The following is a 72,089-nucleotide window of genomic DNA, read 5'->3' on the forward strand; positions in this document are numbered from 1 at the left end:
TCTGGGCTGTGGGTTTGGGCGTAGGAAGGGGTGAGGGGTGTGGGGGAAGGGTGAGTATCTGTCCGTGGATGAGGGCTCTTCTTGGGGCTCAGGGCAGCAGAGAGGATCGCGCCTACGGTGGAAGTGCATGGTAAGGGCAGCATGCCTTAACATTAGGGGGTGGCAGGCGCTAGGACCGTGGACAAGCGTACACATCACAGAATGACCCGGGGCAGCATACACCACACAGAGTGACCTGGTGACTACTGACTGCAGTCTGTGTGTGCCCTGCAGTTGATCCTGCCCCCGATAGTCTGTACCCTGCTAATGTAGGCTATCCCGTGCAATTATAAATCCCCTGCCTCCCCCCTACATACACACAGTCTTCTGACACGAAAGACGGGACGGAAAGAGTGAACAACAGCAAACAGCTTTTATTAATCTACTACATAGTGGGGTGATGAAACTTGGATTTGGGACTGGGTGATCCTGTAAGGGAAGCGCTTCTACACAGTTATAGCGTCAGAGGTGTGTGGTACATTAGCGCTCAGCTGTGGTGCAGTGACAGTTCTCACGGCCCCTACCGCCCCTCCGTCTTGTAATTTTCGGTGAGGGGGGGACAGGACTTCTTGGCGTTGGATGGTGGTTGCAGATACAGTGCAGGGAGGCTCTCTCCTCCTGCCTGCGGTCCTGCAGAACATCAACAAGGTGCCGGAGCGTGTCCGTTTGCTCCCTCATTAGCCCAAGCAGCGTTTGAGTCGCCTGCTGGTCTTCCTGCTGCCACCTGTCCTCCCGTTCGCTGTCTGAGCGCTGCTGCTGAGAGAGGGTCTCCCTCCACTGGCTCTGCTGGGCCGCCTCGGCTCTGGAGCAGGCCATCAGTTCCGCGAACATCTCGTCCCGAGTCTTTTTCTTTCGCCGCCTAATCTGAGCCAGCCTCTGCGAGGGGGATGCCAGGGCAGTCCGGGAAAGAGCAGAAGCTGTGTGATGGGAAACAGTAAGTGATTTCCTTGAACAGATACATGTTTGCGAACAGTGAATACAGTGTAGTCAGTTTCTCTGAACAAGACCATACAGGGCACCAAGTTCCACGAGATCTCAGGACAAGTTCGAGATTTCGGAATACGCTCTTATTGGCGGCGCCATTGCACAGGAGAGCGGACAAGCGGGGAGAGACAGCTGAATCCATCTTGCAGACAGTCCTGGTAAGCCTTAAAGTAGATAATGCTTAACAGTTAGTGGATAGCTGTGCTCTCCTGCTAAAGGCAATCTGGAAAGCAGAAAGGCTGAGCCTTTTCCAGCCCCTCCCGCCAGTGCACGGGAAAGATCAATGTATGCTTGTTCTCTGTGGCCTCCAGCACGTGGCTGTTAAGCGAGGGTCATTGTTATGCAACCTAATTTTAAACCATTAACAGTAGTAACAATACACTAATTGCCCTACTTAGATGCAGCCTGTCCAGAACGACATCACCCTGAGGCGGGTCACTCGGAATCAGAGAGAGTGGATGCTAAGGGAAGCCCTGCACAGACCAGGACCATATGCAGCAATGCTGGTGGAGGCGATGGTTCCTCTCTACATTAGGATGTCCTGGCGCGGAAGAGTGTGCTTCCACGGAGCACCCAATAAGGCACCTCTCCCCAGGAACCTCCTGCGGAGGCTTTTCGAGCAGCTCTCTGAGAGCTTTGTTGAACTGTCCCAAGAGGATTATTGTTCTATCCCTATATGTGTTTATATAGTTTGACATTTAAAATTTTTTATATAGTATTTCTATTTTTTCTATACCTGTTTTTAAAAAAATAAATGTTTCCATGTTTATAGCACTTACCGCCTGATCCTTCCCCTGATTCTGAGTCCGGGTTAACGGCCGGGGAGGGTTGGTAGGGGATCTCTGTGAGGGTGATGAAGAGATCCTGGCTGTCAGGGCAAGCGGTATTGTGTTCGCTGTTGCCTGCGCCGTCCTCCACAAACCCTTCCTCATCTTCCCCATCGGCGAACATCGCCGAGGAACTGTCCAGGTACACTATGCCATCCTCAGAGTCCACGGTCACTGGTGGGGCAGTGGTGGCAGACCCACCGAGAATGGCATGCAGTGCCTCGTAGAAGCGGCATGTCTGGGGCTGTACTCCGGAGCATCCGTTTGCCGCTCTGACTTTTTGGTAACCTTGTCTCAGGTCCTTGACTTTCACGCGGCACTTCATCGCATCCCGGCTGTATCCTTTGTCTATCATGGCTTTGGAGACCTTCTCGAAGGTCTTTGCATTCCGCTTGTTGGAGCGCAGCTCCGAGAGCACAGACTCCTCGCCCCACACAGCGATCAGATCCATGACTTCCTGGTCAGTCCATGCTGGGGACCTCTTTCTATTCTTGGATTGCCCGGACTCCTCTGCTGGAGAGCTCTGCATCGTTGCAGGTGCTGCGGAGCTCTCCCCGATGTCCAACCAGGACGTCAGATTCAAAGTGCCCAGACAGGAAAAGGAATTCAAATTTTCCCGGGTCGTTTCCTGTGTGGCTGGTCAGAGCATCCAAGCTCGGACTGCTGTCCAGAGCGTCAACAGAGTGGTGCAGTGTGGGATAGCTCCCGGAGCTACTAAGTTCGATTAGCATCCACACCTAGCCTAATTCGAGCTAGCCATGTCGAATTTAGCGCTACTCCACCTGTCGGGGTGGAGTACCAAATTCGAACTAAAGAGCCCTCTAGTTCGAATTAAATGGCTTCCTGGTGTGGACGGTTGACCGGTTAGTTCGAATTAACGCTGCTAAATTCGACTTAAAGTCCTAGTGTAGACCAGGCCTTAGATTCTGTGCAACACTGAACACTTGTAGATGAAATACACTGGTGCTGACATGTCTCCACTGAAGGACATTTGACTATTCAAATATATCCTTTATTAATGTTTAAATATAGATCAGACCATATCAGTTTGAATTTGCATCCATAATGCCTTTTATCGAACATAATTTGACGTGATCTCTCATACTTGTATATTCTGTGTTCGTTCCAAAGATCATTTACTGCATTAATGGATTTTCTCCTTTAAAAAGTGTCTCTGCATGTAATGGCTCATGTAGATACCCTTTTGTTTACAAATGGGTGATTCATTATTATTGCTGAAGGGCACAGTTTTACCTGGGTGTAAATTCATCATTTTTAATTCTTACACAGCTTGATGCTTGAAATCTCATCAAGCACTCAAAGCTTCTTTGACACAGATTGATGACCCTAACAATTAACTTAATAATGGCAACAGCAACTGCAGATTAGCATCAACCACAGAGAGCCCAGGCCAAGTTTGCCTTTGGATAAGTCCAATGAAGTCAAAGGAGTTACATCAGGGATCTGTCTATTTTTTTGGCATTTGTAAATATGTTTGACCCTTTCCTGTTTAAGTTCATTTTTATAAGCATTACCATATTCCATTAGTTTGTATATGGAACACATTGAAGGTGTGTGTTTTCTTTACACATTAGGTAATATTGTTTATATACAAAAGAAACATCCTTCACCTATTCTGTCAGAAACAGTAGGGTAGCAAGGTGTTGATTATGAACTCGCCCTGAAATACTGTATTTACTTATGCAAATAACAGCAAGTACCCAAGTGAAATTTAGCCCACATTGACACTTGTGAGCCAAAAGTGAAATGAGGAGAAATTTTGCAGTTAAAATTCATGGGGAAGATTGTAACAAGTTTGGTTACAATTTGCAGGAGATAAGAAGAGGGCACCATTGTTTATGTTGTTACCTGAAAATGAGAACAGGTGTTCATATGGCACTGTTGTAGCCACTGCCGTAAGATATTGATGTGCCAGATGCACTAGAAATTCATATGCCCCTTCATGCTTCAACCACCATTCCAGAGGATATGCATCCATGCTGATTGAGCAGAATGCGTCATAACGATCCAAAGCAGGGTGGACTGATGCATGTTCATTTTCATCCTCCAAGTCAGATGCCACCAGCAGAAGGCTCATTTTCCCTTTTTTTTTTTTTTTTTTTTGTGGTTCAGGTTCTGTAGTTTCTGCATCGAAGTATTGCTCTTTTAAGATTTCTGAAAGCATACTCCACACCTCATCCCTCTCAGATTTTGGATGGCACTTCAGATTCTTAAACCTTGGATTGAATGATGCAGCTATTTTAAGTAATCTCACATTGGTACCTTCTTTGCATGTGTCAAATCTGTTGTGAAAGTGTTCTTAAAAAAAACCATGTGCTGGCTCAGCCTGAAAGACTGCTATAACATGAAATATATGGCTGAACATGGGTAAAACAGAGCAGGAGACATATAAAAGTCTCCCCTGAGAAGTTCAGTCACAAATTTAATTAACACTTCTTTTTTTTAAATGAGAGTCATCAGCATGGAAGCATATCCTCTGGACTGGTGGCTGAAACATGAAGGGGCATATGAACGTTTAGCATATCTGGCACGTAAATACCTTGCAATGCCGGCTACAACAGTGCCATGTGAATGCCTGTTCTCACTTTCAGGTGACATTGTAAATAAGAAGCAGGCAGCAGTATGTTTAAATGTAAACAAACTTGTTTGTCTTAACGATTGGCTGAATGAGAAGTAGGTCTGAGTGTAGTTGTATGCTCTGAAGTCTCAGATTGTTTTGTTTTTGAGTGCAGTTATGTAACAAAAAAAATCTACATTTGTAAGTTACAAGTACTTTAATGCAATCTTTATCATTAAAGTGTATGAGGTGAACTGAAAAATACTATTTATTTTATCATTTTTACAGTGCAAATATTTGTAATAAAAATATAAAGTGAGCACTGTATACTTCATAATCTGTGTTGTAATTTGAAAAATGTAGAAAAACATCCACAAATATGTAATAGGTATTCTATTGTTTAACAGTGTGATTAATTTTTTGTATTGCAATTAATATTTGAGTTTGTCATGTGAGTTAATGGCAATTAAATCGACAGCCCTAGTAGAAAGACAACTTTATTTAAGAGATATCAGTTAACAATGACAAGTAGAACTGACAAGGATGAATTTCAGCCATAGCCCAGATTCAGACATTTCCTATTAAAAAGTTATCCCTAGGAAACAAAAAACAAAAATTCCTAAAAAATTCAAAAGACAGAAAAATTAACCTATTTAGAGAAAAACAGGAATGCGTGTCCCATTTTAGAATGCAATCCCAACTACAGAGTCTCTATCTCCATACTATGCACATTTAAATAAAAGGTATACAAACCCTCATGATTTTCCTTACAGTCAAGTTGTTCCATAATGGTTCACAGTCAGTTCACTGTAACTCCCTCTCTACTTCTATTAAAGGCCACTCTTAGGCCTGGTCCACACTAAAAAGGGGGTTTGAATTAGGGTACGCAAATTCAGCTACGGGAATAGTGTAGCTGAATTCGAAGTACCCTAATTCGAACTACTCACCCGTCCAGACGCGGCGGGGTCGAACTCTGCGGCTCCCCCGTCGACTCCACCACCGCCGTTTGCAGTGGTGGAGTACCGGAGTCGACCACGGCGCTTCCGGAGTTCGAACTATCGCGTCTAGATCAGATGCGATAGTTCGAACTCCGAGAAGTCAAACTCACCGCGTCGACCCGCGCGGTGAGTATGGACCTGCCCTTAGAGACAAAATACTGGTCTAAATGGACCACTTGTTGGATTTGGCATGACAATTCCCACACCACTTTATTATCCAAGGGCCAATGTAGATGAACTCTGAGTTTGCAGCAACCAGGATGTAAATTTACCTCACAGGAGCCTGCCGTGTACTAAGGCTATGTCTGGTGATGAACTGGTGGTTCACAGCTCCCATAGATATATACTCATGGGGCTAGTGTGCTAAAAAATAGAAGCATAGCCAGGGTAGCATGGGCAGCAGCAACCTATGGCATGGGCTAGCTGTGCTGAGTAGAAACCTCCCTCAACACCATGGGCACGTATTCAGCTTGGCTAGCCCATGCCATTGCTCTTGCTACCCCAGCTGCACCATTATGTTTAGCATACTGACTTCACAACAGCTAGCAAAAAGTATATCTACATGAGCGGTACATCACCAGCTCCAAGTGTAGACATACCCTTAGTGCACAGCTGGCTAGTGCAAGCTAGATTTACACCTTTAGTATGTTTGAATATACCTTAGGTGTCCATGTGGGCCCTACTACCATGCACTACAAATTCCCTAGTGTGCTTTGATCTACACAGCATGTAGACAAACTCTAAGATTACTGCAGCTAAGGGAATGATTATCACCCTAACCTCTTACACTTCCTCCTCCTCCAACAAAACATCCAGTCTGTGGCAATTGAATAAATGATTCCCCAATGAGCTTTCATGGGAAAAAATCACAATGTGCCTATTTTGAGAATTTCAGTAATGGCACAGCTACTACAATATTTCCAGAGTAACTACATCAATCTTAAACAGAGCCAGATTCACAGCCCAGATTATATTCACTAGAGTGGTTTGTATTTGCATGGCATATAAAATTTTCAGTATACAAATATGAAGCTAAAATATAGTTATTTTACTTTAGATTTTGCTTCCAACATTCCACAAAGAGGCAGTTAAAATGTTTATCTACTCTCAGTGCAAATTAAATGATAAAAGGGCAATAGTGCAGAACATTTTGCACTAGTCTATAGACACAGCAGTAATGAAAACATTGCTAAAGCAGTAAAGTTTTTCAACTACTGATGAGACTCAGGAGAGATTTGTTAACAGATGTTTCCCTGAGCAAATATATATTTTGCCTACTCTGATTATGATGATCTTGAGAATTAATTAATTGATTCAGCATTTCAATACTCACATAAAAAACAAAGTTCTTGAAACAGGTAAATTCTGAGTTTTCCTTTACAAACAACAGCTAACATAAAAAAATTATGGCCTTGACTCCTTTATGGTGAAGTTATATTACAGCATCCCTATGCTAATGACAAAATTAAAGTTGTCTTCAGTCAAACTGATGAAAGAAAGTCATTTTTTTCCTGTCACTTTGAAAGCTACCATCATTGCAGTGACCACTATAAGATGACCTGACCATGCATTTACTTCTCATTGAAAATGTCAACTGCTGTGCCTATGCTGATTTAGCATTATTTAACAAAGTACTGAGACAAGTTTCCTTTGACAGGCTAAGCATCAAACATCATTCCTGTTAGATAATTTACTCCTTCAGATTCTTGTTTCAATGTTAAAAGCATCACTGAGGTATTTTTTTTTAAAGGAGTAGGTAGCAGGTACTAAATTCATCCCTGGAGCAATGAGAGCTACAGCTATTTACACCAGAGCTATGTTGGCCCCAGGAGAGTAGAGAGAGAGTAGTTTAAGAAGATGGGAACTAAAACTTGAAATGGCATAGTTTCAAGATTGGATAGATTTTTTTTTAAACATAATACCCACAATTTTTTCTGTCAAATTAGTTCAGGATTCTTGAAATCTAGGACTGTGCCAATTGTAGGTAATGTTCATAACACACCTTTGATCCCAACACCACTAAAAGCATTCACAAATCATACAGTGTACATGTAGTACCAACGAAGTGCAGCCACTTCTCATATGGATGACTGTAGCCAGCATACTGCACAGACACTGAGGAGGGAAAGCTTTGGCCATTAATTTTGGAGAATCATGGGATCTTTAGAGTTAGATTATGTCTCTTTGTACAAGGCTAGAAAGGAGGAGGGAATGGAGGCTAGAAAAGAGTGGGGAAATGGAGGTGCACTGCCTGAAGCATATGTAAAGAAAGACTGTGCCTCTTCTGGGCACTGGGGGACTGGAGTGCACTTTGAAAATGAGCACTCTCCCAGCAATTCCCTGCTAGTGCTGTCTTGAGTGGAGAGCAGGAGACAGGACTTCGGACTCAGGCTTGCATTATCTATATTTGACCTCTTTTCAATTTCAAGTGCTCCAGCTGATACTAGCCAGCATACACATACCTTTGAGCACCTTGATGAGGGCAGCCAGATTATATCTGCTTAATTGTACTAGGTGAGCAGGGGCTTTCTTCCTGGTTTACTCATACAGGCAGTCACAATTTGTTCCTTAATGTTCAAGCACAAATAAGTTCTTTCATACTACCCCTTATGCAAGGGACTCCCTTCCAGAGCCAATCCATATTTAAAAAGAAAAAGCCACCACTTACCTTCTTTTCATTTAAATCACTCTGAACTACTAAAATAACTTACTGAGGCTCCAGTCCTGCAGGGACTGTGTTTTCCTCAATATTTTGAAAGAACTTCACTTGTTTAGAGTACCACCTACAACAATCTAAATAAATAGGAACAGCAAGAGCACCTATGTCCTTATCCCCACCTAACTTTAGTTTACTTTGATTATGAAATAATCATTCCTCTTTTCCACAGTTCAGTTCAAGCCAGCCCTTGCTTCCCAGTTCTGTCACAGATAGTACTGAGATACAAAGGAATCACTAAACTTCTAAGGGGGGGTGGGGGAAAATCAGTTCTGGGCTGATTTTTCTGTTACATCATCATTTCCAGCTTTTCTGTAATGTTAAAAAAAAAAGTTTGCTAACTAGAATTCAACATCATCTGAAAGGAACCCTTTAAAAATCAGAATTATCTGTATATTACTGGATACTGTGAAGGAAATCCAGTAAGACTTTAAGAAACACTAAAAGGAAATCATTATGAACGATAAGTAGCATAGAAATAATGATTCAATTATTCTGTTTAAGGTTTTTCATACTTATGGGGATATATGATAGAGTGGACTTTTGAGTATATGAGTATGCGGACTTTTCAGCTCTAATGAGCAGAGTCCAAATCCTCATGTGTTTAGCGGTCAGATTTAATGACATTTAGACCTCTACATGCTGTGTCATGAATGGCAATGTTTCCTTGAAGAAGCTCAATACTGAAATAACTAGGGGGTTGTGAGGCAGGTGAGAGGAGCAGTAGCAAAGTTGTGTGGACCAGAATCTTACAAAGAAATGACCCCATCCCAAGCCTGGCTCAAATCATTGCTAGGAATCCCTCCAAAGTAGGTTAAAAAAATTAGCAGCAATAGATAGCGTAGGAGAATCTGGTCCAAACTAGGATAAATCAGGAGCAACCTTGCTGAAGGTAATGGAGCAGCACCTGTCTGGAACTGGCATGAGATGGGAAACATACTTTGTTTTTTATTTTACTGTGTTGGCAATAGTAAGTTATCCCCTTTAGCGTGTATTCACAACATTAGACAAGTAGCAACTCTTAACTAGAAAACTCCAGTAACATTCTTTATAACTATTGTATTGATGCTCAGCATCAGAGAACCTGAACATTTGAGCTTATCCTGCAAGTTTAATACACACACACACACACAGTCACATTGCCTACTTCATACCCATAAATCACAATGTGCCAGCTTGTCTTGCAGTCCTTGCCTTCTCAATGGCTAAAAATTGCTAGCATCATTAACTCACTTTATATTATGCTATTTCTCTTTCTTCCCAGCCTGTCACCTTCTTGTTTTCTCCAGCTTTCTTCTGTTTGACAGCTGCACTTGCAGAAATCTCTGCATTTAGCTTGCTCAGACTCTGCTATAATTCCAACTTCCTCCTGAGAGCGCTGCTGTATCATGAGCCTGTTTTCTATATTCATGAGTAGATCCACTGTATATTTTCGAGCACCACAAAAACAGAAAATTGTGTGCTACAGATACATTCTTTACTGTTAAAATCAACACACTCTGGGGTGAGTTATCTTTGATTCACAAAGACATCTGGTTTCTGAGTGAAATGCCAACAGTGCACACTATAACTGGGATATACACATTCAGTGCCTACCTGATTTTTGCAGAGAACACATTTGATTTGTATTAAGCCCTTCACACTGTCAATCTTTACATAGGAGTCACACATTTCATGTATTTGTGACTTTTGAGGAGTCAGGAAGCTTTGTATTCTGTGATTTTTGAAACCATGGGCTTGATTTTCAGAGCTGCGAAGCAGACATACCTCAATTTGAAGTAAGTGGGACCCGCACACGCTCAGCGCCACTGAAAAATCCCTTTGCTCTTCATGGAATAGTCAACATTGTACAAAATGAAAAAAAAACCTGTTGAGTAGGCATTTAACAAGCACTTTTTAAAAAAAAATAAACTAATGTTGTGTCCATATTTTAAAAGGGTAAATGGGATGACCTGGGTAATTTTATTCCAGGTAGCTTGATATTGATCCTGAGCAAAATCATTGAACCAGTGATACAGGACTTATTCAGTTACTAAATTTAGCATAATTAATGCTAATAAACATTTTATAAAAATGGTCTTGTTTGTTTTTTTATGAAGTTACATATTTGGTTGTTAACTATGTTGACATAATATACTTAAACCACATGACATTTTGATTAAAGTCTTAGTGTATACTTTCTAATAATTTAATATGTACTATATTGTTTTTTTAAACCTGGTAGTGGAGTGATTTCAAATAGTAATTGTCAAAGGCAAATCATTATCAAATTGGGATGTTTCTAGTGGTTTTCCATAGGGATCTGTTCTTGGTCCACTGCTATTCAATGTCTTGAGCAACAAGCTGAAAAAAATATCAGATCATCACAGGTAAAGTTTTCAGATGATACAAAAATTGATAGAGTGCCAAACAGTGACAGAGACAGGTCAGTTATATAGCATGATCTGAATCACTTGGTAAGCTGCTCTCAGTGACACCATGCATTTTAATACAGCCAACTTCAAGGTTGTACATCTCAGAACAATTAATTTAGTTCATATTTACATACGTATCCAGAAAAGCAGTGATTTTGAAGAGTTGCTAGACATGTAGGACAATCAACTCAACATTAGTTGCCAGTGTAATGCTGTGGCTAAGATGGCTAATGTGACCTTTGGAGATATAAACATGAGAATATTGAGTAGAAGTACAGAAGTGAAACTACCTCCATATATGGCATTGGTGAGAACCTCACGGGAATATTGTGTCCAGTTCTGGTGTCCTTACTTCAAAGAGGATGTTCTGAACTCTTTCCAGTCTTTCAAGAGAGCCACACAAATGATCTGGGGTCTGAAAAAAACCTGATTAATGGTGAGATACTTAAGAAGCTCACTCTATTCAGCTTCTCAAAGGAAAGATTAAGATGTGACAAGATCATGATTTAAGAACAGTTGCAAGGGAGAAGATGACGGTAGAGAGCTCTTTAATTTAGCAAAGAGCTAAAAAGAGCCATTGCCTGGAAGTTGAAGAGAGACAAAAATCAAACTGAAACCAAGGATAATTAACCACTGGAACAACTTACCAAAGAAAGAAGTGATGTATTCACCATCACTTGAAGTCCTTAAATAAACTTTGATAGTCTTCCTAAAAAGATGTGCTTTAACTTAACTAGAAGTTATGCAGTTGATGGAGGCTCTCTTTCCCATCTGGGCTGAAAATACAAAACCAGATTACTGAAAATATTGTAGAGGAGCAATTTTGGCTCCATTTAGAGATCTCAGATTTTCTTAATCACTTTCAATCAGGCGTTCAATGTGGGTAAATCATGGAGACTACATTGTTTTGTTAGTTAATGATGGGGAGGACAACAGAGGTCAGTTGATCTAGCACCATCCATCATACTGTTGGCAACAAGGGGTTGTTGAGACTCCCGTAGACTTCATCTAGGGTGGATGAGCTCATCAGTGTTTCTGTTCTTTTCTTTTGTGCCACAGCACCTGACCCGATTAGCCAGCTACAAGACAAAGTGAGATTTCTTGGGCTGTGGGTTGATCCATTTTGAGGATAAGAGAAAGCCTTAAGACACTTTCATTTCAAGCTCATTAAACATTGTGAAATACTCAAATATTATGGTAATAGGGGGATGTCATGGGGTCTACTCACACAAACAGCACCTCCTACTGGCTGTCCTGGGGATTAGCTCTGCCAGCTTGAGCTCTCCCTCCAGTATAGTCTTCTCCAGTCTCGTCTTGCTCTACTTCCTTACTCACTCCTGGGTCTGCAGCTTCCTCTCTGTGGCTTAGCCCATCAGCCAGGTCACCAAAGTCCTCCCCTTTCAGGGAATTCAGTCTTTCCAGGCCTGCGCCTCTGACTGGTGCCTCCAAAACCCTTGCCACTTCCCACTGGCTGGTAGGGGAACCCAGACCTGCCCTCTATAGTGGGTTCTAACCCAGGGACCTTATAACAAGCAGCCGCAGTCCCTATACAGTCCTACCTCTTGCAGCTGTTTCCCTAGGCTTCCCTCCACTCTGTGTTTGCCAGCCTCCAAGTCTCCTCCACTGAAGGAGTGACTACAGCCTACTTTCCTGCAGTCTTTCCCAGCGGCAGCCCCTCTTTACTGCCAGCTACCTTGATTAATACAGGCCCTGTCTGTTGATACATGGGTGAGCCTATCTTTATTTAGCTGTCTCCAGCCTAGGTTTGCAGCCTAATTAGCTGATTGGGCCCACCTCGCTTAATTCAGCTCTTGCAGTGCTAGTGTAGGGTGTCCATCCCATCACAGGGATATAAAGGAATATAGGATTAAATGTAATCAATCTTTGAAAGTACAGATTTTTTATTTTCCCACTGCCATTAGGGACCTTGAAGTTGATCTGGCTCAAGCTAGATTCAGGTGATAGTGAGGTGACACAGATAGGATGAGAAAGTATCTAAAGCAGTAATTCTGCATCTGTGAATCATAGATTCTAGGGCTGGAAGGGACCTCATCGAGAGGTCATCGAGTCCAGTCGCCTGCCGTCATGGATCATCAGTGGACATATGTCCAAAATGTTTCCAATTGGTCTGTGGAACTGCTTTGTCACAGTAGTGAAACATCTGCAGTGATTTTTCCTGATAGTTGTAGCCTAGGTCAGATCACTTTTAGGGTTTCCAGAGATGTTTTTGAACAAAACTCCCTCTCAAAAGCAAGAAACCTTCTTACCCCATTATCCCTCTATACCCAAAACAAGCACTTTTCTTGTATCCTGTATGGCGGCTGCTGCTCTTTTCTCATTAATGTTGGTTATAAATTCAACAGTGTTCAAACATACTGGATATACAAATTAGAAAGGGTGGCAAACCCACAGGAAAACAGATCCAAATAGCAAAGTGACTCAGATAGCTGCAGGCAATGAGATTACATTTTCCCCAAACTGAATTGTGTTTTGTTAATATCTGTTCACATTCATAATCTATTGAGGACCCTTGGAATTACTTCTGTGTAACATCTGCCAATTTAATTAATGTGCTGCTTAATCCCTCTTCCAGATCATTAATGAAGATGTTAAATAAGACCAATTGTAACACTAGTCCCCATGGTATCTCAGACACCTCCCTCCCAACTCAATTTATCACAACCCTTTGTTTGTGGATTGCTTAGAAGATACAGCTGATGCAAAATGAGGCTGCCCACCTGCTTGGCTGTGTTAACCACAGGGAGCATATTACACCAATTATTTAAAAACTTCACTGCCTTTTTATTTGCTTCTGGCAGCAATTCTGAGTGTTGTTGACATTGATCTATAAAGTTGGCCTGGCCACCTGAGAGACTGCAACTGCTTCAACAGTTAAAAATTGGCACAGATACTCTTGCTAGCAATCCATAGAGCCAGATTCTCAGCTGGTGTAAATCAGCATCCTTCCACTCTCTTCCTTGGAGAGCCACAGATTTACACCAGCTGGCAATCTGGCCCATAGACCTGAACTTCTGAAAGATGAAGGTAGGTGGTTCGTAGTGGAGAGCAACAAATGTGGAACTTACGTTTCTCATTGGTCAAAACCAAAATATGTTAATTTCATGGGTGTAGTTTCAAACCTATCTATTCTCATGGCTTTCTGTTAGGAGGGAAGAAGGGCTGACTGTTTTTATATGGTTTATTCTGTGTGTCTGAGATCATTGCTGACATTGGTTAATAAAATAATAAAATAATGTAATAGCCATCACAAAAGTCTAAAGAACAATTACGTCCTCAGTAAGTATCAAGAACACCTTAGAAAAAAGTATAAATTATTTTCTTCTATTTTGAGGGCAAAGTCTATTTACCTTCAGTTGACTCATATTTAAGTTAGCTTGGATTGAGTCATCTATAGATATTGCAAGTGAAAGAGAGTAATTATCAGAAATTTAGTTCAGAGATCTACAGAGTCTCATAACTCAAGGTTTTTCAGATAATGGTCCATACAAAGGGCTTCTTACCTATTTGGCATCACTGCCTTCATTTCCCCATCATTGCTCTGTAACACTTCCAGTTCACGATTTCCCTGTGTCATAATCTTGTGCTTCTGTTTTCCTTGCTGTAGGATAGTTTGATATGGTCTTGGTTGCATTGGATTTCTGGTCAAAGCAAGGGTCCTCCCTTTTGGAAATCAAACAAAAACAAAACAGATTTTTATTTGGCACTCCCCAGACTCAGCACTCCTTAGCCTCTTTGTGTAGCAATTTCCCATACCACTTCTGTAGGGCCATGCATGGGGGCCTCCTACTACACCAGACTTCAACACTAAACTGGAGGCAGGAGTTTATGTTAAACCCAAGGCTACCCTATTTCCCTGTTTCTCAGTGCCACTTCCTACAATGCCTGTCCATATGTCAGACCTTTCCCCCTGACTTCCCAGTATAGAAATCTCTCCCTGTTACAGGGTTGCCACTTCCACTGTGCCCCCTCATGGCCAGGGGTGGACTCTGCAGCAGTCCTGCCTCAGTTTCCCCTCCTACATTTAACCCTTCAGACATTCCATTAACAAGAAGTCCATCCCTTCCAGTCCTTACAAGTCCAAAACAAGCACAAGACACAGAGTCTTTGCCCCATTCTCAAACTGGGCCCAGCCCCCTCTTACCAAGGGCTCTGTCTTCCCTTCTCCAATTCACATGCTTTTCTGCCCAGTCTCTGGGCTCCACTTTCAACCTTCCCAGGCTCCTCTTCCTCTCTCCCCTCAGCCCTTCCCTGGCTCCTCTGGGTTGCTCCCTGCTCCTTCTCAAGCCTGGAATGTTCTATGAGCCACTAGCTCCTCACTGCCTTCTGCTTCCCTCTCCAGCCAGCACTCTATTTCTGGACTTCCTTCCTCTTATGGCCAACTCTGCACTGGTAGACTGGTGCTGACTGGCCCAAGGTCTCTGGCCCTTAAAGGGGCAGGCCACCCTATTACATCCCCTAATATCCTTCTGAGGCGCAGCCTTAGGCCTCCTCTCTGGTCTTTTCTGGCTTCTTACAAAAGACCCTTCCTGGGCTCCTTCACTAGCTCCTTCTCAGAGGAAACCACCATTGGTCCTGTTCCAGTTTCTGGAAAGCCTCCAAACACAGTGCCAGTCCTTGTGCTAGCTCTCCTTCCTACTAACAGCAGCCTGCCTCTCAGTCACTTGCTCTCTCAGTCATACAATCCAAGAGTGGAGGGAGATGGGTCAGGGCTGGGCCTAGGACCATTAGAAAAACATGCTCAGCCTGTGACAATCCACAATATGTACTAGTACAAAATGTAAAGATTTTACAAAGCACACAAGGGGGAGGGGGGATGGGGCACAATACAAAGAGTCCAAAAGAGGCTTGTTAAAGGTACAAGCACAGCAAACTGTTCAAACTGTAAAAATACTCTCAAGGAAAACAAAATAAACAAAACAAAAACAAAAAACATACAAAACATGAATGCCTAACCTCAGTAATCATGTGATCCTATTGCTGTAACCCTCATCCCATCTCCAGGGCTGACAATCCCAAACACTAAAAAATCATGAGATTGGCCCCAAAACCATGAGATTTTTATTTATTTATTTATTTATTTTTAAAAAGTCATCACATGGTGTTTTGGCAGCTGACATTTGATTTTTAAACTCCCCCTCTACCCATCCCCAACAGATGTGACATTTAGTGCCACCCACTCTCCCAAATGTATGGAGTAAGGTGATTTTGGTCCCCAAATCTGCAGGAGCTCTCCCTCCCTGCCTGAACCAGCCAGATGGTAAGGAGCACCAAGCTTCTCCACAAACCCCCAATTCTAATTAATTATTTTTCCCCTCAGCCCTCCAATTAATTATTCATCCTCCAGTTCCCACATTTATTATGCACCCCCTCAGCCCCTATATCTGCACTGCCCCCAGCCTCACCTCTGGTCCCTGCTCCAGAGGGGGGCAGCAACTCCTGGGGTTCTTCACTCCCCTCTTCTCCTCTCCATGCTGGTTGTTGCCAGGACAGACAGGGAGGGGGAGGGGAGAAGCAAAGTTGCTTGTAGAGGGGAATGGAGAGGAACAAAGAGCAGAATGATGCACTGTTCACATGAGGGGAGTGCAGTGGAGGGAACAGAGCCACTCGGAGCTGCTAAATTCTTTCTGCTTCCTCCTAACCACCACAATGAGAATGGTGTGGGCTTCTCCCTTCCCCAACCCCAAACTTCTTTTGGCTCCTGAGGGGATGGGGAAAGCTCAGCCTACCTGCTGCAGCAGCCCTGATTGGCTGCTATGCCCCAGGTGGTGAACAGGTATGGCAGGCAGCCAATCAGAAGGATCTTTTCCCCCAGGCAGGGTTGAAACTTCTAGTGTCATTATGAGTCCGGCTCCAACCTTGGCCAAACTCAGCAACACTGTATCCTGTCCCTCATATCTGTCATCCTTGATTGCTGTGTCAAGTACAAAATTTGTAAGCTGTTAGGGACAGGGTTTGTCTTCCTATGGCTTCTTTGAGTGTCCATCACATTTCTGGGCACATGAAATAATGAGGGATCTGAAAAAAAGAAAACCAAAAATAAACTGATTAAAGGAAATTCTGTCATTGTTTCATCTACTGAATTCAAGTTCTGCTACCATGCTCTTATAAAACTTGCTTGTGGAGGTGAAAGTGAAGGTAATAAATAAATAACATTTACCTATGGAAGGCAGCCAGTTCTGTTTAATTTACAGACAGTGTATAAGGAGCTATGAATCATGTCAGAGATTTAAAGGGATTACTGACAGAAAAGAGTGCAATCTTTCTTCTGATACAACAGCTGCACTGAGAAATTTCCATAATAACAGTTGCTTTTAATTACATAAAGAACTGCAAAGCCCTTTTAGCTTCATATCAATAATGCAGCTTTGATTCTGAAGTTGCTAAAGAGATAATCCTGGGCCCTTTTGTCAAGGCCATCTTGTGAATAGCAATTATTTAAATCCTAGTGTCTTAAATCTCTTGAAATGGAAAAAAGTAGGTCCCCCTCCCATATGGAGAGCATAATTATAAATAATGGCTAGGAGGCATATTTCTTGTATAGGAGACCACAAAAAATACTACGGATGCCTAAATAAATACAGTAAAAATAATAATAAAAAAAACACTCCATAGGCACCAGGCAATTTTAACCTAAACCATCTATTCCAAATCCTCTGACAAGAAATATGTTTATGTCTAAAATTGGTGCAATTTGTTAATAAAAATGAGTGGTGGTTGTTTTAGGGGGGTCTTTTTGTTTGTTTGTTTGTTTGGGGTTTTTGTTTTTGTTTTTAGTAATTTGAGATCCAAAAAGTCAGTGAAAAACCTGCTTGTTTATCTTCCATTCTCCTAGCTCCTCTCTGTGATTGAACAGTGCCCTCTGACTGCCTATTACTTTATTCATTCCTCATTTTCTGGGCAGATCACTAGTTCATGAAGATAATTATGGACCCCTGCTATTCCATCTAAGCCTTGAATCTCGAGGCTAATTAAAATGGAGTGCTGCACACATGCAGGCAACTGATAAAGGCTTGTAGCAAGGACCAAGAAGCAGAGTATTCGTATAACAGAGATGCAAAAAGAAGGTGTATATGCTAACCCAGAAATTGCTATGGACCTTATGGGCAGTGGGTATAATAGGCCTGGGGAGATGCCTGGGCCATGGTGGCTCTGCCTCTTCTCCTCCTCGCTCCTCCCCTTCCCGAAGGTCCCCAGTGGCTGCTGCTGCCTGGCTGCTCCTATCCAGCTCTCCTTCACTCCAGCCCCCTCTCTAGAGGTTCCTGCTGCCCCTTGCTGCTTCCCTCCTCTCCCCGCCCTGCTCCACACCCTCCCCGCTTATCCCATACTGTGGCCATTTGCTGCATCCATCCTCTCTTTCCCCTCCCTCTCTGCTCAGCCCACTTGCTGCCACTTGCCCTGTCTCTCCTCTCCTTCTCCCCGCTCACTCAATCCCCCTGCCGCTGCTCACTGCTTGCATCCTGTAATGGCAGCTCCTGGTGCCTGCTATGGGGCTGGAGATGGCTATGATGGGCCTTGCCTAAAGTTGTTCAGGAAGTGCATTTCTGAGTGATGGGGCTCTGGGGCAGCAGGGTCCCTGGGCTGGCCAGTCAGAGAGATGCCCTGGTATTGCATTGGAGGGCATTGCAGGAGTCACAGCTCTGGTGGATCTGGAGTGAATCCTGTCAGCTTTCCCTCAACCCAGACTCACAGCAGGCTCAGCAGCTTCACCTCCTCCATTACTGGGTCCAAATGTTGGGCCTAAGCCAGGCTCCTGCCCCCCAGAGAGAGGCACCAGTCAATGGCCCTGGCTTGCAGAGCTGGGCAACAAGCCTCTGCCAGTGTCAAGCACCTCAGAAATACAGTCTCAGTGCCCAGCCATAGGCTGCCCAGTTGGAAAGCGAGACCCCCTGCTGTCACCAGAACAAGAGAAAAGGAGGGAGGGACACGCACAGTGAGTGGTGTGGGGTGGCAGGTAGGGAGGCAGGTGGAGGGGCAGGGGAGGGGCCAGAGCCTGGGGCACAGTGTGAGGGAAATGTGGGTGGGGCCGCAGGCAGAAAAGGCGGGACAGGGAGCTAGCATCCCCCAAGGGAAGCTTCACCCCCGACCCATGATGGACCCCCTTGTTTGTATTTTGCAATACAATCCCCAGTTGAACTGTAATAAAGCTCTGTTATTAAAGTTTGTTGGATCTTATAATATATTTGTGCTGTTACTTTCAATATATGCTTTTCCCCCATGGTTTTTCTGCTGAGTCTGAAAGCCCAACCAAGTAGAAACAGCAGATTCTTCATCCAAAGTTCTCCTCCTCCCCTTGCTGTGTATTTTCTCTAGAGGATGTTAAGCCTCTGACATAGAACATTCAAGATAAGTGAACCCAGCTCAGAACAGCACTATCATTCACCTGGAATGGTTTGAATACTATGCAAGTATACTGCATAGAGTGGTTGCTCCCTGTTTCTGCAGCTCTCCAGTTAGCAAAGACTCATTTTTCTATATACTGTCTCTTTCAGCATGCAGATAGCCTGGAGGAGCTGCTTGTTTCTTAAATGGCTTACTATTTTATCCTCTGAATTAAATTATATCTGTGATTTTAGGTGATGGGCTTTTTTTCCAAACACAGGGTATAACTCTTAGTTAATTTGGGTGGTGCTACTGGCTGCATCCCTAATTTGTTGACATACGGCACTGGATTGGGCCTCAGGATGCAGCAGAAAGTCAGGATGCTGCTCACAAAGTTATTCTGTATGGTTTGTCCATTTGTATCCTGTGGATCCTCAGTTTCAATAATTCTGCTGATTGCACCCCGAGGCAGTTGCTCATCATTGTCAGCTTTCCTTCTCCAAATGAATTTACATTGTGACCCTGAATTAGACTATGGTACTGTGAACAAGTGGAGGGATCTGTGCTAATGGGTCTGTGGTGAGTCAGATCCCCATCCCAGTCAGAAAGGAGTTAATGAGATCCTCTGGGCACAGTGAGCACCAACCCCCTGGCACCTGTGAGGTCTGTCAAGCCTGGAGGAGGCCAGGTCCTTAAAAGGGAGGTCCCTGCTCAATTGCACGTGATACACTAACTGAGCAGGACTGCAACTCAAAGCTTCCTGGCCTCTAGAAGATAAGCCTGTAGCTTAGAGAAATGGCTGGAAGGCCTTGCTCCTCTCAGAAAGGAGAAGAGCTTGTACTCCCCTCCCCCTGCCTTTAGCTCCTGAAATCCTGCTTTTTCGTGGGCCAGGTGTAAGGGGACGGATGCTGGAGGTCTGTGCCCTCTGAGACTGGAGCAGTGCCCATCCTCTCCCCAAAGGTGTGTTAGAGAGGTATAGCCTACTACAGGATCCAAGTATCTAAACGCAGGATTGGGAATTTATTTGGGAGTAGAACATGGGGCCTTTGTCACTAGTTTTTTTTATATATATATATTATGTGTTTTTGTTCTGAGTTTTGATTTATTTTATTTCTAAATCTAATTCAGCTCATGACCACCCATCTCTAATACTTCATTTATAATATTAGAACAAAAGAAACAGTCCTTTGGGGCCTAACACATTTACAAGAATAAATTTGGAAGCACACATGATCTTGCCTAATATGTCTATGCAATTTAAGAAGGTCTTTGAACATTTTCAGACATTTCTCAGGGAATTCATGTGTTGAGATATTCCCTTTTCTCCAGCTCTGCTTTCTAATCCTAGGAAAACTACCTTTAGAGTAACAAAGGTCATGATTCAAATTATAATGACCTGAGATGCTGGGATCCATCCAGTCAAACATTAAGAATTAGGAATATTTATATATCTCTTAAAGTTTTGTCCAGAAAGAGTATTTGTTATTCTTACCTGACAATTCTCCCAGATTAACTTGCATGCTGCACTTTCTAATCAGAAAATAAAACAGTTTAAGACTACTCTTTAATAAAAGTGTAAAATATGATTTTAAAAAGACAAAAGTTACCACAAAAGCAACTGAAACAACCAGAAAAGGCTGGGAGGGTAGGTCGGGAATACTTTATTTTGATCTCAGGATTACAAACCTGTGTTGAAAGAAAATTAATATCCAAATGCCTCCAGCAACAAGTGGTAGTGCTGTACAATGTTTATTTTTAGAATTTCCCAGGTAATATAGGAACACTTATTTTGTTTATACTAGAGAAATAGCATATTATGTAGTCTGGATAAAAGTGGGATTAACCAGGTCAACTGACCTATTCCAATAAAACTCCTGGAGGGCCCTGGTGCCAGACCATTTAGTTACTGAAAGAGCTATATTGAGAATTGCAACCCTGGTACACAGAGACTCTTCTAGTGTGGTTTAAATAGGGAAGTGTCAATATCCTGATTCAAATAAAACTAAGTTGACATAAGATTTGATCATATTAATGAAAGGTGGTTTATAAGGCCCTAACTTATACACAAGCAAGTTTTAAGTTTATTTCTGAATGAACAAGTCTTGTCAATTATCAGTTTAAAACAAGATGGATACAGATATTCTGGGTGTTTTCCTAATGAAATATAAAATGGTAAGGACACAATCAAGCCAGGTTTCATATTTAATATCTGAAAAGCACAGTCTCTTAGGGTTCACACATAACCAAAGTGTGCCAGACTTAATGAACCTCGATTCAAATATCCTAGTTCAGCAAGGGGACAAAAGGAGCTTTACAGAGCACAGAGGTCCTTTAGGAAATAAATATGATTCTCAGTGTTTGAAAGATAATTCACTGCTAATTTACTATGCCAGTTTTATATGCATAGTAAGGTTACCATACTGAGGACTAACTTGTGAAACAAGCATTGATAAGGATTGCCAGGGATGATTATTGATTTAGTAAAGAAAAGACAGAAGCTGAGGTAGAGACATGACTTATAGCTATAAATATGATTAACCCTTTACTTAATATAATAAATTAACATTCTATTACTGATATGTCAATATTTAGGGATTTGAACAATGTACTCACTACTGGTGAATAAGAAGATTTTTCCTTCCAAGTGCAGTATCTCTAGCCCTGCAAATTTTTCACAAAGTTTAAGACCACACCTTTAAAAAAAAGTTCCTGGTTCTCATAATTGACTCATCCATAGGGGCCTACCAAATTCACATCCAGGAAAAACACATCACGGACTGTGAAATCTGGTCTCCCCCCATGAAATCTGATCTTTTGTGTGCTTTTACCCTATAATATACCAATTTCATGGGTGAGACCAGAGTTTCTCAAATTGGGGGTCCTGACCCAAATGGGAGTTGTGGGCGGTGGGGATGGGTGTGGGGGAGAGTTGCAAGGTTACTTTAGGGGGGGGTCTTGGTATTACCACCCTTACTTTTGCACTGCTACCTTCAGAGTTGGGTGGCTGGAGAGCGGCGGTTGCTGAGTGAGGCCCCAGCACTGCAGGCAGCAGCACAGAAGTAAGACTGGCAATACCATACCATGCCATCCTTATTTCTGCGCTGCTGCTGGCAGCGACTCTGCCTTCCTGTCCAGCAGTCACCACTCTCCAGCTGCCCTGCTCTGAAGGGCATCACCAGCAACAGTGCAGAAGTAAGGGTACCAGTACCATAACCCCCCCTAAAATAACCATGTAACCCCCCCAAACTCCTTTTTGGATCAGGATGTCTACAATTACAACATCGTGAAATTTCAAATTTAAATAGCTGAAACCATGGAATTTATGATTTTTTAAATCCTATGACCATGAAATTGACCAAAATGGACCCTGAAATTGGTAGGGCCCTACTCATCCACATCTCTTCTTCTCCTTCATTTTTTCCTAAAATAGTATATAGCACCATAAAAGACAATACACACAATTTTTATAAATAAATCTTTTCAAAGTGTTTTAGTGGACAGATTGGATTTTGGTATTATTTAACATTTAAAGTTTGATATGTTGCAATCAAGCTTTTTTAAAAGATGGAAAAATATAGTTATTGAGAATTTTTTTTAAACTTTCATTTTTAAGCATCAAATAATTTGAATAAAATTTGCCTGGAGGATTCAAAAAGCTAAAAATTCTTCTGTACTCTAATAAATTTATTCAGAAAATAGTTCAGTTAAAAACATTTTTTCAGTGCACCTGTCAGGGGTATGAAGACAGAGTCTACCATAAAACTGCAGCTGCAATATGAACTATGGAGCCATTAATGAGTGGTTCCATAATCAGGGTAATTTTTAGTCACCTGGTGGGTTCAGCTACAAATATCCTCGTTGTTGATATTATCCTGGTACTTAATATGAAGCAGCTGATGAAGATGACAAGAATTGAAAAGGTCAATCCAGTGCTTTTTAGCCTTCTTCAGTGTCCACATTTCACTGCCATACAATAGAGCTATTATAACTGTAATCTAGCTTTGTAGTAAGCTTGATGTCCTGATGCCTTCCCCAGAGCCTGCTGAAGAGCCCAGAGCATGGTGTTGCTAAACCAGTGTCCACATCTTTTGAATATTGTGCTAGGCACTGTGCAAATGAGGTGTCCTATCAGCTATAGCAGGACCAAAAGTAGGTTTTGTTAAAACTCTTTGGGTGAACTCCTGGCTTCATTGAATTCAATAACAAAACTCCTGTAGACTTCAATGGAGCCAGGATTTCACCCTAGATATTTAGTAATAATCTAAACCCCTTACATATACTGCTTTACTTCTTTAGAACACTGTACAAACATAAACTAATTAATACTCTTTAAGGAAGGTAAATAAATGGGAAAAGATTTTACCTAAAGAGCAATAAGTGACTTGATCAAGGCCACACAGGGAATCACTGTCAGCAGAGATTAGTTCTGTACTGCATCTCAAGTGTTATATTGTTAATCATGAGCCCATAGCTCAAGGAGGTGGTTATGAGAACCTCAAAATAGGAGTAACTTTGTATTACATAAGTGAATGCATATTTATATTGTATGAGTTTCCCAGTGGGCCCTTGATCAAGGTGGATATACAAACCATAACTTTTACAATTAAATGAGAAAGCTCTTGTCTTTAATATATTAGTTAGAATCCTAAAATTATGTTAATCTTGGGCCAGATCTTCAGCAGGTGTAAATTGTGATAACTCCAGTGACTTTAAATTATCACTGTTGTTTATAATCCATTGATGCAAATGAGTTTTATTACTATCAGTGTAAAGTCATATTGATGATATCATATCAGTTACGGTTACATTTTATCTTGACTGCAACATTTAAAAAATACAAACTAGCTCACACTCAACTTGAAAATCACAACACAGTTAAACTCGCTATTTCAGCCATAGAGATTTTACTGTGGTTTACTCGGAACCTCCTATCTCCACTTTTTTTTTTTAAATTTACTTTACAATAACTACTGTATTATCCTTCAACAACAGAGTAAATCAGAATAGTATAGTTTGTGTAATAGAATTAAATTGGCTTTCCACAAACAGGGGTTCATACCATACATGATGTAATTTATATTATGGGCTAATAACCAAAGAGTGATTTAACTTTGCATCTCTGTGGACTGTACATAACCTTCAGCCAAGACGAGCAGGTTCATGGCTCCATGAACAGGGTAAGCTGCTTTAATACCACAATTTTGGATTAATTGCATTAACAGACTTCATTTAGAAGGATTTGGGAATGTTTTTACAAGGTTTAGAAAGGATTTCATTAGGATTACATGGTATGCAATTTTGTGTGTGTTTCACCCCTCTCATAAGCTTCCTAGGCAACCATGTAATGGATCATGTCAGCCTTGCTTATGCTTTCTTATCTAACATTGTTTTCACCCACATGAATGTCTGCTTTCACTGTATACTTTCACCATCCCAGAAGAAAAAAAGGTTATGGCCATATGAAGGATCTCACTGTTAAAATTGCCTTTATGACTATTAGGTTTGGAAAAGTCGGTTCTGTGTGTGTTGTTTTCAGAGAAATAGAAGAGGTTATAAATTATTTTTAAATTATATTAATTTAGATTTCTCTGTTTCAACACATCCCTTTGTTTCTTACTACTTCTTTTTAAACTTTTGATAAATTGTACTTTTTATGGATTTTTAATTGTTTTGTTCTTAGGACATTGATGAACTATAGAAAATCAAAGTAAGGCAGTGGAAATGACTTCAAGGTTAGAGGAATTAGCTGGCTTTATTCTCCACTATGTTACACAAGTTTTATGCCCATGCTACACCAACATAAAACTTGTACAATAGAGTGGAGAATCAGGCCTCATATACAAATCTTGGGAAACAGACAACAAAAAGGGATACATACATTTTCTATATAACCCTGGGAAACATGATTTTCAAAAAGGAAAAATGTCATTCTATTGTGGTTTTTTCCCAGTGAGCTCATATGTGGGATAACATATTCAAGGTTTGTTTTCAAAAACCATATGCATGCAATTGTGTGTACAAAAATGTTTGTGCAGTGTATGCCTAATTTCTGCATGCAATTATTACAAATGCCTACACAAATTAGGTAACTGCATCCAATTTCCAGTTAGATACATAAATAAGTATTTGCACAGTTGCACAATTTTCACACACAGTTACAATAATTGTGTGGAACTGTAAGCACATTTGTGGAATTCCTCACTTGCAGATTTAAAAAAGTAGGTCCTAAATGTTTACTGAAATAGTAAACATTTAGGTTTGCCACCATTTTCCACATCTGTTATCACAGTACCTCTGAATGATGTGGTCCTGCTGATGTAACAACACAAAGGAAGGATAGCATTATGTGAAATGACCAAACAATTAAACTTGTTCTTTAAATTCTGCAAATAGACTTACCCTTGGGAAGGGCTGTTTCTCTTTGCCACTGGATTTTGCAGATCCAAAATACAGTGCCCTATCTCTTTTCACAACAATATTCTACATTTTAACAATGGACCACAGAAAACGTTGTCAAAGATGTTTTATTTGTGTGTTGTTCAACTGTGTTCTGTTAATACTAACTATTTGGAAAAAAAATACCCCACCCTCACCTCGTAGCCCAAGTAAATGCCAAGTACATGGTTAAAACTTGAGGACCACAATTTTGAATTTCCTAACATTCAAAAGTATTTCCGTTATCACAGCAGCTAGGATGATTCTACTTATCACCCTGTAAAACACAAACAGTTTTACATGTTTGATCTTCACTACACCTCCAATGTAATTAGAAAACTGTATGACCACTATTTTCACTCAGCTGCTGTTGTTTATAAAACTGCTGTCATTGATGTACTTGTACTTTTCACCATGGAACAAAAACACAGAGATTTACAAAGTTCAATATTTGGCATTTGTTTTAAAGTATAAAAGTGTCAACCCAGTGTCTGTTGCAGTGCTTTTCATTGCATCCTTTCCCTTTAAGGTATTTGTATCCTTAAATGTTTCTCTTAATGAGAACAAACTCCAGACTGTTTACAAAGTATCACCAAATAAAATATAATGCTCACTAATAATGGTTTGGATACAACTAGAGTTCAATCAGAAAGGGAATGAAAGTGTATGTGAAGAGAGGGTCACTACAGATCACCTTGTTAAAATAAAATTAATTAGTCTATGTGAGAAGAGTAAGAAAGTAAAGATATCCTTATTAAATGGTTCTTATTGAAGCCATGGATACACCTCCTTCCCCTGTAACTGGATATGACAGTTAAAACCTGATCTGTTGTAACATGTCATAACAGGATAGTTATGGACATTTATAAAATGTCCAATTATAAACAATTTTTTCGGGGGGGGAACACATTTTGATTAGCAAGTAAATGGGAGCTGCTGGTCTCACTACTTTTTAAGATGCCTAAATATGAATTTATGAACCTAACATTAGGACCCATTTTTTGTAAATTTTGGCTGGAGCACCAAAGTAGGGTGCAGGGAAAGCAGAGAGAGAGGGCTGAGATTCACACCTTGCCCCTGAACATTGGCAGTTGCTTCCTCTGGCTAGGGAGTTTAATTCTCTGGCCAATAATAGTCAATTTGTCAAACCTTGTTTTTTCAATTACTAATTGATCTCAATAGCTTCTGAATCAGCATGCTTATTAAACAACCAGCTATAGATATTCATAATGACATACACCACATCATACACTTTTTAATTTTCTGGGCAATATGTCATATGATTTATTTATAGGGAATCTTCAGTTGGGCTTTGTATAATATCTGACTATGATATAATGTTGCCTACAATGGCTACAAAACCTTGAAGTAAAAGAAAACAGACAGCATAAGCAAAGTTATCCATATGCTATCTTTTCTGACCTGCTTCTTTTGGAAAGTACTGTATTTAGCAATTTATTCACACATCCTTGAAAAGTATAGGTATATGCAGCAGGGGTGCGGAGAGGGTCAACAAGTCTCCTAAAGTATGCACAAATGCGTGAGCAGTGTTGCCCTGTGTTTAGCATAGAGGACTAGAAGTCAGAATTCTTTGGTTCTGTTCCCAGTTCTTGTGCCAGGTCACATACAGTCCAAATCATGTTAATAATTTCTAAAGTATATTTTCCCCTAGTGATTATTAAAACATATGTGGGGATGCTCCTGAGATTGCCAGGGATTTTTTTTTAAATACACATTTAAAGTTTGCCTGTCGACACTCTTGATTTGGCTATGAAATTTGCAATTCCACCCAGGTGTCTCCTCTTCTTTTCAGAGGGCCCTGAGATTGTGTGGATAAACACGTGCAATAGCAGTGCTTATGTCACCATTCAGGGATTCATATGATAATATCCAGGAATCATTATCTAGGATACAGCATTACAATGAAAATAGGAAAGAATTCATGAGAGAGCCACAGGACCTGGGAGAAAACAAAAAAAAGAAATGATGTGTTAGGTCAGCAGCTCCAGTCCTTTTTTTTTTGTTTGTTTTTTTTTTGTTTTGGAACCTTTCATTGTGACAGATCAACAAAATGCCTGGATGGATGTGCCTTCCTTACCATGTCCCACCACCTTTTCTCATGCTGATGGGACAAAGACTCAAGATCTGGATGCTGGCTGACATGAAGTTCTGGTGGTGGGAAATTCAGATCCTACATTTTGTCCCTTTAAAGAGACAGGGTCCATTTATGACATTTGAATGCTGGCCTAGATTCCAGCTGGGGCTGAGGGTGTGCAGAATGGGCTAGGCTCAGGTTTGGGGTTGAAGCCCATTAGGCCACTTCATGGATGATAGGGATGCACGTCCTGACACCTGTTGCAAGGTGTGTCAGCTGCTGTTGAGCCAGTCTCTGGCAGGATGCTCATGTGCCTTGGTCTCCTTGCTTGAAAAGCAAAAATGCAAATCCAAGTGTAAATAATCTCTCTCTCTCTCTCCTCTCTCTCTTTTTTTTTTTTTTGTTTTCTGTCTCTTTTCACAAAAAAGAGAAAAAAAAGCAAAAACTGTAATCTTCAAGTAGGGGGCGGACACAAGGACCAATTGTTTTTGCTTCCCCACTAATAATACATTCAAAAAAAAAAAAAAAAGTATATTTTCATTTCAAAAGAGATTTAGGCATTTAGAGCCAGATTCTTAAAGAATTCTGACACCTAGAGATGCAGAGAGGCATCCCATTTGGTCCCTTTGCACAGATCCAGGGCAGGAAGCCACCTTTGACCATTGCAAAAAGATTAGAGTTGCCAGGTGTCCAGTTTTGGACTGGAATGCCTGGTTGAAAAGGGATCCTGGCAGCTGTGGTCAGTACCGCTGACCGGGCCATTAAAAGTCTGGTCAGTGGTGCAGCAGAGCTAAAGCAGGCACCCTGCCTGCCATGGCTCCATGCGGCTCCTGGAAGCAGCAGCACGTCACCTCTGTGGCTCCTATGCATAGGAGTAACCAGGGGGCTCTGCACGCTGCCCCTCCCCAAGCGCTGGCCCTGCAGCTCCCATTGGCTGGGAACCACGGCCAATGGGAGCTGAGGGGGCTGCACCTGTGGATGGGGGAGTGTGCAGAGATGCCTGACCACACCTCCGTGTAGGAGCCAAAAGGGGACATGCCACTGCTTCCAGGAACTGCTTGAGGTAATCACTGCCTGGAGCCTGCCCCCCTGCTTCCCTCCCATGTCCCAACCCCCTGCCTCAGCCCTGATCCACCTCCCGCCCTCTGAACCCTTCAGCCTCAGCCCCTGCATCCCAATCCCCTCATCCCCAGTGGCACCCCAGAGCCCGCACCCCCAGCCGGAGCCTTCCCCCGCTCGCACACCAACACCCTGCCTGAGCAATGGGGGGAATGGAGTGAGCAGGAGGCGGGGCCTCAGAGGAGGGGCGGGGCAAGGGTGTTTGGTTTTCGGCCAGTAGAAAGTTGGCAAGTTCCCTAACAGGGATGGGAGGTCCCAGCTAGCTCCTGGACAGAGAGGGCGGGCGAGCCTCCAGTTTGCCCCACCCCAGTCGTAAGCTACGGGCCTCCTCCTCCTGCAGGGCGCTGCGGAGACGGGGGCGGGGCAGCCACCGAGCGGGAGATTTGAGCGGCTCCGGGATGGTGGAAGGTCCCGGCTGCGCCCTGTACGGGGAGAGGCTCCGGGCCCGGGTGCGCCGGGGCCAGGCAGTGCGGAGCGTGCGGGGCAGCGCGCTGCTGCCAGCCCGCCCTGGGGCTCCGGGGCCCGCCGCCTGCACCGGGGTGAGCAGCGACTGCGGCGGGAGCAGCTCGGGCGGCGTGCGCCGGACGGTAACAGCCGCCCCAGGCCGGGCGGGACAGGACGGGACGGGACAGGACAGCTGCTCGGGCCCCTGCAGGGCTACGGGGGGCGGCAGCGACGCGCTGCTGGTATCCCTAGGTTGCAAAGGGGGCTGGTGGGGGCGACCCCCGGCTGAGCCCCGCATCGTGGGAGCAGCTGAAAGGGGAACGACGCGATGCTTATAGACACACGCGGGGTAGGGGGAGCTCCTGCCAATCCCTCCGCCCCCCTCCCCTGTAAATAAAGTACAGGGGAGAGCCTGTCCCTTGCTGCACTCGTGCCTTTTCTGTGTCCTCATTCATTTCCTTTGACTCTTTCAAGAGCTGGGCATTTTAGGACACTTACAATAGAAAACGTTACACAAGTTTCTGAATTCTGTCATGAACCGCTGAGCCCTGTTGCAAGGTGTCAGGACGTGCTGCTCCCTAGCAGTTGAGGAAAGTCTGGCAGGATGTGCTCAGTCTCCTTTGGTGCTTATGCAAGAAAGCCTGACTTCATCCTCCAAGTGTAAATATTCTCTCTCTCTCCTCAAAACAGGCATTGTTTTGATAGCGCCCCCAATCTGTCTTTGGGCACAAAGAAGAAAAAGGATTGCACTGTAATCTTTCAAGTAGGCCGATACAAGGACCAATTGTTTCGCTGCTTCCCCACTAATTACATTCAGGGTAAAAAATTCAAAAGTATATGTTCATTTTCAAAAGAGATTTAGGCATTTAGAGAGCCAGATTCTTAAAAGAATTCTGACACCTAGAGATGCAGAGAGGCATCTAGTGGGGTTTTTAAAAGTGCCTAGACTCATGATGGCCCATCAAAATTATTTCAGTGGGAATTACATTCCTAGGTGTCTTTTGAAAATCCCACTAAGTTCCTATCTGCATCTTTAGGTACCTAAATACTTTTTAAAAATCTTGCCCTAAGTGCCTAAATATTTAAAAAAGGACATTCAGGCTCTTAAGCCACTTAGTACTTTTGAAAACTTTACCTTCTCTGTTTAATGCTAGGAAACCAGACTAAGTGGACTTAATTTTAAATAACTGTTGAGAAGGCATTTGTTGTACTACTGTGCTGTATCTGATATAAAGGTTTTACACCAATACAAGTGATGCAGTTGACATTCCTTTTAAGCTTTGAAAGAATGCAAGAAAGCTTTACTAGATTTGTAAAAATTCTCTTGTAGTTTTGGGGATGATAAAATGTGCCTGACTGATTTGAACTTCAGACAAGATCATTAATGTGAGTGACATAATTTGCTTCTGCAAAAATCATTGTAGAGTTAACTACAGCAGAGGTTATTGTCAGTTTGAGATTTTTCATTTTTTTTAAATCAGTGTACCATAATATATTCTTGTCATCAACATAATAAATCAGCCATAGCAAATCTGATTAATTTGAAGAGATAGAGCTGGAGAAACATGAACCCATGTAGGAAATAATGAAGGAAATCTTTTCAAGTCACTCTTTTGTCTAATAAAAAAGATGGTAATTTTTTAAAATAACATTTGAGTTCAGGAACCCTACAAGGAAAATCATAGAATTTGTTGCTGGCATTAGTTGCTTTTTAATTATATAGGGTTTGGAAGTGAACAATACAAAGCCTAGAGGGAGAATGATGCACATTAGCCCACAGAAAAGGAATTTTTACTTACAGAAACACATTAACCAGACAAATTATTTAACCAAATAAAGAATGGGGTATCTGCTTTCCATGTACTCAGTATGTAATGTCTTGGCTAATTTTTACCCATTTTTGTTGCCAATATAAGACTATTCAACAGCATACAAATTTGCGTGCTTTGGGACCTTTTTGTAGAAAAAGTTAAAATATACATGAGCAGGTCTGGTTAAGAGCTGTGAAGATTCAGTACTTCATTCCTGATTGTTGAGGAGTTGGTTTTTTGGTCAGTTTCTGCACAAGTGTGGGAAACTTGGTGAATCCCTTATGTTCTAAGCAACGGGAAAGCCACAGAAGGATTTTTTCTTATGTTTGATATGTAAGCCTAGACACAGATTAATGTTTTGCCATAACTCTGTATTAAGGTTCCACAGCAGTGCTCTTGCCCACAACTTTAAAAAGAATGTAGTGCAAGAGATCGTGTCATCAATTAATTCTCATAACTTTCTGGTTTCAGGACTTAAATAGTATTTTTATTTTTTGAATATATTATGCTCTGATGAATTTAGCAAAGAGGAAAAGATAGTAACAATCATATTCTCAGCTGGTGAAATTCATCCCAGGATGAATTTTCTCTCTGGACAGAGGACCATCACAAGGTCTGTGCTCCACTTTGTCCTTGTGATGGTCCTCTGCTTCGTGGCCCATGTAAGGACTTAAGTGGGGCATAAAGGGCCTCTGCTTTGGGGAGAATGGAAGACCTTATCTAAGTACAGAAGTTGAAATGGTTTAATTTTAAATCCTTTAAGAAACCCATTTAATTGAACCTTTTTTTGTGTGGAAACTCTTGTTCTGGTTAAACTGATTGGCTTAAGATAAACTATAATAAACTTTGCTTATCCCAAAATAAGCATCTGTACAGGGATTTGCACAGATTTAAATATATTGTTTCAAAAATCACACCTTGAGACTGGTTCAACAGTCTTATATAGGCAAAAGCTCTTACATTTTCTTTTCCCTTTGTCAACAGGCAAAGTGATATTGACTATAATAAACAATGGGCCTTCCAACTTATTTTGATTGAATAGGTATTTTATAATTATAGTTAGGAATACTGAATTACAGGATAATCTATATATAACTTAGTTATTTCACAAAGCTATTTAAAAATAAAAGATAGTGAGAAATAACAGTCTTGGTCCTGTTAATTACTCATAATTTTGACACTTCTGTACAGATCTCAAAAACAGAGAGAGGATTTTAAAATAGTATGGCAAATGAATTGACTAAAAATGTCAACATGGTTTTAACAGAATATTTTTTTGTTAATAAGGAGCAATTGTACCATACTGACAAAACAGCTAGTCATCTAAGGCACAAAATGTAGGTCTAATTGTGTATTCTTTATACAGACTTGAAGTTTTGCTTCAGACCTGTGTCATAACTGTTCACTTGGGCTTCTGCCTGTTACGAATGGAAAAATGTTATTTTTCTCATAGTAGCACTGGCTTTAGAGATTTTGCAACAATGATGATAGAAGTCCTGGATACTTTGTGAATTACAAATGTGGCTTTGAAACTAGGCTGATTATGCTAATGCTTGATCCATACACCAAAACATAAGCTCTGAAATGCTGTCACTAAAAAGTAGTTCCCTGGGCCAAATTAATCATTAGTGTAAGTACTTGTGTCTCTATTTGAATAAATGGAGTAACACTTACTATGTGAGTAGTGAATTTTGACTCGGATCTTTAAAATGATCCATTCCCTCACCAGTGTCCCTCCCCAACACCTTTGTGTCTTGCTGTTGAAAATCTGATCTTTGAAAGGAATGGTACTACTGTGGGGCTGTATGCAGATTTTTGCTGAACACAAGAAGTCTTGTCTAGTACACAGAACATATATCAGCACTGTCAGTGGCTCCAAACAGAGGCATTTTGAAAAGGTTTTTGCTTTTAAAATAACAAAAAATGGTATCTCACATTTTCTTCAACAAAATACCTTTCTCAGAACTCCTGAATGGAGTTGGTGATCTGGCAGGATGCTCTGTAAGTGTCTGTTAGAGATTTAAGGTGACATCTGTAAAATTATGTTTTTACATAAATGATGAATTACTTATCTTTTTTTCTAGGATAATATTTTCTGGACACCAACAGGGCAGAGTAAAATGGGCTAGTGTCTGATAGCTTTGGTTACACTGAATAGCAGCTTACTTTTCAAGTAGTCCCATTGATTTCAGTGGGATGGTTGGAGGAATAAGGTTGTACTCAATATGATTAAGGGTGGCAGATTTTGTCTGTATAGTTGAGTATTAACTGATGACTGTGAAATTTTGATATTGGCTTTAGGACTGTTTCTTTCCTAAACATGTGTTGTGTGTGTGAATTTATTTTCAGAATGCTGTGACTGGGAATAAAACCTGTCAGGATTTCCTGAGATTGCTGAAAGGATGTGTGTACACTGGTGTAGAAACTTTGGGGAAGGAGCTTTTTATGTATTTTGGACAGAAAGCGTTGAGGTAAGAGAAATTTCAGTATTCCCTCTGTATGTATTCTCTCTCCATTTTCAGTTTTTGTTTTTCTTAGTACTATCATTTTCAATTATGTGAAAGTTAATTAGTATTGTAGAGAAGTTTCTCTGTGCAGTTTGCATCTAGGTGCTGTATATACTAGACCAGTGGTTCTCAAACTTTTATAGTGGTGACCCCTTTCATACAGTAAGCCTCTGAGTGCGACACTGCCCCCCCCTTATAAATTAAAAACACTCTTTAAATATTTAACACTATTATAAATACTGGAGGTGAAGCGAGGTTTTGGAGTGGAGGCTGACAGCTCATAACCCCGCCCCCGTCATAACCTCATGACCCTATGTTTTTAACCAGTTACCAATCCTTCACTTTTATACTTTTATCCCATGACAGCTTACTTTGCTTAAGAGCCTTTAGTGAGGGACCTTGTCAAAGGCTTTCTGAAAATCTAAGTATTCTATATCCACTTGACCTTGTCCACATGCTTGTTGACTCCCTCAAAGAATTATAGTAGATTGGTGAGGCATGATTTCCCTTTACAAAAATCATGTTGACTCTTCCCCAACATCTGTGTCTGACAATTTTGTTCTTTACTATAGTTTCAACTAGTTTACCTGGAGCTGAAGTCAGGCTTACCGACCTGTAATTGCTGGGATCACCCCTGGAGCCCTTTTTAAAACTTGGCATCACATTAGCTATCCAACACTTCTAGTCCTTGGCAAAGCATTTCAGATTCCCTTCTAGCAGCTGGTCCACATACAAGGCAACAGCATACTGTTGCACCCAGTTCTCTTTTAGCTCAAGTAGTTGAGTTCTGTGCTGTGGATCTAAATCCATACCGATCACTGATAGAATTTCTGTTTGCTTAAAACAAAACAAAACCAGAAAATCACATATAAAAACATTAAAAGAATACTCAGGTGGTAGAGTAAAGCACTCAAAAGTTAGGAAATAAATGACAGAATTGAGGCAGAGGGTTGTAAGAAGAGAGAGAATATTTTCTTGTGGCAAAGTCTGAGAGTTGGCAGAGCTGGGTTCTATTTCTTGCTTTGCTTCAGACTTTCTATCTGACGTTAGGCAAGACTGGATGATATTACACATGCACAAGGAGGTCAAATCAAGCTTGCAAAGTCAATGTTAATTCTGGTACTTCTTAAATGATGAGTGTTTGGCTTTGCATTCTTAACCTTCCTTTTTTGTGTAATAACCAAATACATTCTAGTAGTCCCATGGGGTGGTAACCAAAATGAGCCCACCCAATTTTTTTTAAAAAGGCTTCTACAGACTTCACAGCACAAAAGTCAGACTTCTAAAATTGGTAATACTTACATGACATTTGTTGTAATTTTCTAAACTTAAATGGTTTGTATATAATCAATATTCTGAAGAGTCTAAAAATACCTTATGTAGATGACTCCCAATGATTTCCATTCAAATAGTGGCTACTCAGCACCTCTGAAACTTGGACTCATACTGTCTAAGGATCTAATTATAGTTCCCCCTTTTTCCAATGTAGCATGCGGTATGTGCATTGCAAATGTCTACTGCAATGCAAGTAAAATGTGTCAAACCTAAACTAAAACGTTTGGGGTGACTCATTTGAAAAACAAACAGAAAACCTAGTTTATATGGTCTGTAGTGTAATATAAACAAGTAGAGTTCTCAGATATTTTACATGAATATGAAACATACATTAACTAGAATTTCCTTTGCCAACAGTACCATTTTGCAAAAGTTATTTTCATTGTATGTCTATGAAAAAAGAGAGGGAATGTGCCCTCATTGTAGTATTGGACTACAATCATATGGTACTGCAGGATTTTAAGTAATCTTCATTTTTAAACTACCTTTTAAAATTAGTTACTGAAAGTATGTGATCAAAGCTCTAAGTACAACAACAATTAAAATTATGTAGATGTTTCATTTAACCCCATCTGTTACTTTTGAATCCTGATCTGAAAATTAAAGGATGTCTAACAGTCGAAACTGATCTCCCTTGGTTGTTTTTTTAAATGTTGGTCCAATCAGTCACATCACTAACTGCTCTGGAATGCCTTTATAAATTGTACCTATGAAATTAATCTTGAAGCTAGCAGGCAGAAATTCCTTATTACCATGGGAAAACGACTTAAAATTTTTCTCTTAAAGCTGGACTGTGTACAGCTCTAACACAAGTGAGTGCAAGGGAGGAGATGGGAAAGGGCCCAAGAAAACACTTGATCTTTGGCCAAGAGCCAAACACTGTAGATTTCTGTCCTCCTGGCTAGCATCACTTCAGGGAAAAGGAAGATCTGGCCATCTATGCTGATTGAATGAGTTATAGATGAACGAGGTTCATCATGGATAACAATTAGCACATGAGGGAAATCCATTTTTTTGCTGAATTTGTGATCCACCTATCACTGATATATGGGACATAAATCCACTTTCTGATTAATGAACAATAATGTCAGGGAATAATTCTTTTGAGGAATTTCTTTCATATGAGACAAGCATCTAATAGTAGTAGTAGTAATAGAACAGGTGCAGTGAATTCACCAAAGGCCACAGTGTAAGCAGCGGCATGGAGAATTTGAACTTATCTCCTATGTTTTCCTTGATTTTTGTATTTCCTCTTAGTTGACTTTTGAGGATTACCACTAGATATCTTTGTGTTTATGGTAGTCTCTTTTAAAACTAATAAAAAAATGAATCAGTTAAAACCTGCAGAGGTGAGTGGTGGGGATTCTTGTAAATTAGCACAGTTTGTAGATGCATTTTACCAGTGACTAGAGAATAATTTGCTCTAGACTGAAGGAAATGACAGTTAGGGTTGTGACAGATACTATATAGAAGATGTTCAGACAATCTGTTTTCTTCAGAATAACTATAAATGTACTCTTGGATCTCAGCTGAATAATTCCATCTGGAAATCTTCAAGAACCTATAACAATACATATATTTTTATTTTCTTTTAAAAAGGCAAAACTTAGGCACATTCCATGTGGAAAGGATTCTGATTTGTAGAGCCCAAATAAAATGCTATTAAAAGTAGTGGAAAGATTCCCATTGATTTCATTGAGAGTTAGATCCAGGACTTTAATGCACCTTTCTAATAAAATTCTGTTACCAACTTTTTATCTTGTCCCTATAACATAGTTTGTGCTGTTACTGAGCAACTATTTTCTAGGAATTAACGAGAACTTTGCAATTAAAAAAACAAACAAAATCCCCAAGAACTTAAGTCAGGTATACAACTGAACAGTTACAACAGCTCAGTTTTTTTCTGTTTAAAAAATTGAGCTTTTTAACACAAGCTGTCATCAGACAGCAGAACCAAGATTTCAATTAAACTAGCTTCCATCCTACTTTCTCCTTAATTACAATGACAAGAATGCTATTTTTCATTGTTTCAGCACATCAGGGATAATGAGGCACACTGGAGTGGAATTTGTAAAAGTTCTTAAGGCTTTTAATATAAAAGGAGTTTATGCATAGAAGTGATTGTGAAATATTCTATTACTGTAGCCATGAACTGAGAAGTAGTTGTGACAGTAGTGCACCTTTAAACAGGGCACTGGACCTCCATAACTGAGACCATTAATTACAAATATGCACATTATTATTTTTTTTCTTATCAAGAACTTTTGGGAAATGTTAAATGCATTTATGATTGATAACATGACACAGAGTTTAAAGCCTACCTTTAAAAAAAACAAAAACAACCCAAACTGCTTAATCTTTTGCAATGCTATATTGCACTTGAGAACTGGAAGCATATAGTAGTAACGACTGCTGTCAGAATAGTTACATTTATTAACTTAACTCAACTGAACGATAAGAAAAAGCTTCTGAAATGCACAATATACTTCTTGAGAATCAGTTTACAATACTTCTCTTCTTTTGGATTTGTAATCAATTACTAACAATGTAGCACTTTATTTATTAAGTGATACACTGTAGCCTTGAAGTTAACTGTAAATATTTTTAAAAAGCCATCCTTCCAGTACTTACGGATAAATAAGAGTAAACAGATGTATGGCATTACAGGGGACGGATTAAAAACAAATAGATGTTTGAGATGCTGTCTTTGTGTTCTGTCATGTGCCAGGCCTTTTTGTTGTTCATCTCCTAAACCACAAAATAATTAACCTTCCTCTGATATAAAATATTTTTAAAGGAGAAGCTCAGAAATAAGACTTCCCTTTGAGGAAGTGGGGTATATAAGGTATGTTTGGATTAACTTGTGAAGGAATACTTTAATCAGGGCTGCAAATCAGATTTATTTGTCCTTTGCTCACTACACTGATACCAGGTAGAATATTGCATCAAATTCAAGATCACTGTCCTCATCTTAAAAGCATTGAAAGAGCTGCACTTGGGGTACCTAAAAGATATATCAAGCTCTGGACAACTCCACTCCTTTCGCATGTTGCCTCAAGAGTAAAGCTCATCAGTGAAGGAGGCAGATCTTTCTATGGGCTGGCTTAAGACTGGAATTTCTGCAGTGTCTAACAACCACCTCAAACATCATTACTTTATATTTTTTGTGTCTTTAGTTTTCAACCTCACCTTAACTAATAAACACCAGCACTTTATATTTAAATAATAATAAATTTTAAGAATTTTAAAAACCTACACAATCTTTGCCCTGAATAGAGGTAGGAAAAAGAAAGAACCAGCTACGATATGGCAGATGCTAGTCATATTGTTTTGAGGACAACTGGAAGATGCTTGATACCATGGTGAAAGTTGTGGTAGTGAAACAGCTGGCAATTTTGTCTTCTATATTGGGCCATTTCCGCTTGGCAGAAGAAGAGCTGATGGTAGAATATTCTTTGAGAAGAACACTGTTCTTGTTTTAGTGAGTCTTAATTTTAAAATGAGTCAGCAAGAAAGAAAACAAGTGTATTTTTTGCCATTGTCCCTGGACTGACTTGAACTTCCCTGGAGGAGCCTGGCAGGGGCTCTAGGAAGGCAGCAGTACAGGTGATGAAACTCCCAGGATGCTGCACTGTATTATGGCTGCACAAACATGTTTCAAATTTAAATCATTAACTAAATGATTGGTTATATAAAGATCTAATAAAGTCACTATATACTTGAGTGCTTCTTAGTTGCTACTAAACACAGTCCTTTGTGGGAGGAAAGAGAGACCACGTAAACAAGCACTTCATGTCACCCTGTTGCTGCTAATGATAAGAATTATTATATATACTTAGTGAATTTAATTGCCAAGCTAGAAAATAGACTACTAACATGCCTGGGAGTGTTGTTAAGTTGCAGATTTTTTTTTTCAGAAATGTGTTTCTCGCCTAGGGTTCACTTTGGCATGAACGGTTCCATGTGTATTAATCCAACTACAAGCAAAGACCGAAATGGAGCACCACCAATTCTGGAAATACACCTTACTGATGATATGGTTTGTTTCTTTGATGCAACAGTAGAGCTTAGGTAAAGTAAAAATTAAAGCTTTTCTTCAGTGTTCAATCTGTGGTTTTTTGTTTGTTTTTTATAAAAAATAAGGTTTTCACCATACAGTTGAGGAAATATTATTTTGCATTAATATAGTGGTTTTCATCTGAGAATTTCAAAGCACTTCATAAAAATTAATTAAATATGCCTCCCAGATTTAGGGTAGATAAGTATAACTCATTAAACCTCCCAACATCCTTACTGGATATGTAAGTGATTTTAATTACTTTGTGTATACATAACTTAGGTACAGAAAGTGACTTGCTTAAAGCACCTAGAGAGTCAACGGTAGATTGGGATTCCAACCCATGACTCCTGAGTCTGCTTCCTGCTCTAACAACTGAATGTGCCATCTGTATTTTGCCCTTTACACTCCCGCTTCTGCAGTCAAATCTAGGCAGATGGACTTCTGCTTCTGCGTGGATCTGATTGCAGGGTGCGGGTCTAGGCCTTTACTGTATGTTTCCTATACTTAAAACATACCATGTACTTCTATCTTGTGCTTCAATATTTCAGAATCTGTCCCAAAAAAATGTAGGCATGTATTTTTTAGCAGTGCTTGTGACACATTTTTCAGGCATATTCCCAGCCATTGGCACTGTTCTTCTCACCTGTATGGAAGCTGTAGAGGAATAGCATCTTTGTAAAGTTTTTCTGTAAAGCACTGTGAAGCCTTCAGATGAAAGGGACTGTATAAATTCAAGGTGACTTTAATATATGTATTTTCTATTCCAGAATAGGCATGAAATGTAAATCTGGGCTTTCTTGCATCTGTTACTACTTTTTGTGGGGGGGTTTCTTTTAATTTATAGCTAAACTTTATTTGAACATGTAAATATTTATCACAATAAGGTGCTGGTCTCCTTCTGAGCATTCACAGTGCAACGTGGTGTTGATATCTTAATCCAATAGCTTTCAGTTCTGGACACTGAATTTTTTTATGTGTTTTATTTATTAATTCCATTCAGTATCAGCTGCCCTCTTTGTAAGTTAAATAAAAATACCTTTTTAAAGTTTGTTTATTTTACACTTTGGCTAGAATGAAAAACAAAAATCCTGTCTCAGAACATCAGGAATATTTGCATTTGGAATGACACACAGTTTTTAAATGATTCCATGCAGATATGATTATACATAAGAATGGTGGGCATTCAAATCTGATTTAGGTCATGAATGAAATGAATCTGATGGTTCCTCTCTATCCCCAAACTGTTTTTGAGGACCTGCTAATGAAATAAATTGCACTTCTGCAAACTGTGTTTTGTGCTGGAGCTGCATGTTTCCATGAGAGATTTGGGGCAAATTTCCCTAATGCAGATATCTAATCTATCATTCATATTTCTCTCCTGTCACCATAGTATCTGAGCATAGCAACTCAGTCTTTAATTGATTGATCCTCACAACACCCTGTGATGTGGGGCAGAACTAGTATCCCTGTTCTGAGACACCCAGAAAATAAGGGCTAGATTCACAAAGGGAGTTGAGCATTCTGATGCTGAGTGTTGCAGTGCCTAACTTTTAGGTGCCTAGCAAATCACAGGAATAACACTGCCATTCACAAAGCCTGAGTTAAGTGCTTGGGCTCTCTATAAAATGAATGGGAAGAGAGAAGCACCTTAGACTGCCATTGACCAAAAAAAAACAAAAAAAAACAAAAAAAAACGTACTCTAAGTGACTTCCTGCCTAAGCTAGTGAATGGGTGATGCCAGTGGCATGGGTGTGTCCTAAGTCTCACCCTCCTCACCGAGACAGTGCTCTTCTACAGGTTGTATTTAGGTGCCTATCTCTGCTTGTGATTCTCAGTTATGAAGCCTCTCCTAGAGTTAGGTGCCTATGACATTTCTTGCAAGAAGCTGGGAGAGGAGGAGCAGCTCCCTCATAATCAGAGGTTAAGGTATTCGCCTGGGATGTGGGAGATCCTCGGTTCAAGTCTCCCCTCTGCCTAATGAGGAGAAGGGATTTGAACAGGGATCTGCCACCTCTCAGAGGAGTGTCCTAAACACCTGGCTATGGAATATTCGGATGTGTGTCTCCCTCAGTCTTGCCTGGAGGTGCTGTTCCACTTATGGATAAATAAATATTAATTGGGCCGGAGAGCAAGTGAGAATGACTCTGTTACCTGTTGCTTAGGACACTCACCTAGGACGTGAAAGAGCCAGGGTCTAGTCCTCTTGCTCCAGTGACTTTCTTTTATGATTTATCCACAGCAAAATAGCTTCACTGGGAAAGACTGAGGGAGCCCTATCTAGAATATCCCATCGTGCAATGCCCCTGAAAGGTGGCAGATCTCTGTTCAAATCCTCTTCAGGCAGAGTGGGACTTGAACTGGTGTCTCCCACATCCCAGTGTTGAGTCAGTTAGGTGAGCACTCTAATCACTGGGCTAAAAGTTATGAGAGAGCACTACCTCTCTTCTCCGTCTCTCCTCCCTCCATGTTTTGTGAAGAGTTAGGTGGCCTCTGAACATGCCTACTGGACAGGGGCAGCTCTAGCTTTTGTGCTGCCCCAAGCACAGCAGGCAGGCTGCCTTCAGCAGCATGCCTGCGGGAGGTCCCCTGTCCCATAGATTTGGCAGCTTATCTGCGGGAGGTCCGCCGGTCCCGCGGCGTTGGTGTACCCGCCACCGAATTGCTGCCGAATCGGCGGGACTGGCGGACCTCCTGCAGGCAAGCCACCAAAGGCTGCCTGACTGCCGACCTTGCAGGGACTGGCAGGGTGCCCCCCGGTGGCTTGCCGCTCCAGGTACGCACTTGGTGCCTGGAGCCGCCGCTGCTACTGGATCACACGTCGGTTAGGTAGATGAACAATCTGTCTTCCCCTGGTTTGTGAATCATTTGGGGGTCAGGCGGGCAATAGGTGCCCGGATGCCTAGAGACAGCAGTATATATGCTCAGAGGCAAAAGCTTAGGCACCTAGGGAACTTTTTACTGCAAAAGCTTAGGTGCCGAGCGAGTTCAGGCTTCCCGAGGGTTAGGTTTGACTGATAAAGAGTTTTGTGAATTGTAGTGGTGCCTAAAAATGGGATTTAGGTGTCTAAGTCTGGGGGCACCTAGTATCTTTATGAATCTTGCTTAAAGAGTTTTGCCACACAGGAAGTTTGTGGTGTAGAAAGGGATTGAAATCAAGTCCCGAGTTAGTGCCCTACCCACTGGACCATCCTCCCCTATAATTAGTTACAATTGAGAGTCTCTGCTTAGGAAATGCATTTAATACTGTAAATGCTAGGCACGGACTGATAATTTATTCTTAGAGCTGACCTGAACAAGGATGGGATGCTTGCCTGTGCACATGGCCTGGCATTAGTGTATTCTATGTATGTGTCATTAAACCACCATATTTTTAAAAAAGGGTAAGACTTCTGTGTTTTTCTATGCATGTCACGAGTATCTGCGTAGCTTTTTGATCTGTGTGTAATGTACTATGGCACTCATAAATACTACAATGTTACAATGCAAGATAAACTACAAAATAATCTATCTTGTCTTGCAGGAATGCTGCTGAAAGTGAGCAGAAAGTAAGAATGATGGAAGCCTTAGATGTATGCTCTCCAAAATTTAGTTTCATAAGAGCAGAAAGTGAGATTAAGCAGCAGAAAGGTCGCATGTTATGTGATGTATTGTTGGATCAGGCAGTGTTACCTGGAGTGGGAAATATCATAAAAAATGAAGCACTCTTTGACAGTGGTCTCCATCCAGCTGCTAAAGTAGGTGAAATATTTCCAGGGATTCCCTTCTGTATTTATTGCAAGCAGCTATTAAGAAGTGTCCTGGGGGGCTGCTGCTGCAGGGCACCTCCTGCTGGGGGAGCTGGGGCCAGTGGCTGCTCCAGCCGCTCCAGGGACTGCTGCCCACCCGAGCAGTGGCCAGTGCGGCTCGTTGCAGGGCCACTCCAGCAGCAGCTGATGTGGCTGTTCCTGGGACCACCTGAGCAGCTGCTTGGGCGGCCCTGGGGTCAGCCACACTGGCCGCTTCAGAAGTCATGGAGGTCATGAAAAGTCACAGAATCTGTGACTTCCATTACCTCCGTCAAAGACCCGGAGCCCTAGTGATAACTAGAGGTATGTGATCGGAAGGGGTTTTATTTCCATATTGAAGCAGGTGGTTGAGATGTCACACACAAGAGAATTAAATTCTCTAATACAAGATTCTAAATCATGGATGTATTGGTGTTAACCTATAAACTCCATCAAGAAACCAAGAGGCAGCTAATGCAGATTACTACATGAAACTAAAACCCATTCAACTGTCCTACTGGGGACCATAAGGTCAACATTGAAGTAAAACACTGAAAATTTGTAGCTCTTAGGGGAAGCAGCACAAAGTCAGACACTGTGGAATAGTAAGTAAGCATATTTGTGTGTATAAATATACAGCAGAGGAGACAAAAAAGTATGAGAATATATGAGATCAAGTGGCTATGTAATACCATGTTTGTTGGCGGTATGCATAGAGACACTTTAATTATAAATCTCTTTGCTCTAGTGTACTATAGTTGCTCTAGTGTATTATAGTTGTATAAACCTATTTTTTAAAGCATTTTTGCCTTTTTCACAGGCTTGTCAATTGACAGATGAACAGACACGTCACTTGGTGAAAATGACCCGTGATTTTACTCTTCTCTTTTATAAGGTGAGGGCAATAACTTCTAAGAGGAAAAAATCCATTGAAACTTTGCACCAAAATGTGTAAGCTGTATGTAGCCATCTAGTGGAAACAGTAAAAAGATGCAATAAGTCAACATGCTGGAAGTGGGAAGGACTTTTTGGTTCAGGCACTATTAACTGCTTGAGAAAAAGCAAGCAAATAATGAGAGATATTTGAGGGTAATTGGATCCTCACTGCCTTGTTCATAACATTTGATATAAGATGTGTGGGGTTATTTAAATACAAAGAGTAGATTTGACCTAGCTTTTTAGATTTTGAACTTAAATTTTGTAGAAATTCACCAAGACAATCTTCTCATTCACCAGGGATGAGTGGGGCTTTAAAACCCTGAATCCATTCGGGGGCGGGGAAGAGCGTGTGTGTGTGTGTCTTGTGGTTAAGACACAGAACTGGGAACTAAGAGATGTGGATTCTGTTCCTGGCTATGCTAGTGATTTTTAGCATGACATTGGCTAAGTAGCTTACCCTTTCTGTGGCTTGGTTTTCCAGTCTTTAAAATAGATGTAATATTCTGCATTTATACAGCATTTGCGTTGAAGGACCTCAAAGAGCTTTTAAAAAATGAAGTAAGCTCCCTAGCTAACCCATTTTGAAGTGTTATTAGTAAGAGTAGTAATATTATATCATTGTTTGTTTCTAAAATGTTAAATACTGTGGTGCATACAAATTCCAGTTAAACTTTACATGATGCAAATATTTTGGGTCCTGGTTTGTGTACACAAACATTGTTGGGTGTTGTTTTTAAGAATACCCTAAGATGGGAAGGAATGCAAGTATTTAAACAAATGTTACAAATTGCAGAAAGAACTGGCTGGTAATGAGAACATAATTCTAAATGTAGAACAGAAATCCAAGAAGAATTGAATTCTGAATATTTGAATGAAGTGGTATTCATGTTTGAATCTGATGCAAAGACAATAGATGAATATTGCCGTTCTTATTTATCTGTGTAATTTACTTAGCTGTAAAGTTGTCAGTTTGTGTGTGTGCTCTCTCTTTATATTGGAAGATACGGGTGTCTTGCGTTGGATCAAATATCTTTATAATCACATTATAAAAATGTTCTATTTCAGTGCCGCAAAACAGGATCAGCACTCTACAAACATTACAAGGTGTACAAACGCCCTAACTGTGGTCAGTGCAGTGGAAAGATCACAGTTTGTCGTTTAGGAGAGAATAACAGGATGACATACTTCTGTCCTCAGTGTCAAAAGGATAAACCTCAGCTTGTTGATGTTAGGTATGGCATTTGCTTTATAACACTTTAAAGTGTGGCCCTACTCTGAAAAGTGCTGAATAGAACTGCTCCCTGTGTGTATTCAAAACTCTGTATGCTGCCTTTACTACAAAAAGGAGCTTTTATTGTTTTGTTTTTTTCTTGTGAGCACTGCAGCGCTAGCTCAGCTAAGAGAGTGAGCTGAATTCAATTCCTATTTGTATGTCAACATAGTTGTTGACTAAATTCCACACCATTTCAATTATTGGCTAAATTCCAATTTGAAATACCTTATTCAAACCTTTTAAAATTATTTGAACCATCAATTGTTAGCCTGCATAATGTCAATTTACATAACTATGTGAATTTATAAGTTATCCTTACTCTCACTCTAATTGTCCATCAATCATCTTTTACTCCATTTGTGTCATCTTGTCTTAAATTAGATCCAGATCCTGCAAATACATAAGCAGGTGCTTAACTTTATACATATCAGTCCTGTTGATCCCACTGGGGTTGCTTGTGTAAAGCTAAGCACTTCCGTAAGTCTTTGAGGATCAAGATTTTAGATCATAAACTCTTCAGGACAGAGACCATACCTTCCTATATATTTGTACAATGCCTAGTACATTGGGACCCTGGTCCTGATTGAGTCCTGTGGACACTACCACAGCGTAAATAACTAATAAGCCATTGAAGGCAATGGGACTTCCCAAATGTTGCTGAACAGATTTTGAAGTCAGTAAGGTTTCACGGTTTGGCTTACAAAATCCTTAACTGATGCTGATGTATATGAAAGAGAGAACCCTACTTGACTCTGACCCCAGGTGTATCTACTGAGGTCACAGTTAGGGGGGAAATAATTTTATTTCTAAACTAAGCCATTTGATATAGAAGCTGTTGAAAGATAATACTATAATTCTACAATAATGTTGGAACCTCACAGTGCTTTTCAGAACAGAATCACACTTCAGCATTTGAGGAATTTTAAATTAATACATAATTTTATTCAAATAAACTCATTAACCTTTTCTTGTCTTTTTAAATAGACTTTTTTTTATAACTTATGGTTGAAAGATTTGGGTATAGTAATTTTATTTTAAAAAATGTGAGTATAACTGACATACTATACAAATGGATAGTAAAAGTATTTAAGAAAGTGTTTTATGTAAGATTCAGGTTTCGCAGCTGAAATATATTTTATGTGAGGAAATGGAAAAAATTAGAGAAGGTGCCTACAGAAAGCTCCCCTGCCACAACGTACATATGTAGTGTTTTCTCTTTCTGTTTTTCTTAAAGAGTAAATCTTGCTGTCCTTACTCAGATGAAGTTTCACTGACAAAAATAATTGGTTATTTGAGCAAGACCTGACTTAACTTTACCTTAATATAATATTGTTTGAACCCAATCCTGTTCCCATTGATATTAAGGGGGAGCAGTGTCGAGCCCAGTGTTTACGCAGTTTTCACAAAGTACCCAAGATATGTAATGTGGCTGAGTCAATGTGGTAGTAGAAATCGTAACTTCTGCACTTTCATACCTTTTTATTAAAACTGTGCACCCTCTCTTACTATGACATAGGTTTTACATTAAATTTCTTTTGTTTTGTTTGTTTGCCAAACTTGACATTTTACAGAGGCTGGATTTCTAGGAAATGCTGAGCATCTACCCTCTGCAATTCGGGCCCTTTTAAAAGTGAATCAAGTTGGGCACCCAAAGTTACTCCTCAATTTTGAAAATCCTGGTCCATCTTCTTACTGTTACCAGCTAAATGTTCCTAGTTAGCCTTTGTGATTTACACGCTGTTGAGTTGAACAGGATAGAAAGGGAATGAATTCACATCGTTGATGTTGCTATTGGTTGGCTGTGATGTATAAAAGTGAATGAACCGGGCAACAGCATGTCTACGTAATTTGTTTTGGCTTTATAGTTATAAATTTCTATAATTGTATTCATTATAGTTTAAATGAAAACTTTTAATTTGCAACATATTCTAATGAAACAAAATTTTGCAGTCTTGGTCAAATCATGGGAATCTGCGACTCTTTATTTTAATCATATTTTTGATTTTCTCCTCATGAGTTTTGGGAGGATTTTACTCTTTGTGTGCCAGTGAGACATTTTCAGGCTTAGACAATTGTGCTAAGTCTTTCTGCTTGGAAAGTTGGGAAGAGAGAAAATACATTGATATCACAGAGGAGCAAGGGATACAACTTTCAAGTGCCTCATTTTCATTGAGCCTTCAGTTCCTTAGTGCCTAAGAAACTTTTGAAAATTTTACCCAAGGCTTCATTAAAATAAAAGTTTTAGCTAAGAATAGAGAACATTTAAATCCCCACCACCATCACCTTCTACTCAGGCAATTATAACTCAAATAGCTGAAGAGATTTTGCTAAAGGTGTGTTTGTTTTTTTTAAACCTTTGAGCACAGATCAAACAAAGAAAATTTCAGCTTATAGGATAAAAATTTCACATGCTGATAACTTTCTGAAAATATGGGGGAAGAAGGTTATAATGAGAAGTCACTAGCAGCAGGCTGAGGTGAGAGTGGTGTTCTGTGGTGTCAAATAAACAGAGAACGATACAGAAAAAAATCAGCTTTTTTCTCACCCCCTCCTAGAACAGACTGGTATGCTAGAATTCAGACAACCGTAAAAGTGAAGCTGTGCAATATTGTGCTTTTAAGGAAACAGTAAAAGAAACAATATAATTTATCATTTGAAAAAGCTATCTGGTAAAGGTAGACATAGACCAAAATAATCTCCCTTTTCTCCCAGCGCTATTGTTGTTCAAGTGTCAGAGCACAGTATATTCCATTGTTTTGTGTTTTCTATTAGACAATACCTTTCTCAAAATGAAAATGCACTTATTTCAGGTGTCAAGGATTTTATAAAAAGGCTGACTTACTGCTTCAAGATGCTCTGATTTTTAAAGCCAGAAGGGAGCATTGTGACTTGTTGCAGGTGACGGTCTGATTAAAGTATCCTAAAGACTTAAAGCTTGAAGACTTGCTTGGATTTTATAACATAAAGGAATTCTATTAAATGTTCTTTAAGATAATGAAATGACAAAATTCCAGTGAACTAAGAATAAAAACATTTTAGATTACTAAGCAGTCTAGAGCTGTCACAGATCCAGTCAAGCACCCGTCTTGGCCACTCACCAGACTGCTGTGAGGGGATCCAACTGCTGAATCCCTGGGTGTTTTAAGCCTCAGTAGTCTGAACAGAGTCCAGGCCCTGCTCTTTCCTTGGGGTCCTTAGAGACACTCTTGGGGTGCAGACCCTACATCCAGCACCCGCTTGTGAGAGCCACAATCATACAGCCAGCTGCCCACCCCTTGAAGGGTGCTGATCCCTCAGGCTTGCCCCTATAGCTTAAACACATCTTCTTCCAGAGCTCCAACTATGTGGGTGTTCTGGGCCCACAGTTTACCTCTTCAAGGGACACATGAGTAGTGTAACACATAACACACTTTGGCCAAGATTCTAAAATCATTGCTCTTTTACCTAATTGCACAAGAAATACACAGTTCTGTGGAAAAAATAAGAAGCCACCACCACTACCAGCACCATTGTTTTTTGCAAGAAAGCAATTAGGTGCCCAACTCCAGGGGAAGGTTCATGGCTGTAAATTCCATGAAGAGAGAGGCACCTCTCTCCAGCCTAGACATAGGTGCATAAAACTCTGGGGGCTTGCCCCACTCTGCATGGCTCCTGGAAGCAGCGGCAGTCCATCCTCCGGCTCGTATGCGTAGGGGCAGCCAGGGGGCTCCACACACTGCCCCCACCCCAAGTGCTGTCCCACAGCTCCCATTGGCTGGGAACCACCTGTGGATGGGGAAGCACGCTGAGCCACCTGGCTGCACCTCTGTGTTGGAGCCAGAGGGGGGACATGCCGCTGCTTCTGGGAGCTGCTTGAAGTAAGCGCCACCTGGAGGCTGCACCCCTGACCCCCTCCCTCTGAACCTCTTGGTCCTAGCCCGGAGCACCCTTCTGCACTCCCAACCCCTCATTCCCAGCCCAGAGCCTGTACCCCTGGCTGGAGTCCCCCCCCAGCTCAGAGCACCCTCCCGCACCCTGAACTCCTCATTTCTGGCTCCAGTCCCCAATTTCATGAGCATTCATGGCCCGCTATACAATACATAGTTAGGGTGCCTCATGCTTTCATTTTCCTCTATGAACCAGGCTCCTATGTCTGACTACATGTCCCGTGATGCAATATGGTCTCTCCTCTTGAAGAGGAGAGGTGATGCATCAGGGAAGTCCTTGGCCGTGGTGCATCATGGAAAATGTAGTCTGGCCAGGGAGCTGGGCTAACACAGTGGAAAGGGGCATGAAGCAGCTAACGAAAACTTCCAGGGGGCATTTCAGCAGCATTTCCAAATTTTTAAAAAATCTATTTTTAGATTAAATATTGTTTTCTGATGAACCTACGTTTTTTGTGGCAAGACACTTTTTTGCAAAAAACTTTTAGCCAAAACCTGAGGTTTTTGGTCAGTTTTGATGGATTTTTTTTTAACCAGTATTAATAAAACCTTTAAAAATATTAGTACCTATTGTATCATTATCTGCTGCTGAACTGGCTTCCCAGAATCCAAACAAGGTAATATCAGGGGAAGAAAGAGAGGGTGAAACTTTTAAAAAGTAAATAATTCTTACCTCTCACAAAATTGGTAAATTTATAAAATACAATCCTAGGCATGCTTAATATGGTAGCAGAGCTCAGAGGGGCTTGCTGCTTGCCACTAGCAAAGCATTGTAAGAGACAGCCCAGGTTGGACAGTTAAGGGGACAGAGTTGTGCCACAGTCCCAGGCTGCACCCCGGGGATCCCATCAGGGATACCAATCCTTGAAATCATGTTACTGTTTCACATCCACCACTATAGTGCTGAAGTGTACCAACAAAAGAGTATAGTAATGTATCATGAAAACTGTTGCATGTCAGATTTCTGGAGATGAATTAAGATCTCTGTACAACTTGGCGGGTCAATCAGGAGTCAGGAATGTGGTATCTGGATTTACAGCTATAACAAAAAAAATACTGGTGGATTTGATTGTTTAAAGCTCTGATTTTGAACAGGTTCCTCAATACTAAACCTATTTCAGCCGTATGCATAAAACTTATATTGTACAAGACTGATTTATATATTTAATATTTTTGTTTCCTTTTCAGTGAAAGGTAAGTAAATGCTTATGCTTATTGTTTGTAAGTGTTAGATTCCCACTTCAGTTTGAAATCAAGGTTGTATTCCCTTCGGTAGCACTGATTCACTGTATGATCTTGTTCAAGTCAGCTTCTCTGTGCCATTTGGTTCATTGTTGATGAATACTGTGGGGGGGAAGGAAAACAACTGGACTACTGGATACTGCCTCCCTGCTTATTGCTGCTGGGTGCAAGAGGCTATAGCATGATGATATATAACATAGCATACAATAATTAACCTCTGTTAAAGCACTTTGAGATCCTCTGAGATGCCATTTTAGTTTGAACTATTTTTTTTATTGGCCTATTCAGCATTGAGGAGGATTTGTCCTTTGGGTAAAGGAATCGTCTAACTAATGCAAACTATGATATGCAGCTGTAGCCCTGGGTATCACTTGTTCTCCAGCCCCGCATCTCCCAATACATGCTGGATGCAAGGCAATTTGTGGAAGAAACTTCACAAAAGGTTAACTCTGTTTTGTTTTGTTTTGTTTTGTTTTGTTTTGTTTCACAGCAAACTGCCAACTAGAAATAGCCTAATTGGCTGGGCATATGGCAGGGGGTCATGTTCTAATGAACATGTAGCTCAGAAATCTGAAGAAGAGTGGACATGTACTATCTGCACTCTAATAAACAAACCTTCTGCTAAGATCTGTGATGTTTGTTTGACTTCAAGGCCTGAAGGTAATGATGGCTTTTGTGTGCTGCTTTTGTAGTCTGTTTACAGTATTGTCATGTTGTAGAAAATGATATTGAGTATCGGTTTTTTGGTTTTGTTTTTTTGTTGCAAACTCCAGTCTTAGTTTTAATTTTAAAACCAAACTTTAAGGACAGATTTTTCAGTGAATTTCAACCCAGAATATAACCTTGTAGGTTATTTTTACATGAGTAACTGCATATCCAATTATTACCTTGTGTGCATGGGTGTAGATTTTGCACAAGAACACCAAGAGGTAACTTATTTGACCCTTTGAATCCTGTAATACAGGGGTCAGCAACCTCTGGCACGTGGCTCACCAGGGTAAGCACCCTGGTGGGACGGGCCAGTTTGTTTACCTGCCATGTCGGCAGGTTCGGCAGACTGCAGCTCCCACTAGCCGTGGTTTGCTGTCCCAGGCCAATGGGGGCTGCAGGAAGTGGCGCAGGATGTGCTGGCCGTGGCTTCCCCACCCCCTCGCCCGTTGGCCTGGGATGGCAAACCACAGCCAGTGGGAAGTGCGGTCCACCGAACCTGCCAAGGCGGCAGGTAAACTGGCCCAGCCTGCCAGGGTGCTTACCCTGGTGAGCCATGTGCCAGAGGTTGCCAACCCCTGCTGTAATATTTGCTCACTAATAGCCTAATTTTACAAAGTGCTGTGCATGTTTAACTCCTCTGTTCAGAATAGGGATGACTCTCGGCTCTGCTAGTGCCCTCTTGCAGTCAGGGTGCCTCCTACTAAGCCATGCTGCTTTTGACTAGATCTCCCTGAGACTGCTCAGTAGCAACTGTGGATGGGGAAAAGAGCTCTGAACTGTAATATCTCCTGCCTGGATTTGTCTGGAAATCTGTGCACCAGGCAGGTGAGGTAAGGTGGAGAGCAGTTATCCCTGGGCTCTATCCTTTCCCAGGTCTAACTCTACTGCATAGTCCTGCATAGAGACATTAAGCGGGGCAGGGGCGAGGAGCCCTTCCCAATTCTTCCAGGTGAAAAGGAGATCTGTGTACAAAGGGGTTCTTAACCTAGGCTGTTTTTCAGAGTTCCATCTCAAAAATCCTTTGGTTGCTACATATATTCTAAGAATCTGCATCATAAGACCAAATGAAGGAAGACTTCTTACATCACAGGCACATGTGCCTTTTTACCTCAAAAACACTTGCATCTGTTACTGTACACTATGCTTATGCTTCCTATGTATATGTTCAAGAAGTTTAAAAGATCATATAGATTGTCAAAACCAACTAGGACACTTAAACACACAATTCCCACAATGTGTTGAAATTCCCTAGTCGATTTGAAAATCTTAATCATAGTGCTGATGTTTGTTTCTACTATAATATATATAGATATATAGATATTAAACAGAGGCTATTATTCATTCTGGGTGTCTTTTTGTACTGGCAGTGAGATGCTTTGACTCTTATGCCATGTTTAGCTGGCACAAATGTCTTTCCCCAGGCCAGGAAGGAAGAAAAGTGTTTATCTCTGCAACTAGCACAGATTTCTGTTGACAGCAGAGGCTGAGCTTGCTGGTTCTTTTCCTCCAGAATCCCAGTGTGAGAAACCTGAAACCTATCTGCAAACTCAGATTTGCCAATTAACTTTTTTTTTTTAATTTTATACACCCACCTGATTTTCTAAAACTTACAGCAGTCTCTGTACAACAAAGGCATTGTAGCCTAAGGCTTTAGAACAAAATCCTGATTATTCTGTTTCTTTTCCTCCACTTCTTTCCCCATTCCAATCATGTAGCACTTAGTCTTTTATCAAAGACTGAGGTCTGTAACTTGAGGATTTGGTTAATTCAGTGAAACATCTTTATCTACAAAATTTAACTACATATTTTCTGTTTAAATCAAATTTTCTTCATGTTGCAGAAAGTAGTATGTAAAGTGTTTTTTTTCCAATGTAGGGCTTTATCATTCACCTGTCTTTATAGACATTGAGATTCTTGGTCTCTTTTTTTTTTTTGTTCAATTTTATATAATTAATTTTTCCCCCGGAAGTTGTGAACAGTATTCTACACTTGTGTAGTACTGTTACCTGCTGTTAAACAGCTGCCATGTTTGACTTCAAAAAAGGCTGAACTTCTATGACGGAGGAAAATGAATCCTGTATATATCTAATCTGTGAAGTAGTCTATATCAGTGTATGGCAGATGTTAATACATGCAGTTTTTGTATATGAACTATAGACAAACTTTCACACAAATGGATAACCAAGAATTTTTTCTCCAAGTTTCAAAGGTAGAGAATGATGAAGATTCTACAGCCTCTAATAGCAGCTTAGTCAAGTACCCTTGTAACTTCTTTGGAAAGCCAAACACAGAAATAAAGGTCAATAGGAAAACCACATTTGGAATGACAACTCTAGTTTTGACAGATCTCAGCAGTAAATTCACTCCCTTAAAAAATGACAGAAGTGATAGCCAAATGCCAGATGGGAATTCTCACTGTGACTCTCCAAGAAACTACAGCTATTGCCAGAATAACACCCATCAGAGGAGTGGAAAAAAGTATGAATTTCATTCAGCAAACTCACTCACTGCAGTAAATACAGCATCACCCTCCCACCATCAGGCTTATTGTTCTAATCCAGTGCAGAAGAAACAGAAGATTGATCATTCGTTCTCAGATTTCAAAAGTAACATGAGTTTGTCAAATAGGTATGTTATTTTCCAAAACTTAAACAAGCTTTTCATATAAAGTGCATCAGTCTTCTATAAAAATAAATTTGCTAACAGGAAATTAATGTAAGTCTGTGTTTGGGGGGGAAATTTGGTTTTGGCCTTTGATGTTTTACTTTAGGAACCTAAGCCAGTTCACTTATTTCTCTTGTGCTGGTGTGACTGAGTAACGTCAAAAGTGCTTGCTGTAACTTCAGAAGGCTCAGAGGCAGAAGGGAGGAAAGTCCGGGGGGAGACATTGGCCTGGAGATGGGACAATATGTTCCGTGGAAATGAGGCAAGTCAGAGAATTGAGTGAGATTCGGGGGATTGGGGAGGAAGAGAACAAAGCCAAATTGGGAAAATTCACAGAAAAGGAAGAAAATAAGAACAGATTTAAAAAAAACAAAAAGGAGACAGCAAAAGGAGATTAGGGTATGATGAAAGTGTGCCAATCTATTACCATTAAAGGCTAGGAACCACTGAGTTGGCTGATTCTGATACATTTATGTCAAACCCTGACACAAACATGTTTCACTGTCTGCAACCTTGTCTCCAAAGAAACAGGAATTAGTGGGCGAGCATTGCAGGAACAATATGATTGGGTGCCTTGGTGGATGAACCAGTGCTTCCCACATCCAAGAGCCCAGTATGTGATCACACTGTAATGAGAGAATTTTGAACAGTATTTACTTAAGTATTGCTTCCGTTCCACTGACATTTCAATTACTATCACTATCATTTCTGGAAAGAGATGGGCTGAAATATCTTCACGTTTTTGGGGACCAGACTATGGGATATTATTATGTGGGTCTCTCTCTCTCTCTTATTAGAGCCATTCCACAACAATTAAATAAGTAAACATTAAGTGGGCCAGAAAGACAAGCAATCACTATATAGTCCAGTAAAATAGGGAGATTTCGTCTCAGTAAAATTGGGAAGAAATCTCCGTATCTCACAAGGGTGTTTCTGGCACTTGGATATTATATAAAAGGACCCACACAGGTAAAAATGAATGTAGCTTACAAACACTGTGACTTTTTTTTTTAAATCATATTCTTTCTAATTTTCAGGTTAGGTACACTACATAGTGCTGCTAGACCGTCAGTTTAAGGAACATATCTTCAATGCAGCCTCATTCTGATTAGCATGAGCATTCTATTGGGCACAGTCAGAACACATTCATCCAATAAAATACATACTTCCCAGTGGCACGTCCACTCAATGAATTGTATAAATTTCAAATTCCTTTGGTTTGATTTGTTTCATTTTCCTTTGACTAGTCGCAGTAATATATCCTGACCAGCAACTGAAAATGAGCTACTCTAGAAACGCTGGAACCAATCACAAAACTAGCCACCAGTGCAATTTTTCCCTGGTAATCTCTGGTCTCTGTGGTTAATTGGATTGTAATTATATTATTCAGTGCAAACATTCACTGGGCCTTGGACCTTGACTTTTGTCTAAAATGAAAATTTCTTTAATTGCCTTGGGGTGCAGGAATTCATTCATTCTGGATGATTAAAAAAGTATAATGGTTCCAGTATTACTTTGATAGTTTTAGGTTTTTTAATCTTTTAGAAAATGTTTTGTTTTAAAACGAGAACTAATTTTATAGCAAAGATTATCAGGCCACAGCAGTTATTTCATTATATTTTGCACATTTAAAAGCCAGATTCTGAGTTCTAACTAGTTAGAGAAATCCATCCAGTGATGGGCATGGAGGGGCCTTTTGAGCTCCTTTGTTAAAATTCACTACCAAATTTAAGAGAAGGTTGGAGTGATAGTTCTTCTTTCCATGGAGTTATTTCATCTTTGGATCCCTGCCAGAGGTGACTTATTCCTGTGGAAAAAAACAAAAAACACTACTTCTGAAGACCTTTTTTTTTTTTTTCATTTTATTTTTTGGCTGCTGTTGCTGCTGCCGTTACCTTGGGAATGGACAAAATTATTATATTATATTATTTTATATTGCATTCATTTGCCAAAAAAAAATGGTTCTACAAGGTCATAAACCCTGCTTCAAATTTCACAAGTTAAACATTGGCCTGTTCTGTCATACATATTTAGTTTAATTTTTCCTGGACAGCATATAATAAATACCTTTCAGAACAGCTTCAAAGGATGCAGTCAATTTGAAAATCACACTTGTTTGAAAATTAGTGACCTACTCTAGTTAAGAGAAATATCTAAGATTACTAAAATGGAAATGAGTGAATGGCGAAAATATTTCTCTTCCAGTTTGTTTACTTTGTGCATTTGACAGCACTTATGTCCAGACTTCAGAGGTGCAGAGCAACCCAGATTCCCACTGGAAAAATAATCAAGCTTTTAGCATCTGGTCAGTTTCATTGCAGCCTGATGATTATCTGAACTCAGCTGTGGTAAATCAGTATGGATGAGTCAGTGGAGCTATGCTGATTTACCCCAGCTGAGGATTGGTCCCATGATCTTCTGCACTAGCCTTTCACTTTACCTTGCTGAAAGATCTATAACACACCATCAGAAGGCAGAAAATTTATTATGAAAAGTCAAGTTGATAGAGCGCCTTTTAACGTATTTGTTTGCCAGGTGGTGTTTCCTCCTTCCTTGGTTATCTTTGAGTATTTTTTTAAAATGGGAAAACAAGTTAATGAATTTGTTAGCCTCACACTTCTCCTATTTTCAAGTACATGTGCACTTAGTACATGGGGCTTATCACCTCCTAAAGGGGGAGAGAAGAAATTTTTCGAGAGCTCGTTTAAAAAATTGAGCAAATGACAATGAGTTATAGACCAAACACCAAAGGTAAATTCTGCCTTTTGCTTAAATATGTATATTCCCATTACCTTAATATTGCAAAGTAATTGGCCAACAATCATATTTTAAATAGGGTTAAGTCAGAGGTTCTTCTGTACTACTGTGATTGTATCCAAAGAGACCATTAGGCTCACCAATGATCTTCACTAGTCTTCCAAACCAGAGGTTCCAACATGAACCTCTGTTGGAAAGTGAATGTTTGTAGACATTCCCCACATGTACCCATTTAAAAATAAACATGGTGGGCTGAGCTCTAAACAAACACAGACCCTGATAGGACAAAATGCAACAGGTTGGAAGCGACTGAGGTGGTCAAGGGAGAGAAGGGAGGCATGGTAACAGAAATGGGAACACAAGGTTACGCAGATAACTTGTGCATAAAATGCCTGAAATTTCCTGGTCAGAGTTTTGCTCTTTAAGGTAGAGATGAATGAATCTTACATTTTCACCCCAGTTTACATCACTAGTGAAAGGCTGTTCTACTCCGCAAACATGACATGTAACCTATACCTGTTAAAAACAGATTCCTTTTTTTCTCTAAAATACTTTTAAAGAAAACTCACCTAATTTAAACTGTAGGTAACCAAGAAATATGTCCTTCTGTGTTTAATCCAGATACAATCTCCAACTATTCTTAATAACAGTAGGGGAGAACAAAGCTTCCCTACCAGCTATCAGTCATCTAGACAGTTCCTTGTTGGAATATGATTGAGATCATTACAGTAGATTTGATCAAAGAGGGTAGAAAATTCTCTAAAGTGAACAAGTAGGTAAAGATCCTTGTCTAAGCTATTTGTGATGGTTTTCCATGGCATGAGAGACTGAGAAGATTGTAACTGTAACCTCTCTTGCTGCTGAAATTCAGGATGTCTTAAACTAGATAACATCTGATCCTTTTTTTTTTTTTTTAGAAGTTTAAATTTAGCATTCAATGCCAGTGAAATTCATCCATTTTAGATATAAAGAACCAAAGGGGTGGATTAGAAAAACTCTATCCAGCTGTCACTCTGTGCAAAGGTACATTATTGATAATCCTGTCCTACAAGCAGAAGTGTGTGCGGGGGGGGGGAGGGGGGGGCTGGTGTGCTAATCCCTGTAATATTATGCAGGAGTTATTTTGTAACCTATCATTACAGTGAGCATCGAGTTAACATGACAGATGGTATTTGTACCTTAAATGCGGTCAGTCCTCGCTGCAGTAAACACAACCGCCTCTGCAGTCTCAGAGTTGTGAGAAAGGAGGGAGAAAACAAGGGCAGACAATTCTATACTTGTCCTCTACCCAGAGGGACTCAGTGTGACTATTTTGAAGTAAGTACAAGACCTCAGGCCTTAGTTTTAAGCTTTCCAATGAAACAAATAAAACTATTATTCATCAGTCAAAACCCCTTTTTTTGCTTTAACTGTCCTTTTTTTCTCAAATATTTTTAATGTTTTAGAAAGTATGAATTGTCAGCTTAATATCTAATGTTCACAAGTTCATATCATTTCCTATTTATTAAATAGGAAAAAAATACCATGGAAAATAGATGCGATTCTAGCCTATTGTTTTGTTTTGTACCTGAGGAAGGTTGGATTGTTGTAGGTTTTAAAATTGCTATGATTCAAAAGTAATGTGTTGAGGGAGATCCCACTTTGGCTACATCTATGCTATCTGCTAGGTGTGTTTCTCTTGCTCACATACATATACTCATGCTGGCTCTCATCAAGTTAGTGCAAGTATAAATAGCAGTGTCGCCGCGGTGGCAGCAGAGGGTATATGCTCGGTCTGGTTAAACCACCCATGCCATCACAGCTACACTGCTATTTATACTTGTGATGGCTCAATGAGAGCAGGGGAATCACACCCCTAGCTTGGAGTGTAAACCTTGCCTGTACGCAGTTCAGTAGTAATTGAAATATTTAAAAAAATTCCATTGTAGTAGTAGTAGTACTAGTGAAGAATCAGAGTATGACTGTGTATGCATATTTGCAATCTTCTATATCTGAGCACTATAGGAAAATGAAATTTTATCTTAGATAAAATTTCAAAAGTACTCAAGTCCCACTAACTTTCAACGTGACTTAGGCTCCTAAGGGCCAGAATTTCAAAAGTATTTAGGTGAGGTGCAGATAGTTACCTAAAGGGATTTTCAAAAGTGCCTTAGCAGGGTAGGCATATAACTCCCAGTTCACATGCTCAGTTATTTGAGGCTATCACTTGGGTAAAGAAAATGTGTGTACCACCTCCCAGAGTGTGGTGAATTTAGGCCCATTGTTCTACTGCAGTTTGTATGTGGGGTGAGGGTTGGTGGGGGGGGAGACTGGTGCATTCAAGTCAGTGGCTTTAGGACCATGTGACCAAGAAAGATCCCCATCAAATGCCACATGAGTCTAATTAGTAACAGCACTTGCTTCCCTTCATTATTGTTAATAAAATGAGGAAATTGCAACTTAGTCCCATGTGTAGATCAATAGGTCTATCAGGCCACTGAGAAGAACTTCTAACACAATAATTCATTTGCAACACTCATCATTCAGAAGAAAGATGCATTTTAATACCAAGTTGAAGTTATATGTATATAATTTATTTACTGTAACTTCAGTTATAGCTATGGAAGTCAAACACCTAACTCTAAGAAATGAAACAAGCAGTTTTAAGGGGAGCTTTTTTTTGATTGCCACTTGCATGGCTGAATCAAGTGGAAGGGCTTATCCTGTAGGTCTGAATTTTTGTCATTGGTTCATAAAAAGGAATTTGACCATTAGACACAGTAACACCCATGGTAAATTAATAATTTCTCTTTACAGTGGGCAGACTTACAGTTTCCATTCTGCAATCATGGGAAACGCTGCATTATGAGGACAGTGTTGAAGATTGGGCCTAATAATGGAAAGACTTTTTTTGTGTGTCCTTTTGGGAAGGATAAACAGTGTGATTTCTTCAAGTGGGCAGAAAATGGACCAGGAATGAAGATTATTCCAGGATGTTGAGATTTTCATCTATGGTGACATTGGACTTTTCATACTATGTGTACTATAGTTCTCTGCTCCAAAGATTATTATTTTAGGAGATTCATTCTCAGGTGACATTTCACAATAAAAAAATTGCCTAGATTGTGTTTGGAAAGGAAAAATGTGAGGGAGGAGTTAGAGAAAATGTTATTTTTTGTTCATTCCTTGTCGTTGTAGCTGTTTTATCTAATTGTAGCATCTTTCAGAATTAGCAGTTAATGTAGCTGGCATTCTGAAAATTAAATAATGGTAACATATCATTAGCATGCTAGTTTCCTGGGAGAAGATCTAGTCTGAAGGGGGAATAATGTATCTGTCATTAAGATGTAGCTGTCACTTGCAGTTTAAGATGTATTGTAATATTCTGTCAGTGCAATATTTCTGGTTTTGATTGGAGTCTGTCTTCCTTATGTAGGCATTGTGTTAGTTCTTCAGCATTGCAGGTGTTCAAATATTTATTGTTATGTGATTTCTGAAAAATGTAACCTCTCAATATATTTTAAATAATTGGATTTTAATATAACTTCTCACATAATGGAAGGTGAAAATTTGGTGTTCAATAAAATTTAAGAAAAAAATCACTTTTTTTTAATTTTATTTATACAGATCCATGTTTAATGGTTCGTTATGAGGCTCAATGTATTTGTACACTCAAATCTTATCATACTTAATGAGTTCACTATTGTTGGCTAGCCTTGTAATAGAAGACACTAACATTTGTTTTATAATTTTACAAATCTCTCTAATGCATATTTTAATCTGTTTTAATGACTCTAGTGCCACTTAATAGACCCCTGAAAGGATGTTACTAGTGTGCTATTGTATAACAATACTAAAGACCCTAATTCTGTTGTGATTCACAATCAGTGTAAATCCGTTAAGCAACAGTGCTATTTATTCTTAACAACTTCTGGAAATTTATGTTCGTATATGTCATGTTTGTGTGGCTGTTTTTCATGATCATGGAATAGAGAAAGAAATGGAGGGGGGGAAAAGAATAAAAAAACCTTACACTTCCTCACTAAAATATAATCTGCTCAAAGTAGTAAGCAAACTAAAATCTAACTAAAGCCTCAGTTATCAAAGCCTGTGACCTTTTGTTCCACAAATCATTAATGCATCTTTATAATACAATGAAAATATTAAATTATATAGAAAATAAGAACACAATGAGTACAAGGTTTATATAGGTGACAGACTACTAAAGGGACAATGCCTTCATTTTACAGAGTCTCCCTCACCTCTTACAACACCTCAGATTGTAAAAACTAAAGCCTTTAAATTTTGTTCAACCTTTGTTGTTAATTTTACTTTGTGCAGCCTGACTGAAGTGCAAAATGAAAACAAGTAATTTGTCACTTTCTTGGTTCTCCTGCACAGGCATAATTCTGCAATGCTTGAGTTGTAAACATTTAAAGGAAATGACTAAATTCAAAATAAACATTTTTTCAGATTTTTTTAAAATAGTAGCTTAACACTAGATTATATTAAACTCCTTAAAAAAACAAACTAATTTTTGCACTGTACATCTTGCTAACAGGATCAGCCTTGAAACTAGAGATGGATGAAACTTTTCAAATTTTGACATTTCAAAAAATGATGAATTCTTGAATTTTTACCAGGGCAAAATTTGGAAACTCTTGAATTCTTTTTAGCCAGTTGTTAAAGCCAAACAAGATGTTAAATGCTATGCTATACAAACTGAAACAAATGCATCTCACTATTTTTAGGTTAAAGGATTAATAGCTGTTTGTACCTTTTATTGCAGATTTTTGTTTTGTGCCCTATTCCAGCAACTTGGGAATCCATATAGAAAAATATATCAGACTTGAAAGGCTAACAATCTGATCAAAGAGCAGTGAGCTATAGAAAGCAATCAAATATTAAATTTCTTTTTAATCAGAATTCCCCATTGAAAAAAGTGGTCAGTCCTGCGTAAACGGAGGGCATGATATACGCCATGCTTAACATCAGCAGATCAGAAAAGGGCTTCTACTCTTTAAAATGTCCACTGGGTGTTGGATCAGATCCTAACAGCAAAGTCAATGAATAGACTTCTAATTATTTCAGTAGGTTTTGGATTAGGCATTTAATACACATACACTGTTACTGCTATTTAGGCAATATTTGAAAAAAGTCTCTCGCTATAAATTGCAGAAAGCAATTTAGAAATTGGAGTAAGAAATATGTTAAACTAAATATTTTTCATGGTTATGGCTCATCTCTTTAATAATGAATTTTCACAAAGCCTGAATAATTTAAATATATTAGAAATAAGTTACTGCATTAAAAAACTGCATTCTTTTAAAATGGTACATCTTGTACATCTTGTATCAAAGCTTGCAGTTAATTTTTTTTTATTATCATAAAAAAGCAAGCTCTGCTGAAAGCATATTTCCAGGACTTTCCTGTTAGTAGCCCGCAGTGAGTATAACAATTAAACATATTAGCACATTAAAGCCTAATGCATAGACTCAAACATAGCATCAAAAGAATGTCCTAGGATGGCCTATTAAGTAATCAGAAGTGACTGCAGATAAGTAGCTTGTGAACAGCTGCACAAACTCAAGTTTTGTTTTAAATCTGAGACTTCACACCAACCAACTCTGTGGTTCTACTGGGGGACTTCAACACTAATGTGGGGAACAATGGAGATACCTGGAGGGGAGTGACTGGGTGGAATGGCCTCCCTGGTCTGGACCCGAGAGGTGAGTTGTTATTGGACTTCTGTGCTAGTCATGGATTGTCCATAACGGATACCATCTTAGAACACAAGGTTGCTCATAAATGTACTTGGTACCAGAGCACCTTGGGCTGAGGATCGTCTTCATAGTCATCTTGTCAGACCTAAGGCCATATGTTCTGGACACTCGGGTGAAGAGGGGCAGAACTGGCAACTGATCACCACTTGGTGGTGAGTTGGATTTGACGCATGGGACACCGGGTGGACAGACACGGGAAGCCCAAATGATCAGTATGGGGCACCTGGGAATGTCTGGTGGAAGACCTTGTGCGGAAGAACTTCTGCATTCTGGGTGGGGTCTTGGACATAGAGTCTGAGTGGACTATGTTCAGGGCCTCAATCATTGTATAGCTGTGACCTGAAGGCGATTGGTCCCTATCATGGTGGCAACACTAGAACCTGCTGGTGGACTCAAGTGGTGAGGAAAGCTCTCAAGTCAAAGGAGGCCTTCCGAGCAATGCTCGTGAACCAGACTCCTGATTCAGTTGAGAAGTACCGACTGACTAAGAGGGCTGCGGCTGAGGCAGTCGAAGCGAAAGCCCAGGCTTGGGAGGCGTTTGGAGATACCCTGGAGAATGACTACCAGATGGCCTCAAAGGTGTTCTAGCAAGTCATTTGTCACTTTAGGAGGGGTTGGTGGGACATTTCACAGGCTGTACTCAGTAAGGGTGGTGAAATGCTGATCTTGACTGAGATCATCGAGAGGTGGAAGGAGCACTTTGAGGAATTCAACCTGATGGACATGCTCCTCTTCCAGGAGGCAGCACCGGAAACCTCCAGTGAAATTGGATCTATTTCTGATGCTGAGGTTGATACAGCAGTAAAGTGCCTTCATAATGGTCAAGCAGCAGAGGTGGACAAGATTCGCCTGGAGATGTTGAAAACCCTGGACAATGTTGGGGTGTCATGGTTAACGCACTTTTTCAATGTTGCGTGGAAGACAGGTGCAGTATCTCTGGACTGGCAAACTGGGATGGTGGTCCCAATCTTTAAGAAAGGAGACCAACTATATGTTCCAACTATAGGGGGATCACACTCATCCCCAGGTTGCTGGAGAGGAGGTTATGCCCATTAGTTGAACCTCAGATTCAGGAGGAACAGTGAATTCCATCCCAGCTGTGGAATAAAGGACTAGCTCTTTGCTCTCTCGCATATACTTGAGGGGTCATGGGAGTTTGCTAATCCAGTCTACCTTTGTTTTGTAGACCTGGAGAAAACACATGACTGCATTCCCTGAGATGTCTTGTGGGAAATGCTGCAGGAGTACGAGTTGCTGGTGCTGCTTTTGCATGCTATCCGGTCCCTCTATTCTCTGAATGAGAGTTGTGTTCGTATTCTTGGCGTAAAGTTCATTCAAGGTAGGCATTGAACTCCGTCAAGGGGGTGTGTTGTCCCCACTCCTATTCATGATTTTCATGGCCAGGATATCAAGGTGCAGACAAACTGTGGAATACATTTGGTGTGGGGACTTGGAAGTGACATCTCTGCTGTTTGCAGATGATTATGTCCTTGCTTTTTCAGACTGCGATCTCCAATGCGCACTCGAATGTTTCACTGCTGAGTGTGAAGCGGCTGAGATGAGAATCAGCACCTCCAAATCAGAGGTCATGGTCCTCTCCCAGAAGAAAGTGAACTGTTCTCTCCAGTTGATGGGGGAGCAGCTGCCCTTAGTGGATGAGCTCAAGAATCTAGGGGTCTTGTTCACAAGTGATGGCAAGTGGGAGCATAAGATTGGGGCGGCAGTGGCAGTGATGCGGCTGCTGTATCGATCCATAGTACTGAAGTGGGAGCTGAGGTCTCAGACAAAGCTTTCTATTTACAGGTCACTCTCCATCCATATCCTCACTTATGGTCATGAGCTTTGGGTACAAGTGGCGGAAATGAGGTTTTGCCGTGGGATGCTGGGCTTACTCTTTGATATAGGGTGAGAGGCTGAGGTATTTGGGAGATACTCGGAGTAGAGCTGCTACTCCTCCAGATCAAGAGGAGCCAGTTGAGGTGGTTTGGGCACCTGATAATGATGCACCCTGGGAAGCTTCCGCTGGAATTATACCAGGCATGTTCCACTGGGCGGTGGCCCCGAGGCAGACCCAGGACACGTTGGAGGGATTATATTTCCCAGCTGACCTGGGAACACTGGGGAATCCCCCCTGAAAAGCTGGAACCTGTTGTGGAGGAAAAGAAGGTCTGGTACTCCCTACTTTCCATGCTGCCCCTGTGAACCTCACCAGGAAAAGTGGCATAAAGGAAAAAGATGACTTCACATAAAAGGGAGATTTTATATAACATTTGATTTTACTAGAAAAGGCTCAGTAAAACAGGTAATTCCAAGCAAGTTAGCAAGAAATTATAAAAGTTTTATGAATGAAAGTGATTTCTGATACAACACTGTTGTTTGAGCTAAACAGTTATCTGAAGAAAATGGAAATCTAGTTAAAATAAAGCCAATCAAAAAGAAAAAAATGGACTGGTAAAATGTATTATAGGTATTTTGAAGAGCAAATAGCCAAAGCTCTCAGGAATAGGGAGCAACTGAAGAAAATAGGTTATTAGAGATGCAAACTAAATGGATTCAGTAAAAAGGATGCTACTGCAATACCTATTTTTCATTAATTCCATATACAGAAGCTTCACTTAGGAATGACTTCCCCACTGCCTCCATAAACCCTTGAAAGCAATTAAATAAGGTATGAGACACCTCTTGACCTTATTCTAAAGTTCACACAGCATGTTCCTACTGACAATTCTCTATCATCCCAAGGAACTTCCTACTGTTTCCCTCATTGATAAGGAAATTTTACACACAACACATTAATCTCTGCGAGTATAACCCCAGTCCTTAATTACAACCTCATGCTTGCCCCATAAAAATACCACACACTTAAGCTGTTTACACTTTAAGTGAATAGTTGAGGTTCATAACTAAATTTTCCAGAGCTGTGTTTTTTGGTGGAAATAAGCTTTTTTGGGATTTGGGCAGTTATTTCCTTGCCTTTAGGGTGTGTGGTGGGGGCGAGGTGTATCTTGGGATAAATAACCTGAATCCCTTTTTAAACAAAGTTTTGGTTCATGGAATTTCCTGGGTTTTTAAAATGGCAAGCACAGGAAGGTTTGATGGGGTAATGGGGCAGGTATGGTGTTCCCCACCCCCAACACCCTCCTAAGTATGTATTATGGCAAGCAGAGGGATTGAAGATGGTTGTAGTATGGGGAAGGGGCAACTAGTAGAAGGCCATGAGTTCTAATCCCACCTACTCTTTTGCCAGTGCTGTTCATACTCGTGTGTTTCACACCCTTATTACTCAACAATACTTAAAGGCCCCACCTCAGGAGGCAGTCAAGTATGATACACCACTTTTTAACAAACAGGGTATCTAGTAGATTGCAGAGCTAGGAATTAAATGTAGGTGCATAATATAGTACATCCCAATATCATCCTCTTAAAAAGCATTTGTCTACATCAGCGCTCGGCAACCTTTAGCATGCGGTCCATCAGGGAAATCCGCTGGCGGGCTGGGATGGTTTGCTTACCTGCAGGTTCGGCTGATCGCAGCTCCCACTGGCCACAGTACGCCATTCCAGGCCAATGGGGGCTGCAGGAAGGAGCATGGGCTGAGGGATGTGCTGGTCACCGCTTCCCGCAGCCTCCATTGTCCTGGAATGGCAAACCGTGGCCAGTGGGAGCTGCGATCAGCCGAACCTGTGGATGCTGCAGGTAAACAAGCCATCCTGGCCCGCCAGCAGATTTCCCTGATAGGCCACGTGCCAAAGGTTGCTGATCTCTGGTCTACATGCTTGGCAATGCTCTCTGAAACCACTAAAGTAATGACTTGTAGGGTTCATACCCTGTTTGCATTAGTGTGTTTCTGGTTTGTAACCTGGTTTATTGTAATTCTTAAACAGGTTTTCACTATGAAACCTATTACTGTGTCAGTCATGGCAAAACATGAAACAAAATAGGTTTTTTTTAGATTTCAGTACTTTATCAGAAATTCTGATGGCTTATGTTACATGCTGGTTTGAAGGTAGCCGACTATGATAGCAAAGCCTTGAGTGAAAGGGGAGTCATCTTTCCCAGGGGTAGCTTGTGACTTAAGTCCCACTGAAAACAATGAGACGGGGTGGCCATCTTTACTAGGAGGCCCTGCGGACTCTGTTTCAACCTGTATCTGTACACAGATAGGAAAAATGGAGTATGCTAAAACTGGTATATCAAGTTGTTATAACTACTAACCCATTATACAAGCCCCTCTTTAAATAAACATTTTCTTTTCAATGGATGTGATCGTTTAGTGCAGTAATATTGTAAACAGAAGTGTAACTAATTTTTCAAATCATCTGACTAGCAGTGTTACTCTTAAAGGCCAGTCATTCAGCCTTGTTCAGGAAATAGTACTATTTCACATTTTAATAACCACACAGATTTCCTTGTAAAGCACTGTGAACTTTGCTAAGATGTTGGGTAAAATTGTTTGAGGATAAGAGCAAGGTCATATTGGAAATGAGAAGTAGAATATTTAAATCCAGAAAATACTAATGTCATACCCAATTCATTTTATGTTAGCACGTTCTCTATTATTTCATGTTGAATTTACAAGGGAGTAAATCTTTGGCTTTGAAAGGAATACTTGTTTTCCAGTGTATGACATACTGGTTATAGTCGACACATTTTATACTTTAGTCTCAGACCTTTATCCTCTTATTTGGATTGATTTTATTACCATTTATTTTCTAAGGGCCATGTACTGTTCTCAGTCCATACACATAACTCCCATTTGATGTTAATAGGCATTCCGCAGCTAGATCAAGGTTAGTCAGTGGCTTTTAAGTTCATAATTCACTAGAGGAAAGAGAGGCAATTCATAAGATACCCACAGTATATATTCAAAATTTAAGAAACTATTAAGGCATAATTGTGACAAGATTTTTTCCCATTCTACTGCAGAGAGATTCAAGTTTGAGCTATATATTTTTAAAAATATGCCTTTGCATGCAAAATGCAAGTTGCTCATAATGTTTTCCTGGAGCTATAAAAAATGTACATGAGAACTCACCATGTAAACCCTAGTATGAGAAAAATTGTAGGTGCAGTTTCAAGGCTATGCTTAAGACCCTTGAAAGAGGGCATGCTTTTAATCTATCTATCTGTTAGCTGTCCCTCCTCATAGCATCCAAGCACCTTTCAATTAAAATCAAAAGTGAGAGCTAAGTCCTTGTTTCACTTCATGGAGTCTCTGACCCATCTCCCTTTTTTCAGATGAAAACTCTGCCTGGGGTAAGGATTTTGATTTCGTAGATTTTATGTCAGTCACTTGCCTTACAATTAGAGGTGTTTTAAATAAAACCTGTGTGTAACTTGTTCTGTAGGAAGCAAGAGATTAAAAACCATAAACCCAACAACACTAAATCAAAAGCAATTTTAATATTTTCAGCTGCTGGAAATATATTTACTTTGCTCTAAAAAAAACCAAAAGCAATTGACTGCTGCCATATTTTTGCTTATGACCTCTCCTATAACCTCCAAAACACTATCCCAAACAAGAATTACTATATAATAGTAGCTAATAGGCTTCTAGGTGGGTTATAGTCATCACCATTTTGCCTTCCATTCTGAATCTTACCTGTACTCACCTACACTTTTATGCATTTAAACCAACATTTGGCCTGTGCTCTTGATGCCAGCAATCAATGTTCAGCATATTGTACCTGCCTTCCCTTTCATTCCTCTAATACCTCAAAGCTTATTTCCATTTTTTTCACTTCAACATTCAGGATATAAACTAAAAATCCAGTCAGACCATTGTAGAAATACAGTATAACCAATTTTTTGTAGCAGGCAGCATAACAATGTATAAAAATCCAATCAAAGGCAGAAGGAGATGGATGAACTTTTATTATACTGTACTTGGAACCGAAGGTGATAAGAGCAGACATTCAAGGAAATAAATGGGTAAGAATAGATCCTCACACTTAAAGAAAAAACATAATTTAAAATTCCATGGACAAACAAGCTCCGCGTTCAGTTCTACCTCTGCAAAGTTATGAGTTGGTGGAACTTGGAAATGTATAGATATCTAAATGTAACTGGTGCTTTGGTTTTACTTTGCTGCAAGAGGACCTAGTCTCTTGGCAGTCACTAGTCACTTCTCCATGATGTGCAAGACTCCTTGGCAGGGGCGGCTCTAGCGTTTTGGCCGCTCCAAGCAGTCATGCGCGGGAGGCGCCCCGGAGCCGCAGGAGCAGCGGACCTCCCGCGGGCATGACTGCGGAGGGTCCGCTGGTCGCGCGTGGCTCGGCTGGACCCCCCGCGGCTGCGGACGGTTCGCGGACGCGGCGGCTCCGCTTGAGCTGCCGCAGTCATGCCTGCGGGAGGTCCAGCCGCGCCGCGGGAGGAGCGCCCCCTCCGCAGTCATGCCTGCGGCAGGTCCGGTCATCCCGGGGCTCCGGTGGACCTCCCGCAGGCATGACTGCTCAGGAAACAGTCAGTCCTAATCCAGTGCCAGAGTTATGGTTGATAGCTAGCAGACTTGCAGTGTTAAAGACAGGCACCACATCCATTGGTCCATCCTGGGCTAGAAGCAAATACTGTAAATTCTGAGATATTGGACTTTAGTGTCATGACATTTAGCTAAAGAAAAGTTTTTAGTGGCTTTATTTAAATTTAGTTAATTTTGTTCTCCCTTGGTTCCTTACAGTTGGGACCATTGCTACTACAGAGGGTCAAGCGAAGGAATACACTTACAAAAATAAGCTATTTGACATTTCTGTCATACATTTGACAAAGTATTTAAATGTGTATAGTGGCAGATTTTATTTACCATAATGTGAGATAACCCACATAAGTGATTAATGGCTTTGCAATTACTGAGTGATGCAACCATCTGCTATTCATGCTGATGTAAATGTTACACCATGCCACTAGGAGTTCTCTATATATATAAACAGGTATTTCCAAAGTGAAGAACTACATAATATTTTGGCCTTCAATTATAAATTCAGAAGAGAAATGCAAATACATGTGGTAGTTGTGCTTAACTTTTACACTTACTGCACTGCAATAATTTTCCCATACCATGATATCTCTATGTAAAAAGTATACCTCAAAGTAGTGTGACTTACCATAGTGAACCCCGGCAAAAACATTGATGTTAAGTGTGCTTTCATTTAATTTTAAATTGAAAAAGTAGTAACTAAACTTCCAATGTAATCATTTTAATTGAAAACCAAAGTTAAAATCAGTTTCCAAAGAAGCTAGTGACAGACATGCACAACTCAATGCTTGGTGCATAGGACAGAAAAACAGGTTCAGAAAGATAAACCAATAAGACTTAGACTCAAACATAGTTCTAAATATTAAACTAGATTAAAAACAAGACAAAAGTTGTGTTTAAGAATGTAAGATTATAGTGTTTGTTTTCCTCTTCCCTGTTTTTAGTTAGCCTTCTACAATTACATATTTTTCCATAAGTGAAGGATTCATTCAAAGGTTAGCTTGATTTCATAATAATAAAACATGTTATATATTCTCAACCCCTGGTGGCTTACAATTTAACCTGATGTATAGTGTAATATCCTACAATGACATCCTGTTATGTTTACTAAGAGTGATTACTCACTAGTAATTGTGTATTGTAGTCTTTTCTTCTCCCATTCTCCTCATGTGAACCTTAACACACCTTCATCTATCTCAAAGCAAGAGGCAAAGATCAGTCAGTCACAGGTGGAACACTAGCCCCAATTTGCCCCATTTTAGAACAATTTCAGAGCAAGAAACAGAACTGTAGAAGGAAAGTGATAGGTAAGGCTAGTGGCACTTCTTAAGCAGGGAAACCAAAGAGATGGGAAAATGGGAGAAGAGGATGCAAAATTCATGGTAAATAATATTCCCTTGTTTTAGCTATGACCCTCTTCTGTTATAATCCACCATTGTTTATTATTAGTAGATGTTGTAAGTAACACCCTACAGGAAGGTTTGAGTATAAATCTGAAAAATGGAACACTGACAAAGAGCTCTAAATCTGCAGTAAAAAGACAGGGCTAAACTAGGAAACTGTCTTTGAAATAGGAAATGGATATCTCAGCCTACCAAGTTATAGATGTGGCCATACTTCGAGAAGGCTACACTATAATTCTAGTTTAAAATATCTTATCTTGGTCATAAGAAGGCAGCATACAGTCACTTAGTGGGCACCTACAATTGTTTTAAACATTTTCTAACTGGGAAGGAAAGGATAGATGAATTTATATACTACCTATCGTCGACAGATCTTTGCTTCCCACTTCTTGGCAGAGATGCTGTGTTTAAGGCAATCACTAGGAAGGATGAAAGTTTGTAAGAATATTTCCACTCTGTTCTATGTGATTTTCTTCAATATTCTGGGATTCAAGTACAAAGCAGAAAAGCAATCTCTTAGTGCCTAACTTCAAATCTCAGGAGAGGGCACCTCTTCCCCAGCGTTTTTGTATCAAAGCTCCTAGCTGTCCTTGCACCACAGGATCAGAGTCATGAGATCTGGAATCGACCTGGGCCCACTCCTTAACATTCACATCCAGAATGCATGTGCAAAGGAAGTAACTTACCTGAAGGTCTGTTGAGATTTTTTTAGACGGTGGGTAGGTGGGAGATAAGGGAGGTTGAGTTTGAGAAGGTCTTTCAGAAGACTCCATCTCCCTAGGCAAATATTTGAAGTCACTACCTGGCAAAGCAAGGCTTCAGTGGGTAAGGAGTCTACAGCTACGTTGTCTTCATCTTCAAGAGTTGGCCAGAGCACTGAAGATGAAGAGCTTTTGTTGTCTAGACGATGAAATGGAGGGGGTGCTATGCTCAGTGGTAAGATGAGGATACAAGGAAGCTGTGTGGAAAAAAGAACCCAAGGCTGTAATACCTCATGGAAAGTCTGCTTTAACTGAGCCTTAGGTAAAGAACTGGGAGGAAGGAGGCAAACTACAAGTTATACACCATCTATGATTTGCCTCCTGCTCCCTAACAGATGGTGCTGTATTTCCTGCATAGGAAGTTGCCAGGTACAACTGGAGAAAAAAGAGATGAACAAGAAAACCACCTTGCATATACAGTAATTCAGTTCACTGTGCCTTGTACATAATGAGTACTTTTTCACCATCAATAATGTCATTAAGTTATTTTAAAATAACTGAATTAGGAAAACTATGATGTAAATTCAAACAGTTTTTTGAATAAGACAGGACTAAATCTTCTGCTCTTGCATATTAAAACTTACTTTTACATGATCTCACACATACAAATGGAAATGATTGCTCACTGTGCTTTACAATAAATATTCAAGCAATGTAAGCTGTAAAATACAACCTTGCAATTTAAGTGACTTATTACTTTAACCTTATGCTTTAGTCATTCTATAGACACTGAAAAACTTATTATTTCAAGTGGAATTTTGAAGGTAAAGGTGGTGGGTTTCAACTTCTTAGAGTACTTCCAGCTGAAACAGTCTTGAATGCAAAGGTATAATTTACTCTGATCAGAACTATAAAAAACTCCTTACGCATGTTCTGTGCTTAGTCTATGAACAGTGTAAAAGTGATTTTAAAATGCTGTATGCTCAATAGGAAAGGAAGCTGAAAGAACTGAATGAGAAACCAATTGTTTATTGAACTATTTTAAATATCTCCATGAACAGAAGTTTGACATCCACACTCATATGGGTTGTGTTATTGCAAGGCTGTTTTTAAGTCATGTTCATGTTACTTGAAATACTTCAAAAGGAAGTATAGAGTTCAGAGAGAGAACTGAAGCCTACTGGAAATAGGATGGAACACAGCCACACTTAGGCAAACTTTAAAGGATCTAGAAAAATATAATGCACATCTTGTATTTTTCTCATCATCGTTCATTACAGCATATTCATGTGTAAACAGTATCTTTTCCCTTCTATTCTCCACCTGCCTACATTTCCCTCTTCTCTTTTTCAAAATCACTTAGTCAAGATTCATTGTTTTGACAGTGCAGCTCTTCACCATAGGAGCACTTGTATCAAGCACTGCACTTTTGTATGAATAGGCTTGTCTTCACTAGAAAATTAGGTTGGGGTAGAACATAACCTCGAGGAGTTTGGTTTTTTTAAATATTGTTACTTAATATGACTTTGCCATCAGAATAGACAGGAATAAGTCATGTGCAGTTAACATGACATCTCATGGTCGTGTGCTACCACAACTTAATTTTCTTATGAAAAGAATCATGCAGGAAGGTAAAAGCTGCTAAACCCCCCCTCCCCCAAATTGTTTACTTCTATGTCTTGTGGATAAACAGTAGTTGGAAACATAGGCTCATTCAGCTTTCAGAAAAATGTCATTTTTTAAAATATCACACATGGATAAACTTTTAACACAAT

General features: G+C 40.3%; 1 protein-coding gene and 1 long non-coding RNA gene across 9 annotated transcripts; one reads left to right on the top strand and one right to left on the bottom strand.

Moving 5' to 3' along the window:
- Positions 1–10,700: 10,700 nt before the first annotated feature.
- On the bottom strand, positions 10,701–16,255 carry LOC120406825. Of its 3 annotated transcripts, none has more exons than XR_005599613.1 (4): positions 15,980–16,255; positions 14,078–14,237; positions 11,204–11,332; positions 10,701–10,971 (listed from the first exon to the last, which is right to left on the bottom strand). It is a non-coding gene; the product is annotated as an uncharacterized LOC120406825 (long non-coding RNA). The 3 variants fall into 3 exon arrangements; XR_005599615.1 differs by having other exon boundaries at positions 10,701–10,982; XR_005599614.1 differs by lacking the exon at positions 15,980–16,255 and adding an exon at positions 14,719–14,903.
- Positions 16,256–28,864: 12,609 nt separating this feature from the next.
- On the top strand, positions 28,865–59,557 carry NEIL3 (nei like DNA glycosylase 3). 6 transcript variants are annotated; one of them, XR_005599258.1, is made up of 10 exons: positions 28,865–29,132; positions 33,150–33,271; positions 38,579–38,713; positions 42,224–42,437; positions 43,288–43,362; positions 44,472–44,638; positions 50,335–50,504; positions 52,757–53,183; positions 56,894–56,999; positions 57,119–57,258. XR_005599258.1 is itself a non-coding variant. In XM_039541267.1 (10 exons), the coding sequence occupies exons 1-10, from the start codon at positions 28,944–28,946 to the stop codon at positions 58,953–58,955; spliced, it is 1,857 nt and encodes a 618-aa protein (XP_039397201.1). In that variant the 5' UTR covers positions 28,867–28,943; the 3' UTR covers positions 58,956–59,557. The 6 variants fall into 6 exon arrangements, 5 of the variants coding, with proteins under 5 accessions (XP_039397201.1, XP_039397202.1, XP_039397204.1 ...); XM_039541267.1 differs by lacking the exon at positions 56,894–56,999 and adding an exon at positions 58,773–59,557 and having other exon boundaries at positions 28,867–29,132; positions 57,119–57,293; XM_039541268.1 differs by lacking the exon at positions 56,894–56,999 and adding an exon at positions 58,773–59,557 and having other exon boundaries at positions 28,869–29,084; positions 57,119–57,293.
- Positions 59,558–72,089: the final 12,532 nt, after the last annotated feature.

Source organism: Mauremys reevesii, linkage group 5 (genome assembly GCF_016161935.1).
Source record: "Mauremys reevesii isolate NIE-2019 linkage group 5, ASM1616193v1, whole genome shotgun sequence".
Lineage (NCBI taxonomy): Eukaryota > Metazoa > Chordata > Testudines > Geoemydidae > Mauremys > Mauremys reevesii.

What these genes read in the sequence shown, in the direction of transcription:
- NEIL3 (XM_039541267.1), top strand. Translation starts at nt 28,944, where the DNA reads ATGGTGGAAGGTCCCGGCTGCGCCCTGTACGGGGAGAGGCTCCGGGCC. An exon ending in CGGGCGGCGTGCGCCGGACG is followed by an intron (nt 29,133 to 33,149) that starts GTAACAGCCGCC and finishes ATTTATTTTCAG; the next exon opens with AATGCTGTGACTGGGAATAA. An exon ending in TTTGGACAGAAAGCGTTGAG is followed by an intron (nt 33,272 to 38,578) that starts GTAAGAGAAATT and finishes TTTCTCGCCTAG; the next exon opens with GGTTCACTTTGGCATGAACG.